The sequence below is a fragment of the Saccoglossus kowalevskii genome, chromosome 16, assembly GCF_978046115.1.
Source record: "Saccoglossus kowalevskii chromosome 16, keSacKowa6.1, whole genome shotgun sequence".
Classification (NCBI taxonomy): Eukaryota; Metazoa; Hemichordata; class Enteropneusta; family Harrimaniidae; genus Saccoglossus; species Saccoglossus kowalevskii.
Window position 1 is genome coordinate 6,503,293 of NC_140656.1, and position 60,948 is coordinate 6,564,240.

Genomic DNA, 60,948 nt, shown 5'->3' on the forward strand with positions numbered 1-60,948 from the left:
TCATCTACACAGGCAGATACGTGGTAAGTACGATGTTCAAGTATAACTTTGAGCTTCAGTCGATTCGTACATCGCAATACAATGAGTTCGATATCATGTTTGAATTCAGTGATCGCAGGATATGACTGTCAAGAATTAACAATACATTGCTGGCTGGCTGGATATATGGTTTCCATGTTAGCTGATTTCGTAAATATCTTTATTGAATATTTTAATTATTGTCCCAATTCGCAGCGTTTGGTGGCTGATTTTGGTGTGGAGGTCAGCTGGGACACGGTGTCTACGGTGTTTGTAAGCGTGCATGGAAAGTATTATAATTCAACCTGTGGTCTGTGTGGAAATTTTGATGGCGATGATACTAATGAATTTATTAGCCCACACGGCGAAACGGTAAGTATGGGAATGTACACAGTGTGCTATGTTTGTAAGTGAAGTTGTACACAGAAATGTCTAAATCACTAACATATCATAACTCATAATTCACACTGGATGATGCAGTAGTTGCGAAGTCATCATGGGCTTGTTAGTGATTCCCGGCGATAACTACTCTCACACTTGTCTCGTCTATTCATACATGTGCGTTATTCCTCTGCATCTAACAATGAGTGAAAAATATGGTTTAAAAACCATGGAAACACGTCATGACTATTGTGTGGTAGTATCTATTCAAATTATTCCCTTAACACATCTTGAAAAATGCAGCTGTCAATTCAGGCAAAGTATAGCCAAGTTCATTCACAGATAGAGGAAATGGCGGAGTTTGGTAACACTTGGGTTGCCAATAGCGACGCTTGTAGCTCAACAGCGTTGGACGTTGATCCATGTGAGGGCCTGGAGGTCAAAGATGACGAAATACAAATGTGTAATATTATATCAGATGCAAATGGCGAGTATATGTTTATATATATATTATTAATATAGTCATAGCTAATATTAAATATTAATAGTTTTTAAACATTCAAAATAGCGCTGTAGCATATATCGTGTATGCGTTTTACTTATACATTGACAATATATTTTACATTACAGGGCCGTTTGCACAGTGTCACGACAGCCTTAACCCAGCCCGGTACATGGAAACTTGTATTTATGATGCGTGTGGGTCATCCCTTGACGCATACGCCGTTTGCTCTGTAATTAGTGTGTATGTACAAAGCTGTCAAGACATCGGTGTTGAACTTCAGGAGTGGAGAAATGAATCGTTCTGTCGTAAGTGGCAATGCACTGTTTAGATTTGCTCAAAAATATTGGATACTTATTCAAACTGATGAATTCCACTTTCCCATGCATTGACACCTGTTTTTGTATTATTTCCGTTTTAATTTTTATACTATATATTTTGTATTTTAACTTGTTAGCTTTGTCATGTCCCACTGGTAGTGAATACTCAATTTGCAGCAATGCGTGCCCGTCGACTTGTCTCGGTGATATACCAAGTTGCGTTTCCCAGTGTAGCGAGGGGTGTGAGTGTATGGGCGGAAAAGTGTGGGATTCAGGAAATTGTATTGAACCCGAGGACTGCGGTTGCGAAAACATGGGTCAATATTATATGGTTAGTATGACGATTTGTTATAGGCATTAGTTATATGATTAGGCATTGTTTCATTGTATTCGTTGTCACTAGACGTCGAGAAACTTCACTTGTAGCTTTCATATCTACCCGACAAACTCCATTTAACGAATATATTGTCATTATTATAACGCTTAAGTATGGCATTTCGCCTATCCCTCAGATTGGTGAAAGATTTACCCTGTCTGGGTGCATCGAGGAGTGTATGTGTACTACTGGCAGTGTTGTTATTTGTGAGGATATTTCATGTCACGAAAATGCAACTTGTTCTCTGGTTGATGCAGTGTATGGATGCCATTGTGATATTGGCTACGAGGGAGACGGCAGAAACTGTTCATTAGGTAAAGTTTGTGATGCAATAATACTCAATACAAAATTCCTATTCAATCCTTTACTGGACTATCTACAGTTTATTTTCTAATTAGTTGGGCTAATTAGTACATGTTTCCACGCTTGGTGTCTTAAAAACAAATACGTGCGTTTGTTTTTTTTTGCAGTGATGGGTGCATACGATATTTACATTCTGACAATCTCCTCGATCGGCGTCCAAATTACTTGGTCTGTGAGAACACAACTTTCTTGGTACATAATACAGTACAGACTGGTGGAGACGGACACTTGGATAAACAGTACTATCATTATGAACACTAGAACTGATTTCATCATACAAGATCTGCTCGAATTGTCGCTGTATGAAATACGAGTTATAACTTCGACTATTTCTGGTGTATTGACGATCGGAGAAAGTGTACAATTCACTACATGCCAAAGAGGGTGGCAAGGTTTGGATTGCGATGATGGTGAGTATGTATTCACAATAATCACAATATTATTAACGCATCTATGAACACCACAAATTTTGACAAGTAAAAAAAAAATGGTTTTGATTATTAAAGTTGGTGTTTGAGCTCAAGGTGAAGTTTCCTTCTGATTACATAGACATCATCGTGTCACACAGTGTTTGTTTGTAATCATCAACATAACAATCAACATCTTTAACTAGTGTGTATATCGATCATACACATGATTTCTTACTACACCTTTATTTGCTTTTCACTTACCGTCTCTAACGATGTACGTGCTCTGTTTCTTTCTTTGTTTAGATTTCTCGATGATTGCTCCATTCAATTTGTTTCTGCATCAAGTAGCAGAGACGTCAATCACATTGTCATGGTCGTTGGATGTACAGGTGCAGTCACTGACAATCCAGTACAGTGTCGTGGGAGAATCGGGAAGAGAAGAATGGATCGATTACGTGACATATTACACTGATCGTAGCCTGGGTTTGTTGCAGAATCTCATACCAGATACGTCCTATATAATTCGGATTAAAGTACAGCATAGCAATGGTTCTATCTACTACTCTATACCTATTACAATTACGACATGTCCAAGTGGTTGGCAAGGAGTTAACTGTGAACTAAGTAGGTTAAATTAATTATATTTGAGTTGAAAATGGGGTAGCATTTGTTAATTATATAAATTGGACAAACTCACTTATGTGTTAATATTGTTATGTTTTCAGGAGTTCCTGTCAAAGCACCTTATGACATCATTATATGGCAGTTGAACAGTGTATCCGTATATATGACATGGTCATTGGACATTGACGATGTTCAGGAGTTAACGGTTCAGTACTGGAATATGTCATCGGAAGAATGGATTAGTACTACAACTATTCCACGAAAACGACTCGACTATGCATTGTATGAGCTATCCCCGGTGACAATGTATACCGTGCGTGTAGTCGTATTGGATAGTACGAATGCCTTACACACCAGTAGCCCGCTGACGTTCACAACATGTTTGTTCGGTTTTGAAGGGTTAAATTGTGAATACGGTATGCTCATTATTTACTTACCTGTTTAATCGTCATACCCTTGTTATCTGCTTATTTGTAAAATAATTCTATAAATTCTCATTGTCAGAAAATCTCAAATGTACAATGTATATCTTATTTCATTTCATTGAATATTATGTGCCTTTTAGGAACAAAGTATACGCAAAGTAAATTATCATTTCAATGCAATGTGTAGTATTTATCATCGAAATATTTATATGGAATCTATGTAGTAATGTTAATATTTCTGTGTGTTTTTTTTACCAAAAGATATGAGAGCGAAAGGACCTTTTAACATTCTTATGTCTCAAGTGCAAACCCAGTCGCTTCGAATTACCTGGTCATTGCTTCTCGGCGCAGATAACATTGAAGTTAAATATAGACGCCGCGGAAATACAGACTGGGAAGACCCACCCCTCCAAATTTCTGGAAATCAACGGTCAATACGGATAAATGGACGCATTCCAGCAGAATATTTAGAAGTTTCTGTGGTAGCTTTCCGTAATACTGTTCAATACAATAGTCTACTGTCTGTTGCACGAAGCTGTCCACTATATACAGTGGGCCTGAATTGCGAAGAAGGTTAGTGAGTTGGATTGGGGTATTATTTCCGATTAATAGATGGGGTTGTCATTGCTTGTTATTTGGCTGAATGTTTTAATAAATATGACGTAAAATATATTTAATTACTGATGGATGGTCATATTTCGTTAACCTACATTTTATTCAGTTATACTGCTGGTCTGAGGCTACTAGTTTTCGTAAGTTCTAGCGCATCAATTCATCATATGGTATACTAGTAGATGGTTCCCCCAGGAGTGATACTGTAATATCGGATTGTGATGATATCACAAATTTGACATCGACCAATCAGATCGATAGCCTATTAGATATTGGGGTGAGATATAAAAAAAATACTTAATGGGCTGTATCGCACGGAACAGGTATGATACATGCGATTAATAGACCATTTTCCGTTCACTGCGAGAATCACGCGTTATGCGTGAAATCGAACGTAAAAACAGGACAAACAAAGTAGTGGCGTCAAACATCGCGTGAGATTCGACAAACGCGAAAGTATTTTGGGGAACATTTGCATGTCAATAATGTGCTGTACACATTTGATGATGGGCAATTTCGACTAAGTGAGGATATTCGAATGCAATATTCCTCTGTCGAAGATCGGCCGGTCGATGTGCGCTACGAAATAAAGAAATTCGAGTTCAAAATCAAATCGTTCGATTTTTGCGGCAGACGTTCGACGCGTGTCTTTCATGCATCTCGCGCGATCTCGCAGTTGTACGGAAAATCACCTATTAACATCAATTGCAGAAGATGACTTGTGCTTAGACCTTGGAAATACATATAACAATATTTCAATTTAAGAAGGTATAGGTTGGTTCGACCCACTAACCGCGACACTAACTATTAACTCGACCACTCTGACCTTCCACCTGTGTCCTATAATTTCTTGTGTATGACGCGGACGGGGATGGTCTCGTCGAACTAACCAAAAAAAAAACGTTGCACTACATTCCAAACTAACCCATGTGTCTATGTATCTGTAGATCTGAATAGCCTTATACCATATGACATAGTAGCGGAAACGACGCTTTCTGAAGGACTGCGGATAGCATGGTCAATCCACGCCGAAGCCAGTCACAATTGGAGCATACTACGATACAGGGAAATCGGAGAAAGTGATTGGACTTTGACAAATGAACTTACCCATGAAACGTCTGTTAACATCTATAATCTTACTGCGTTAACAACATACGAAATACAGGTGTACATATCCGTGGACGATGAATATTATTACAGCATAATTGCATTGTTTGGTACCTGTCCTAGCGGGTGGCCAGCGGAACAAGGAAAAGTCTGCGATATTGGTGAGTGGGTTAGTGTTATAGGGAGCATAGTGCTCAAAGCTGACAGTTTTCAATTGCTGTGAATACTTACATAGTGTGTCATATTGACGCAAATGTATCCGATTATATATTTGTGATGAAAGAGTTAGAATAATATATTAATTTATTTTGATGTATTTAATTATTCATTTTACAGTTATCGACCAGAAATATATGGAGAGCTTGGACACACAATTTGAGTATTATACGTCATTTTCGGTGCATAGTATAGTTACGTTTTCTCAAGCCGACCGCATTTCGTGGATTGAAATTCAATACAATGACGCTAATACCGAGTATTGGTATAAACTTCCTACTGCAGAAGACTGTACTACGTGTTACTATATAATTACCGAATTACAGGCTTCTACGCTGTATAATATGTTAATATTTGTCATGCGTGTAGATGGAACGTTTGGATACAGTGTTGTATCACAATTCACAACGTGTAAGATGCTCTACCATGGTTCACAATTATGTGAGCAAGGTAAGTCTAATCAACGACTAGATTCTCGTACATAGTTTTGAAGGAGTGACAGAATCCCCGTCAGTCTGCTAACTAACTTAAATTTGTTGATATTAAAAAATTTCATATAGACCATATATCCTATAAATTATCATATTTTATTTCCACTATGAAACAAGAGAGTGCAACACTTCAATCACAGTAAACCATGAATTTATCATTATACTCACGTGCATTATCTAATCATTGGATTACTTGACATATGTAGGTCGCGAAGTGTTTTCAACTTGGGGAGGCATGCATTATCAAACGTTTGATGGTACATTGTTCGACTATAACGGAGAATGTGAATACGTGTTGATTGACACATGCATGGCTGAAGATAGAAACCAATTCACTGTGATTGCTGATGCTGGCAAAACATCCGAATCCGTAGCATTTATGGAAAGCTTCAATGTCAGTGTATTTAGCGTGGTATGTATTATTCGATTCGATTCTTATTCATTACACCTCAATAACACATATAAAACATTTTGACGTCGAGGAATTTACGAGACGCAAGTTAGATTAACGCATTTTTTTCGGTTTCTAGGATATCATCCTACTGCGAGGGGGAACGATAAGGTGGAACGGTACTGATTACTCGATTCCTTTTACACATGTCCATAGGCTAGTTGTCTCAATAGAGGGAAAATTATTTGTAAGTATGAGTGTCTAATGTTTAAGGCGTATTTAGTGCTTTTCTATTTAAAGGATATGTGATATACTGACTGATAGTTTACTACATGTGATATACTGACTGATAGTTCACTACATGTGATATACTGACTGATAGTTTACTACATGTGATATACTGACTGATGGTTCACTACATGTGATATACTGACTGATAGTTCACTACATGTGATATACTGACTGATAGTTCACTACATGTGATATACTGACTGATAGTTCACTATATGTGATATACTGACTGATAGTTCACTACATGTGATATACTGACTGATAGTTCACTACATGTGATATACTGACTGATAGTTCACTACATGTGATATACTGACTGATAGTTCACTACATGTGATATACTGACTGATAGTTCACTGCATGTGATATACTGACTGATAGTTAACTAGATTTGATATACTGACTGATGGTTTACTACATGTGATATACTGACTGATGGTTCACTACATGTGATATACTGACTGATGGTTCACTACATGTGATATACTGACTGATGGTTCACTACATGTGATATACTGACTGATAGTTCACTATATGTGATATACTGACTGATAGTTCACTATATGTGATATACTGACTGATAGTTCACTACATGTGATATACTGACTGATAGTTCACTACATGTGATATACTGACTGATAGTTCACTACATGTGATATACTGACTGATGGTTCACTACATGTGATATACTGACTGATGGTTCACTACATGTGATATACTGACTGATGGTTCACTACATGTGATATACTGACTGATAGTTCACTACATTTGATATATTGACTGATGGTTCACTACATGTGATATACTGACTGATGGTTCACTACATGTGATATACTGACTGATAGTTCACTACATGTGATATACTGACTAATAGTTTACTACATGTGATATACTGACTGATGGTTCACTACATGTGATATACTGACTGATAGTTCACTACATGTGATTTACTGACTGATAGTTCACTACATGTGATATACTGACTGATACTTCACTACATGTGATATACTGACTGATAGTTCACTACATGTGATATACTGACTGATAGTTTACTATATGTGATATACTGACTGATAGTTCAATACATGTGATATACTGACTGATGGTTCACTATATGTGATATACTGATGGTTCACTATATGTGATATACTGACTGATAGTTCACTACATGTGATATTCTGACTGATAGTTCACTACATGTGATATACTGACTGATAGTTCACTACATGTGATATACTGACTGATAGTTTACTATATGTGATATACTGACTGATAGTTCAATACATGTGATATACTGACTGATGGTTCACTATATGTGATATACTGACTGATAGTTCACTACATGTGATATTCTGACTGATAGTTCACTACATGTGATATACTGACTGATAGTTCACTATATGTGATATACTGACTAATAGTTCACTACATGTGATATACTGACTGATGATTCACTACATGCGATATACTGACTGATAGTTCACTACATGTGATATACTGACTGATAGTTCACTACATGTGATATACTGACTGATAGTTCACTACATGTGATATACTGACTGATAGTTCACTACATGTGATATACTGACTGATAGTTCACTACATGTGATATACTGACTGATAGTTCACTACATGTGATATACTGACTGATGGTTCACTACATGTGATATACTGACTGATAGTTCACTACATGTGATATACTGACTGATAGTTCACTACATGTGATATACTGACTGATAGTTCACTACATGTGATATACTGACTGATAGTTCACTACATGTGATATACTGACTGATGGTTCACTACATGTGATATACTGACTGATGGTTCACTACATGTGATATACTGACTGATAGTTTACTACATGTGATATACTGACTGATAGTTCACTACATGTGATATACTGACTGATGGTTCACTACATGTGATATACTGACTGATAGTTCACTACATGTGATATACTGACTGATAGTTCACTACATGTGATATACTGACTGATAGTTCACTACATGTGATATACTGACTGATAGTTCACTACATGTGATATACTGACTGATAGTTCACTACATGTGATATACTGACTGATAGTTCACTACATGTGATATACTGACTGATAGTTCACTACATGTGATATACTGACTGATGGTTCACTACATGTGATATACTGACTGATAGTTCACTACATGTGATATACTGACTGATAGTTCACTACATGTGATATACTGACTGATAGTTCACTACATGTGATATACTGACTGATAGTTCACTACATGTGATATACTGACTGATGGTTCACTACATGTGATATACTGACTGATGGTTCACTACATGTGATATACTGACTGATAGTTTACTACATGTGATATACTGACTGATAGTTCACTACATGTGATATACTGACTGATGGTTCACTACATGTGATATACTGACTGATAGTTCACTACATGTGATATACTGACTGATAGTTCACTACATGTGATATACTGACTGATGGTTTACTACATGTGATATACTGACTGATGGTTTACTACATGTGATATACTGACTGATGGTTCACTACATGTGATATACTGACTGATAGTTCACTACATGTGATATACTGACTGATAGTTCACTACATGTGATATACTGACTGATAGTTTACTACATGTGATATACTGACTGATAGTTCACTTCATGTGATATACTGACTGATAGTTCACTACATGTGATATACTGACTGATGGTTTACTACATGTGATATACTGACTGATGGTTCACTACATGTGATATACTGACTGATAGTTCACTACATGTGATATACTGACTGATAGTTCACTACATGTGATATACTGATTGATAGTTCACTACATGTGATATACTGACTGATAGTTCACTACATGTGATATACTGACTGATGGTTTACTACATGTGATATACTGACTGATGGTTCACTACATGTGATATACTGACTGATAGTTCACTACATGTGATATACTGATTGATAGTTCACTACATGTGATATACTGACTGATAGTTCACTACATGTGATATACTGACTGATAGTTCACTATATGTGATATACTGACTGATGGTTCACTACATGTAATATACTGACTGATAGTTCACTACATGTGATATACTGACTGATAGTTTACTACATGTGATATACTGACTGATGGTTCACTACATGTGATATACTGACTGATAGTTCACTACATGTGATATACTGACTGATAGTTCACTACATGTGATATACTGACTGATGGTTCACTACATGTGATATACTGACTGATAGTTCACTACATGTGATATACTGACTGATAGTTCACTACATGTGATATACTGACTGATAGTTCACTACATGTGATATACTGACTGATAGTTTACTACATGCGATATACTGACTGATGGTTCACTACATGTGTTATACTGACTGATAGTTCACTACATGTGATATACTGACTGATAGTTCACTACATGTGTTATACTGACTGATAGTTCACTACATGTGATATACTGACTGATAGTTCACTACATGTGATATACTGACTGATGGTTCACTACATGTGATATACTGACTGATAGTTCACTACATGTGATATACTGACTGATAGTTCACTACATGTGATATACTGACTGATGGTTTACTACATGTGATATACTGACTGATGGTTCACCACATGTGATATACTGACTGATGGTTCACTACATGTGATATACTGACTGATAGTTCACTACATGTGATATACTGACTGATAGTTCACTACATGTGATATACTGACTGATGGTTTACTACATGTGATATACTGACTGATGGTTCACTACATGTGATATACTGACTGATGGTTCACTACATGTGATATACTGACTGATAGTTCACTACATGTGATATACTGACTAATAGTTTACTACATGTGATATACTGACTGATGGTTCACTACATGTGATATACTGACTGATAGTTCACTACATGTGATTTACTGACTGATAGTTCACTACATGTGATATACTGACTGATACTTCACTACATGTGATATACTGACTGATAGTTCACTACATGTGATATACTGACTGATAGTTTACTATATGTGATATACTGACTGATAGTTCAATACATGTGATATACTGACTGATGGTTCACTATATGTGATATACTGATGGTTCACTATATGTGATATACTGACTGATAGTTCACTACATGTGATATTCTGACTGATAGTTCACTACATGTGATATACTGACTGATAGTTCACTACATGTGATATACTGACTGATAGTTTACTATATGTGATATACTGACTGATAGTTCAATACATGTGATATACTGACTGATGGTTCACTATATGTGATATACTGACTGATAGTTCACTACATGTGATATTCTGACTGATAGTTCACTACATGTGATATACTGACTGATAGTTCACTATATGTGATATACTGACTAATAGTTCACTACATGTGATATACTGACTGATGATTCACTACATGCGATATACTGACTGATAGTTCACTACATGTGATATACTGACTGATAGTTCACTACATGTGATATACTGACTGATAGTTCACTACATGTGATATACTGACTGATAGTTCACTACATGTGATATACTGACTGATAGTTCACTACATGTGATATACTGACTGATAGTTCACTACATGTGATATACTGACTGATGGTTCACTACATGTGATATACTGACTGATAGTTCACTACATGTGATATACTGACTGATAGTTCACTACATGTGATATACTGACTGATAGTTCACTACATGTGATATACTGACTGATAGTTCACTACATGTGATATACTGACTGATGGTTCACTACATGTGATATACTGACTGATGGTTCACTACATGTGATATACTGACTGATAGTTTACTACATGTGATATACTGACTGATAGTTCACTACATGTGATATACTGACTGATGGTTCACTACATGTGATATACTGACTGATAGTTCACTACATGTGATATACTGACTGATAGTTCACTACATGTGATATACTGACTGATAGTTCACTACATGTGATATACTGACTGATAGTTCACTACATGTGATATACTGACTGATAGTTCACTACATGTGATATACTGACTGATAGTTCACTACATGTGATATACTGACTGATAGTTCACTACATGTGATATACTGACTGATGGTTCACTACATGTGATATACTGACTGATAGTTCACTACATGTGATATACTGACTGATAGTTCACTACATGTGATATACTGACTGATAGTTCACTACATGTGATATACTGACTGATAGTTCACTACATGTGATATACTGACTGATGGTTCACTACATGTGATATACTGACTGATGGTTCACTACATGTGATATACTGACTGATAGTTTACTACATGTGATATACTGACTGATAGTTCACTACATGTGATATACTGACTGATGGTTCACTACATGTGATATACTGACTGATAGTTCACTACATGTGATATACTGACTGATAGTTCACTACATGTGATATACTGACTGATGGTTTACTACATGTGATATACTGACTGATGGTTTACTACATGTGATATACTGACTGATGGTTCACTACATGTGATATACTGACTGATAGTTCACTACATGTGATATACTGACTGATAGTTCACTACATGTGATATACTGACTGATAGTTTACTACATGTGATATACTGACTGATAGTTCACTTCATGTGATATACTGACTGATAGTTCACTACATGTGATATACTGACTGATGGTTTACTACATGTGATATACTGACTGATGGTTCACTACATGTGATATACTGACTGATAGTTCACTACATGTGATATACTGACTGATAGTTCACTACATGTGATATACTGATTGATAGTTCACTACATGTGATATACTGACTGATAGTTCACTACATGTGATATACTGACTGATGGTTTACTACATGTGATATACTGACTGATGGTTCACTACATGTGATATACTGACTGATAGTTCACTACATGTGATATACTGATTGATAGTTCACTACATGTGATATACTGACTGATAGTTCACTACATGTGATATACTGACTGATAGTTCACTATATGTGATATACTGACTGATGGTTCACTACATGTAATATACTGACTGATAGTTCACTACATGTGATATACTGACTGATAGTTTACTACATGTGATATACTGACTGATGGTTCACTACATGTGATATACTGACTGATAGTTCACTACATGTGATATACTGACTGATAGTTCACTACATGTGATATACTGACTGATGGTTCACTACATGTGATATACTGACTGATAGTTCACTACATGTGATATACTGACTGATAGTTCACTACATGTGATATACTGACTGATAGTTCACTACATGTGATATACTGACTGATAGTTTACTACATGCGATATACTGACTGATGGTTCACTACATGTGTTATACTGACTGATAGTTCACTACATGTGATATACTGACTGATAGTTCACTACATGTGTTATACTGACTGATAGTTCACTACATGTGATATACTGACTGATAGTTCACTACATGTGATATACTGACTGATGGTTCACTACATGTGATATACTGACTGATAGTTCACTACATGTGATATACTGACTGATAGTTCACTACATGTGATATACTGACTGATGGTTTACTACATGTGATATACTGACTGATGGTTCACCACATGTGATATACTGACTGATGGTTCACTACATGTGATATACTGACTGATAGTTCACTACATGTGATATACTGACTGATAGTTCACTACATGTGATATACTGACTGATGGTTTACTACATGTGATATACTGACTGATGGTTCACCACATGTGATATACTGACTGATAGTTCACTACATGTGATATACTGACTGATAGTTCACTACATGTGATATACTGACTGATAGTTCACTACATGTGATATACTGACTAATGGTTTACTACATGTGATATACTGACTGATAGTTTACTACATGTGATATAATGACTGATGGTTCACTACATGTGATATACTGACTAATAGTTCACTACATGTGATATACTGACTGATAGTTCACTACATGTGATATACTGACTGATAGTTCACTACATGTGATATACTGACTGATAGTTCACTACATGTGATATACTGACTGATAGTTCACTACATGTGATATACTGACTGATAGTTCACTACATGTGATATACTGACTGATAGTTCACTACATGTGATATACTGACTGATGGTTCACTACATGTGATATACTGACTGATAGTTCACTACATGTGATATACTGAATGACAGTTCACTACATGTGATATACTGACTGATAGTTTACTACATGTGATATACTGACTGATAGTTCATTACATGTGATATAATGACTGATATTTTACTACATGTAATATAATGACTGATGGTTCACTACATGTGATATACTGACTGATAGTTCACTACATGTGATATACTGACTGATAGTTCACTACATGTGATATACTGACTGATAGTTTACTACATGTGATATACTGACTGATAGTTCATTACATGTGATATACTGACTGATAGTTTACTACGTGATATACTGACTGATAGTTTACTACATGTGATATACTGACTGATAGTTCACTACATGTGATATACTGACTGATAGTTTACTACATGTGATATACTGACTGATAGTTCACTACATGTGATATACTGACTGATAGTTCACTACATGTGATATACTGACTGATGGTTCACTACATGTGATATACTGACTGATAGTTCACTACATGTGATATACTGACTGATAGTTCACTACATGTGATATACTGACTGATAGTTCACTACATGTGATATACTGACTGATAGTTCACTACATGTGATATACTGACTGATGGTTCACTACATGTGATATACTGACTGATGGTTCACTACATGTGATATACTGACTGATAGTTTACTACATGTGATATACTGACTGATAGTTCACTACATGTGATATACTGACTGATGGTTCACTACATGTGATATACTGACTGATAGTTCACTACATGTGATATACTGACTGATAGTTCACTACATGTGATATACTGACTGATGGTTTACTACATGTGATATACTGACTGATGGTTTACTACATGTGATATACTGACTGATGGTTCACTACATGTGATATACTGACTGATAGTTCACTACATGTGATATACTGACTGATAGTTCACTACATGTGATATACTGACTGATAGTTTACTACATGTGATATACTGACTGATAGTTCACTTCATGTGATATACTGACTGATAGTTCACTACATGTGATATACTGACTGATGGTTTACTACATGTGATATACTGACTGATGGTTCACTACATGTGATATACTGACTGATAGTTCACTACATGTGATATACTGACTGATAGTTCACTACATGTGATATACTGATTGATAGTTCACTACATGTGATATACTGACTGATAGTTCACTACATGTGATATACTGACTGATGGTTTACTACATGTGATATACTGACTGATGGTTCACTACATGTGATATACTGACTGATAGTTCACTACATGTGATATACTGATTGATAGTTCACTACATGTGATATACTGACTGATAGTTCACTACATGTGATATACTGACTGATAGTTCACTATATGTGATATACTGACTGATGGTTCACTACATGTAATATACTGACTGATAGTTCACTACATGTGATATACTGACTGATAGTTTACTACATGTGATATACTGACTGATGGTTCACTACATGTGATATACTGACTGATAGTTCACTACATGTGATATACTGACTGATAGTTCACTACATGTGATATACTGACTGATGGTTCACTACATGTGATATACTGACTGATAGTTCACTACATGTGATATACTGACTGATAGTTCACTACATGTGATATACTGACTGATAGTTCACTACATGTGATATACTGACTGATAGTTTACTACATGCGATATACTGACTGATGGTTCACTACATGTGTTATACTGACTGATAGTTCACTACATGTGATATACTGACTGATAGTTCACTACATGTGTTATACTGACTGATAGTTCACTACATGTGATATACTGACTGATAGTTCACTACATGTGATATACTGACTGATGGTTCACTACATGTGATATACTGACTGATAGTTCACTACATGTGATATACTGACTGATAGTTCACTACATGTGATATACTGACTGATGGTTTACTACATGTGATATACTGACTGATGGTTCACCACATGTGATATACTGACTGATGGTTCACTACATGTGATATACTGACTGATAGTTCACTACATGTGATATACTGACTGATAGTTCACTACATGTGATATACTGACTGATGGTTTACTACATGTGATATACTGACTGATGGTTCACCACATGTGATATACTGACTGATAGTTCACTACATGTGATATACTGACTGATAGTTCACTACATGTGATATACTGACTGATAGTTCACTACATGTGATATACTGACTAATGGTTTACTACATGTGATATACTGACTGATAGTTTACTACATGTGATATAATGACTGATGGTTCACTACATGTGATATACTGACTAATAGTTCACTACATGTGATATACTGACTGATAGTTCACTACATGTGATATACTGACTGATAGTTCACTACATGTGATATACTGACTGATAGTTCACTACATGTGATATACTGACTGATAGTTCACTACATGTGATATACTGACTGATAGTTCACTACATGTGATATACTGACTGATAGTTCACTACATGTGATATACTGACTGATGGTTCACTACATGTGATATACTGACTGATAGTTCACTACATGTGATATACTGAATGACAGTTCACTACATGTGATATACTGACTGATAGTTTACTACATGTGATATACTGACTGATAGTTCATTACATGTGATATAATGACTGATATTTTACTACATGTAATATAATGACTGATGGTTCACTACATGTGATATACTGACTGATAGTTCACTACATGTGATATACTGACTGATAGTTCACTACATGTGATATACTGACTGATAGTTTACTACATGTGATATACTGACTGATAGTTCATTACATGTGATATACTGACTGATAGTTTACTACGTGATATACTGACTGATAGTTTACTACATGTGATATACTGACTGATAGTTCACTACATGTGATATACTGACTGATAGTTTACTACATGTGATATACTGACTGATAGTTCACTACATGTGATATACTGACTGATAGTTTACTACATGTGATATACTGACTGATAGTTTACTACATGTGATATACTGACTGATGGTTCACTACATGTGATATACTGACTGATAGTTCACTACATGTGATATACTGACTGATAGTTCACTACATGTGATATACTGACTGATGTTCACTACATGTGATATACTGACTGATAGTTCACTACATGTGATATACTGACTGATAGTTCACTACATGTGATATACTGACTAATGGTTTACTACATGTGATATACTGACTGATAGTTTACTATATGTGATATAATGACTGATGGTTCACTACATGTGATATACTGACTGATGGTTCACTACATGTGATATACTGACTGATAGTTCACCTCATGTGATATACTGAATGATGGTTCACTACATGTGATATACTGACTGATCGTTCACTGCATGTGATATACTGACTGATAGTTCACTACATGTGATATACTGACTGATGGTTCACTACATGTGATATACTGACTGATGGTTCACTACACGTGATATACTGACTGATAGTTCACTACATGTGATATACTGACTGATAGTTCACTACATGTGATATACTGACTGATGGTTCACTACATGTGATATACTGACTGATAGTTCACTGCATGTGATATACTGACTGATAGTTTACTACATGTGATATACTGACTGATAGTTTACTACATGTGATATACTGGCTAATAGTTCATTACATGTGATATACTGACTGATAGTTCACTACATGTGATATACTGACTGATGGTTCACTACATGTGATATACTGACTGATGGTTCACTACATGTGATATACTGACTGATAGTTCACTACATGTGATATACTGACTGATAGTTCACTACATGTGATATACTGACTGATGGTTCACTACATGTGATATACTGACTGATGGTTCACTACACGTGATATACTGACTGATAGTTCACTACATGTGATATACTGACTGATAGTTCACTACATGTGATATACTGACTGATGGTTCACTACATGTGATATACTGACTGATAGTTCACTGCATGTGATATACTGACTGATAGTTTACTACATGTGATATACTGACTGATAGTTTACTACATGTGATATACTGGCTAATAGTTCATTACATGTGATATACTGACTGATAGTTCACTACATGTGATATACTGACTGATGGTTCACTACATGTGATATACTGACTGATGGTTCACTACATGTGATATACTGACTGATAGTTCACTACATGTGATATACTGACTGATAGTTCACTACATGTGATATACTGACTGATGGTTCACTACATGTGATATACTGACTGATGGTTCACTACATGTGATATACTGAATGATAGTTTACTACATGTGATATACTGACTGATAGTTCACTACATGTGATATACTGACTAATAGTTCACTACATGTGATATACTGACTGATAGTTCACTACATGTGATATACTGACTGATGGTTTACTACATGTGATATACTGACTGATAGTTTACTACATGTGATATACTGACTGATAGTTCACTACATGTGATATACTGACTGATAGTTTACTACATGTGATATACTGACTGATGGTTCACTACATGTGATATACTGACTGATATTTTACTACATGTGATATACTGAATGACAGTTCACTACATGTGATATACTGACTGATAGTTTACTACATGTGATATACTGACTGATAGTTCACTACATGTGATATACTGACTGATAGTTCACTACATGTGATATACTGACTGATGGTTTACTACATGTGATATACTGACTAATAGTTCACTACATGTGATATACTGACTGATAGTTCACTACATGTGATATACTGACTGATAGTTCACTACATGTGATATACTGACTGATAGTTCACTACATGTGATATACTGACTGATAGTTCACTACATGTGATATACTGACTGATGGTTCACTACATGTGATATACTGACTGATAGTTCACTACATGTGATATACTGACTAATAGTTCACTACATGTGATATACTGACTAATAGTTCACTACATGTGATATACTGACTGATGGTTTACTACATGTGATATACTGACTAATAGTTCACTACATGTGATATACTGACTGATAGTTCACTACATGTGATATACTGACTGATAGTTCACTACATGTGATATACTGACTAATAGTTCACTACATGTGATATACTGACTAATAGTTCACTACATGTGATATACTGACTGATAGTTCACTACATGTGATATACTGACTGATAGTTCACTACATGTGATATACTGACTGATAGTTCACTACATGTGATATACTGACTGATAGTTCACTACATGTGATATACTGACTGACTGTTTACTACATGTGATATACTGACTGATAGTTCACTACATGTGATATACTGACTGACTGTTTACTATGTATGCTGAGCGATGCATATTACTCAACTCTTTGAATTTCTGAATAACTTTAGTGTTTTTACATTTATATTTTGCTTTTAATCGAATATTGTTTATTCCATGATATATAATTATGTAACTCACATGTTCCTTGTTTTTATATCCCAAGCGTTTCGAGACCGACTTCGGAATGGACATTTTCTGGGATGGTTATGATTATTTAGAAGTGCACTTGAGCACTGATTACCGCAACACAACGTGTGGATTTGCAGGGAACTACGATTTTATTGCTAACAACGATCTCAAAACTCCTAATGGTGACATGGTATGGCAAATTACTCACTCGCTTCGCTGATTTGCTATTAAGTATCGAAAATTTGTTGCTTGTATACATCCAACCGTGCTGTCAATAACTTTACTAATTTACGTTTACTAGCTCGTCGATGTGATTACGAGTTCATAAAAAATGTAATTATTATTGGACCCTGAATCAGATTACAAAAACTCATTGACAGTGTATTTGCTTACAGTCGGTCAAAGGCATACATTTACTCATAGATGCACTTGCGTCTTTGTTTGCGTTATTTTTTGTTTTGCTAAATTAAATAGTATTGTAACATTGTTTGCACTATCGTTGCACATCCCTACTCTTATGTGTTGCTAATTGCTGATATTTTTATTTGTTTACTTTGTAGGAATCTTCCGTTTTGCTCATGATTTGAAATAGAGGAGTAGTTCTTAAATAATGATTTGTTAAATGCAGGGGAATAACAATTATCTGCACTCGCTTATTATTTGCATAAATATGTTTCATGTTATCTTTAATTTTAATAATTTTAACGTCAACATCTGTGTACAACATTGTTCACTGACAAACATTGTGTGTTTATTTTGTGAAATATTTACATAGTGTTCAAAGGCGTTAAAAGAGTTAAGTCTATTTATTCTACAATTCTCTTCTACTATCACAATTACTTGGCACTTTCTTCACAGCTTTGTTGCATGTCATCAACTCTTTCTCATCTCATGCATATCATTCACGTTGTGATTATTGTTATTATTATTATTATTATTATTATTATTATTATTATTATTATTATTATTATAGATTGACTCTACTCTAATTAGACTTGTTCCAAAAACTATTTGAAATATTTCTATATTTGGAGATGCAATTGTACATGACGTATTACTCAGATTATGTTATCGTCTATTTCATTTTGAAGGCTGCAAACGTTGAAGAATTTGGAGATAGCTGGGTATACAACACTGATACATGCGATACCATTGCTGAAGTAGTTGACCCATGTGTTAATAGAACAGAAAGCGAAATGACTGTCATAAAAAATACATGTAGTATAATATATGATGTTGAAGGTGAGTGAATTTAAAAGGTACAACAAGTAACTTAAAATGCTTGATGTTATTAAAAAGAAATTTCCTTCAATTTGCTGTCATTCGTAGGGGAAAATGATGTGGAGCTCAGGTATAAAAAATATTTTGAGAATTGTCGTTTTGGTCTAATTCATTCATTCATTCATTCATTCATTCATTCATTCATTCATTCATTCATTCATTCATTCATTATATTGTTACCCCTCTGTTTCCCCACAATTGAATTACTATTTTGCTCATTAGGTCCATTCAGAGATTGTTTCAGACATGTCAACTATGCTGCGATCAATGACACGTGTGTGTACGACTACTGTGCAACATATGACGACATCAGCTCTGTCTGTGAAAATATCGAGGTACTTTCACACAGATGTAATCAGAGGGGAGCAACGATATATCCATGGCGATCAGAATCATTCTGTCGTAAGTCCTTATTTCTACATATAACGCACTTATTAAGCATTAGGCCGACCTGTCCCTTCACCTATAATGTATTCGATTATTAAACCGTCTTTTCAAGCGAAAGCGGCATAGCCAAAAAACACAGAAAATCACACACACACACAGACACAAAAGTGATGTTAAAGGCGGAGCGAATCGCCATAAAGTGATTTTAAGGGCAATCCTAATGTTATTGAGAAAAGATATCCGGTATGCGATACTGATGATACTGAAAAACACTTTTTGTTAAAATGTCAGCTATAATGTGTAGCAAAATACATATGTGAATGTGAATTACAAATATCTAATTAAGTAAGGTATACATTAACTTTATGAAATATCAATTTCTAACCCATTTTTGGCCACTGTTTTTTTCTTGAGTGTATGTTTTTTCCTTCTGTTTCTTTCTGTCGTGGAATGAAAAAACATGCGATAGTGTTCTTTTGATCTATGTCCATTTTTTAGGATACGACTTCAATTAAGATAATTATTATTATTATTATTATTATTATTATTATTATTATTATTATTTACTCGATTTTTAGGCCGATCATGATAGAAGCTTGATAGAAAATAAAATAAAACATACACTATTAATATTTTCTATTGCAGCTATTAATTGCACGGCAAACTCCGAGTATACAATGTGTGCTAATCTGTGTGGTCCTACTTGTGCGGACCCCGACGGCCAATGTCGCCCAACATGCTACGAAGGGTGTGACTGTCTCGATGGATTCGTACGTGACGGCATGCACTGTATACCTGTTCAAGAATGTGGCTGTATTAAAGATGGATACTCTTATATGGTATATATAGTGACACTTTATTTCAATCACGTTCAATGTTTCAATGAATCGTCGAATTATTCCTGATAGCGCAGTATAATGGCCAGCCGAAAAAGCGCCCACAGGGGACATTATGCAGTTAAAATGCCAACTGCAGTCGTTATCCGCAATATAGAAAATCTATCAATAGGAGTATTTGTCCGGCGACTGCAGATTGAAGCAATAGTGACGATGTGAAGACACAACTCGCCGACAGGAGGCGTTTTCTTCCAAATATTAGACTTTTGGTAGTATGTATATCCATATAATATAAGATTTTAAATACTGTTGTTTCATAGCCATATATTATCTATCTTTACCACCAGGTTGGTGACCAGTTTATTGATGATGTATGTAATCAGCAATGTACGTGCAATGCTACAAATAACATGGTGTGCTCTCCAATATTCTGTGATACTAATGCGACTTGTGATGTAAGAGGTGGTTTGCGAGGATGTTTCTGTGACGAAGGTTACACAGGAAATGGATTCAGTTGCACTGAAGGTCGGTCAATACTGCATTGATTAATCAGTCTATGAATGTTAACATCATAATTGTGATTACATTTGAATAGTGTATTCAAATTAAGAAAATGTTGCATCATAATAGCCAATTGTGAACAAGGATAACATTTTAAGAAAACGACATTCTGATTATTTAATCGTTAAGCAAGTAAGCAATGACGCAAATTTGGTTGTAAATGTTATCCTGAAATGTACTGAATTCGTTAAATGATAAAGGTCCAGACAATTGCTCATAATTATGCCACATCACCACAGTATACATAAATGCATGTTTTATTGTACTTTTTTCTCAGACCCACCATCAACGACAGTTATAACGTCACTACCAGAAAACGTGACTAATACTGCCATGCCATCCTCGTCACCAACTGAAGCACCTACTACTGCAGTAGATATACCTACAACTACAACTCCATTTGATGCCAACTGCCAATTAATAATTGCAACAGACGAGACAATTACAATAGTTTGGAATATCACAATTCAGGTAGACATTGTAATAATTCAAATTTCGTCTGACAATGAGAATTGGGAAAACTATGAAGTGTTCATTGGTGATAATATAACATCCACAATTAATATCACTGGTCTGACAGCGAGAACGCGAGTGTACGTTAGAATACAAGTTACTGTAAATACTGAAGTGAGAATAAGTGTAAATTACATGTACTGGACTTGCGCAAATGGTGAATTTGGAACAGAGTGTGGTCCATATGATACAACAATTTCACCAATGACAACGTATACCGAGGGCACGAAACCAACAACTATATTGACTGCTACAACCGGATACTATGTGACATCAACTGCAGCTACAGAAGGAACACAGTCGAGTAGAACTACACAAGATAGTGGCTTGGATACAACGTCTGTAAGAATGACAACTACTGCAGTAGATGTACCTACAACTGAAACTCCATTTGATGCCAACTGCCAATTAATAATTGCAACAGACGAGACAATTACAATAGTTTGGAATATCACAATTCAGGTAGACATTGTTATAATTCAAATTTCGTCTGACAATGAGAATTGGGAAGACTATGAAGTGTTCACTGGTGATAATATGACATCCACAGTTAATATCACTGGTCTGACAGAGAGAACGCGAGTGTACGTCAGAATACAAGTTACTGTAAATACTGAAGTGAGAGTAAGTGTAACCTATACGTACTGGACTTGCGCAAATGGCGAATTTGGAGCAGAGTGTGGTCCATATGATACGACGATTGCACCAATGACAACGCCTGTAACGATGACAACTACTGCAGTAGATGTACCTACAACTGAAACTCCATTTGATGCCAACTGCCAATTAATAATTGCAACAGACGAGACAATTACAATAGTTTGGAATATCACAATTCAGGTAGACATTGTTATAATTCAAATTTCGTCTGACAATGAGAATTGGGAAGACTATGAAGTGTTCACTGGTGATAATATGACATCCACAATTAATATCACTGGTCTGACAGAGAGGACGCGAGTGTACGTTAGAATACAAGTTACTGTAAATACTGAAGTGAGAGTAAGTGTAACTTACACGTATTGGACTTGCGCAAATGGTGAATTTGGAACAGAGTGTGGTCCATATGATACGACGATTTCACCAATGACAACGCCTGTAACTGTGACAACTACTGCAGTAGATATACCTACAACTGAAACTCCATTTGATGCCAACTGCCAAATAATAATTGCAACAGACGAGACAATTACAATAGTTTGGAATATTACAATTCAGGTAGACATTGTTATAATTCAAATTTCGTCTGACAATGAGAATTGGGAAGACTATGAAGTGTTCACTGGTGATAATATGACATCCACAATTAATATCACTGGTCTGACAGAGAGAACGCGAGTGTACGTCAGAATACAAGTTACTGTAAATACTGAAGTGAGAATAAGTGTAACTTACATGTACTGGACTTGCGCAAATGGTGAATTTGGAACAGAGTGTGGTCCATATGATACAACAATTTCACCAATGACAACGTATACCGAGGGCACGAAACCAACAACTATATTGACTGCTACAATCGGATACTATGTGACATCAACTGCAGCTACAGAAGGAACACAGTCGAGTAGAACTACACAAGATAGTGGCTTGGATACAACGTCTGTAAGAATGACAACTACTGCAGTGGATGTACCTACAACTGAAACTCCATTTGATGCCAACTGCCAATTAATAATTGCAACAGACGAGACAATTACAATAGTTTGGAATATCACAATTCAGGTAGACATTGTTATAATTCAAATTTCGTCTGACAATGAGAATTGGGAAGACTATGAAGTGTTCACTGGTGATAATATGACATCCACAATTAATATCACTGGTCTGACAGAGAGGACGCGAGTGTACGTTAGAATACAAGTTACTGTAAATACTGAAGTGAGAGTAAGTGTAACTTACACGTATTGGACTTGCGCAAATGGTGAATTTGGAACAGAGTGTGGTCCATATGATACGACGATTGCACCAATGACAACGCCTGTAACGATGACAACTACTGCAGTAGATGTACCTACAACTGAAACTCCATTTGATGCCAACTGCCAATTAATAATTGCAACAGACGAGACAATTACAATAGTTTGGAATATCACAATTCAGGTAGACATTGTTATAATTCAAATTTCGTCTGACAATGAGAATTGGGAAGACTATGAAGTGTTCACTGGTGATAATATGACATCCACAATTAATATCACTGGTCTGACAGAGAGAACGCGAGTGTACGTCAGAATACAAGTTACTGTAAATACTGAAGTGAGAGTAAGTGTAACCTATACGTACTGGACTTGCGCAAATAGCGAATTTGGAACAGAGTGTGGTCCATATGATACGACGATTTCACCAATGACAACGTATACCGAGGGCACGAAATCAACAACTATATTGACTGCTCCAACCGGATACTATATGACGTCAACTGCAGCTACAGAAGGAACACAGTCGAGTAGAACTACACAAGATAGTGGCTTGGATACAACGTCTGTAACGATGACAACTACTGCAGTAGATGTACCTACAACTGAAACTCCATTTGATGCCAACTGCCAATTAATAATTGCAACAGACGAGACAATTACAATAGTTTGGAATATCACAATTCAGGTAGACATTGTTATAATTCAAATTTCGTCTGACAATGAGAATTGGGAAGACTATGAAGTGTTCACTGGTGATAATATGACATCCACAGTTAATATCACTGGTCTGACAGAGAGAACGCGAGTGTACGTCAGAATACAAGTTACTGTAAATACTGAAGTGAGAGTAAGTGTAACCTATACGTACTGGACTTGCGCAAATGGCGAATTTGGAGCAGAGTGTGGTCCATATGATACGACGATTGCACCAATGACAACGCCTGTAACGATGACAACTACTGCAGTAGATGTACCTACAACTGAAACTCCATTTGATGCCAACTGCCAATTAATAATTGCAACAGACGAGACAATTACAATAGTTTGGAATATCACATTTCAGGTAGACATTGTTATAATTCAAATTTCGTCTGACAATGAGAATTGGGAAGACTATGAAGTGTTCACTGGTGATAATATGACATCCACAGTTAATATCACTGGTCTGACAGAGAGAACGCGAGTGTACGTCAGAATACAAGTTACTGTAAATACTGAAGTGAGAGTAAGTGTAACCTATACGTACTGGACTTGCGCAAATGGCGAATTTGGAGCAGAGTGTGGTCCATATGATACGACGATTGCACCAATGACAACGCCTGTAACGATGACAACTACTGCAGTAGATGTACCTACAACTGAAACTCCATTTGATGCCAACTGCCAATTAATAATTGCAACAGACGAGACAATTACAATAGTTTGGAATATCACAATTCAGGTAGACATTGTTATAATTCAAATTTCGTCTGACAATGAGAATTGGGAAGACTATGAAGTGTTCACTGGTGATAATATGACATCCACAATTAATATCACTGGTCTGACAGAGAGAACGCGAGTGTACGTCAGAATACAAGTTACTGTAAATACTGAAGTGAGAATAAGTGTAACTTACACGTACTGGACTTGCGCATACGGTAAATTTGGAACAGAGTGTGGTCCATATGATACAACAATTTCACCAATGACAACGTATACCGAGGACACGAGACCAACAACTATATTGACTGCTGCAACCGGACACCATGTGACGTCAACTGCAGCTACAGAAGGAACACAGTCGAGTAGAACTACACAGGATAGTGGTTTGGATACAACGTCTGTAAGAATGACAACTACTGCAGTAGATATACCCACAACTGAAACTCCATTTGATGCCAACTGCGAATTAATAATTGCAACGGACGAGACAATTACAATAGTTTGGAATATTACAATTCAGGTAGACATTCTTATAATTCAAATTTCGTCTGACAATGAGAATTGGGAAGACTATGAAGTGTTCATTGGTGATAATATAACATCCACAATTAATATCACTGGTCTGACAGAGAGAACGCGAGTGTACGTTAGAATACAAGTTACTGTAAATACTGAAGTGAGAGTAAGTGTAACTTACACGTACTGGACGTGCGCAAATGGTGAATTCGGAACAGGGTGTGGTCCATATGATACAACAATTTCACCCGTAACAACAGCAGTCACAACGCCAATGCATATAACCGTTACGTTAGTATCCTCCACTAGCACATCGTTACGGATATCATGGAGCATTTCACATCAAGCTAGCGTAGTAATAACGCAGTACAGTACTGGTGCGGGATCATGGATTGATGATCAGACGTTTACTAACAATGCCCGAACAGCAATTATATCAGGTCTAAATGAGCAAACTAGATACAATGTACGAATTAAGGTTACAGTTGGTAATACAGACTACTTCAGTGATGTATATACGTATTGGACATGCGACGACGGTGAAAGCGGTTCTCCGTCATGTGGACCGTACACTACAATAGAACAAACGTTCGCACCTTTCCCTACAGGTGATACCATTGGCGTTGGAATAATTCTAATTGAAGCTTCGAATGATTCGATTACAATACATTGGAACGTTAACTTTGAACTGTCCTACGTGGTTGTACAAATTAGGCGTAAGTTACCCGTGGTGAAACGAGAGATACCAGCTGATGGCAGTTGGTTCAACGCCACCGTCGTTGATGGATCCGTAAATCAGGCCACAGTCCTTAACCTGGATAGTGAAACTCGCTACGAATTTATGTTATTGTTCGTTATGGGAGTGGAATACATATACAGTGATCCAGTAGAGTACAAGACATGCGCAGTAGGTGACACGGATCCTGACTGTGGAAAAAGTAAGTTCAGTGGTATTGTTGCACATTGTTTTTCTGGTTGAAATTTCAAAATTATTGAAATAACTCACTTAATGCATGCAAAAGTATGCGAGTGTGTATCGCTGCATATTTTATTGTAGCATTGCACACTTCAGGAGTGGAAAATGATATAAACATGTAGGCCCTGTCGTTTAAACAACAAACCCACCATTAATCATTTGAGTAAGATGTCTAATGCCAAATTGAAATAAAAACGTCGACGATTAATTCAAGTGCCTCATCATAAAATTTCAATATTAAATTTACACTAATTATAAGTAATATCATGGTCTGAATTATAAATCTGTCTTGTTCTGCAGTTGTGACATCCACTATTGCAGCTCCTCCTGGAACAGAGGCCCCTAAAGGAGTGGGTGAGTACTAATATTATTACATCATTCTATAAGTTTTACGTGAGTCAACAATCTAATGAAATATTACTACATTTCAGTATATTGTAATCCATATGAAAAAAGAACATGCTGAAATCTCTATTAAAGCTAAGATTATGAGAAATAATTACTTTGTTTATAAATTTCGCTTTCAATTCAATCTTGACAGATACCACCACACTTATAATTGCCATCATTGCCGGATCCCTGGCAGTCTTGTTAACTGTGGCGACCATTATGTACATGTGCTGGCGTGCAAGGTATTGTAAACAGTCACAGTATAATAGATACAATTAGATAGAATTGTTTAGTTAGGAATTTATATCAAGTTGGAATTATCTTTCAATATATCTACGGTGTCATATTTGATTTGAGGAACAGTAGGGTTAGTCCAACGATCATTCATTATTGAGGGTATAGTCGTGTAAATCTATAATGATGTCGATATGGTAGTAGCTCACGAATGGCGTCAAAGGATTGGGATGAGATTAAATTATTCATGAAGTCGTTCTGTTAGAAATAAGGTTAAATTATGAAAAGCAGAATATCGGCAGAGACCTTATTCCCAAAATGGCCGCCAAGATCTTGTTGTAAGCGAGAGTGCCAAAAAGGTTTCAAATTTCTGGCGTCATCGCGTCCACTGTTCTGCAGACCATGGTATTTGCAAGAGTTGACGCGATAGCGTCAGGGAAGAGAACACTAGTTAGGAGGGGGACAAGTCAGCGAGATCTCGGTCGTCATTTGCTGAAAATGGTCAGATCAGTCATATACGAGTAAACTGACCCTATTGCTACGGCAGTGGTTACTATATGTTGCTATGCTGACGACTGGATAACTCTGATTGGTTTTCCAATTTTGAATTTCAGAATGCACAAACACGAGTCATGGCAGACACCTGAATACTACGATGACGAGAACCGCGGCTACGATTATGATAATACGTGTGATGACGAATCGGAAGAAACCGCCCGAGTACGTGCCGATTCCACAAGCTCTGAGAGCGATCTTAAGAAAGAATTCAAAGACAGTGATAGTGCACACTCTGTGGAATCAGATCAGAACGTCACAAGATACAATGCAATGTATTTTTAATGTTCCATATAAAATATTTAGACAATCATAAGAATATCAGTAGTTGCTAGAACAGATAAATATAGTATATATATATATATATATATATATATATATATGTATATATATATATATATATATATATATATATATATATATATATATATATATATATATATATATATATATATATATATATATATATATGTAAGTGATAAGCAATTTTAGTATAGACTTGAACCACCATTTTATTCTTTACTACTGCTATATTAGTCTATGGGTTGCGTCATCAATTTTACTTAGGCATATACTACGTCACCAATTACGCGTGAACATAGTTAACGTCATCAATTATTTTTGGACGTATTATATAAAATATTATGGTACTATATTTTGCTAAAATAAAAAATCATATTTCTTAATTTGAAAAACAAAAAATAAATTTCAAGGTGCCAATAGAGGAAAAGTGTATTTACTATGGTTAGTATTGGTTAAGGATAGAGCACCACAGGTTAGAGTGTATATACTTTAATCGAAAGTTTAATTGTATATATTTTTAATTGTTTATTATTTGAGTTCACAAAATCAGATGAACTCCCAATTAAAGTACACAGTTCGTTGTCCTATATACTAATGCAATATGATTTGTATATATTACGTTTTTTTATCAATTAATAAGTATTGTAAAGTTAATTAGTTTAATTTATATTATTTGAAAATATTTACATTGTATACAAAACAAAAATATTATCTATATTAACACCATTTTAATATTTACGTATAAAGAATTGATTTTCCAAATAATGTACATTGTGTGTCTCCAAATGGAATAAGGCTATTTATAAGTATTATTTCAATGTCGTGCAATGTAATTATTCTTGTCACATCTGTACTAACACAATTGACAATAAAGTTGTTTTATCATTACCATTTTACCCATTGATAATCGCACTGTGAACTATGCGTGAATTATGTACAAGGTATTAATGTATAATGTTATACTGGGTGAACAGAAAGGAAGTAACGTTAAAGCGAGGGAGGCGTCACCTGCGCATGCGTCAGATGGCCGTAGCGTGTCATTGTTTACAAACAATCGTCTACCCGTGAGCCTTTGCGTTTTTAGCGTGTGTTGTTATCGCGTCGCTTGGGACTCGATTCGCGTGCGTGCGCAGGTGACGACCCTCCCGCTTTAAATATACACGGACACTTTACGTAGCAAGTTTATTCTTGTGGCAATATGCAGTGTAGTGATTTTAGGGATTCGTCTGTTTTATATTTTTTGCTGCTTGACAAAACTTCCACAGTTCGCAAATGGAAACAGACATGAAGCTAACAATTGGGGGAACAAGAAATGTTTATAATAACCGAATGTATACATTTTCACCCATGTTCTCTTACGTTGGATGATGGTAACGCCGGAGGCGGTAGCAGTTTCTATGTGAATCTAGGGTTAGAGCCAATGAACGTAACAAGCTTAGAATGAAAGTATTTGGAGATGTCTCTAAACGTACAGCTGTAAAGATAACTCACGTGACATAATTACACCAGCCACGTAACTCGTAGTGTTTAGCCGGTCCACGTATTTATGAATAATTACCAGTAATACCACGTCGTATGATAATACATACATTGTGTTGTTTAATACATAGGTGTAATACGTAATATAAATATTCTTTTACAGTAAATGTTTTTTGAGAGAAATAATTAACAAATTCAGACAATGCAATGCAATGGTTGTCATTGTACGGAGTAGATTCGGAGCTAGGTGCAAGATTGTGTCTTGATCAATTCAAAAATCACTTTGATTTCACCAAAATTGTTCAACACTCATCTATCCATCTTTCACATGCTGCAGGGTAATATTTTATTTAGTAGGCACGCCTCCACGTATTGTGGTATCGAGTGATACGATCTATTATCTACTATTGTACACACAATTATACATGACCATTAAACCAAATTATAAGAAAGGACAGGACAATTTGTCAAATTGCAGTCATGATATTAAAACCTGGGTGCATAAAAATTGGTTAAATTTAATTGCTCACGAAACCGAAGTAACCACAAAAATAGTTGTAATACATATTAAAGCGGGAGGGTCGTCACCTTTACACGCGCGGGAAATGAGTCCCAAGCGACGACAACAACACACGCTAAAATGTAAAGGCTCATGGGTAGACGCTTGTTTGTATGTAATGACACGCTATGGCCATCTGGCGCATGCGCAGGTGTACATTAGTTTCCGTGAACGAAACGTTGGTGCCAATGAGATGGCTATGGGAGAAACGTCATTTTATCATCTTCAAAGCATGTCATGAATTAAGAAATGTTGGTCCACGCCCTCATCAGTTCGTGATTACTGTATTGTCTGATGCACGAGACATGGTGTTGATTTCTAAATTTCAGAATGTTGTTTCTCGGTTTATCGTCTGCTGTACGAAATATGACGACTCCACACAGGCCAACATATTGGTTGACTTTTAAATTCAAAGTTCGTTTTTGGTTATAACAAACTTGAATTTTGCAACTTGTGGTAGTAGTAGGGTGTCCACGGGTATGAAATGGCGGCCCGCGTGCTCTCAAACACAGTACAAATTATTATTATCACTCTTATTCTTATGTTAATTTATTTTATTCTGCTATGTCATTCGCTCTTGATCAGGCTTATCTGTAAATCACATATTCAAACTCTGCAAAAGAAATATGTATTTTGAAAGCACTGAATAAATCTGAATAGTGACACGTTCATGGTTAACGTTTTGACTGGACGAATCTCTATACCAATTAACGAGTTTGGGCTAACCTGAACTATTTAACTATTTCCGTACTGTAGTGTACTTATCACACAAATAATGAAAATGTGAAGATATATATATATATATATATATATATATATATATATATATATATATATATATATATATATATATATATATATATATATATATATATATGTTTGCGGATGATCGCTCAAATTGACAAAATGTTGGATCTCGAGACATTGATAAGCATGAGTTTCTCACAATTCCGAATCCCTATGTACTGTAATTAATACATGGTATACTAAATACCTTAAAACCTCTATATCATATTCTATTTGAAGATATGACACGGAATCGTTCTCTGTACACAATTTAATGATGACAAAACCTATGCTACAAGTCCCAGATAATAAAAATGCGATACGGTTAAGAAAATAACTACCAAATATTGCCTAAATCTAAACGTTTTCGCCTATCAGATGCAATGTTAGTTTAAAACAAGCCATGCATGGCACAGACCCCGTTAGTTATCAAATTTATAATATATAGTTTTGTTTATAGTAATATAGCTTGAATATAACCATGTCAGGAATATGATTTTTTAACATTAAAATGATTGACATTTGTATCTGATCGTCAAACAAGTACTTGTCCATATTGAGAGATATTGCTCTGGAACAGCATTCAAAATCAGCCATTTTGAATACATGTATATATATATATATATATATATATATATATATATATATATATATATATATATATATAACATGATGTATAACGAATATATAAAATTTAAATATAATAAGTCAAAGCATTTAAGAGATATGGCTCTAGAAGCCCAATCATTAAAACAACACGGCCGCCAATCAGCCATTTTGAATCCAATCTGAAAAATAAAATGACGAGCATCAGGAACCCGTAATGTCTAATGTATGTACCAAGTTTGAACGAAATCCACCCATAAATGCTTGATATTTGATGATTTTTAGCACAAAAATTACCACCATTCGGCCATTTTGAATAGGATATTTAAACCAATATACCTGTTTATTTATGACATGATGTATAATGAATATTTAAAATTTGAAAATATCAGTCAAAACAAGTCGGAGATATGGGTCTACAAGCCCATTCATTAAAACAAAATGGCCGCCAGACAGCCATTTTGAATCCGATCTGAAAAATAAATGATGTGCATCAGGAACCTGTAATGTCTAATATATGTACCAAGTTTAAACGAAATCTATCCATAAATGCCAGAAATGCTTGATATTTGATGATTGTTTAGCACAAAAAAAGGCCACCATTTGGCCATTTTGAAGAGGATCGTCAAACCAATATATTTGTCTATCTATGACATAATGTATAATGAATATTTAAAATTTGAACATAATCAGTGAAAAACTAAATTATTTGCATCAAGGTCCCATAATGTCTAATGTATATACCAAGTTTAAACAAAATCCATCTGTAAACAGCCGAGAAATGGTTGATTTTTAGGATTTTTAGCACAAAAATGGCCACCATTCGGCCATCTTGAATCAGATCGTGAAACAAATTGACGTGCATATGTATAATATCATGTATGATGTATGTGTGAAATTTGATTATGATTGATCCAGGCATTTCTAAGATACAGGTTCGGACGCACGCACGCACGCACGCACGCACGCACGGACACACGGAGGTCAAAACATAAGTCCCCGTTTTCGGACTGTGTCCGAACGGGGACTAAAAATGGAAAACACTGAATAAACACTAAATATATTAAATATATGTTATACTAATTGACACATTCTATATTGCGTCTTCAACCTTTTTGTATCTCTGAAATTCAGGCGCCAATTTATCAGAACCACGGATTTCTTCGTCCCATTTATCGAAAGGCCATAGCGCATACGCGGCGCCCTGGTGCATTTGCTTTAAATGAGACATGTCCTTCCTTTGCGGCCACTCTTCTGGTGTACCATATCCGATGATCAGATATTTCTTTTTCTCCTGTAAAATAAATGCGTGCTTTATTGCCCCGGAAACAATAGTTACATGATATGGCGGTGAAGCGGTATTATGCAGTTACCTTGTTGTCATTTTTCATTAGCCGTATAATAAATTTATTCAAAGATTCTACACCGCTACATAAAGCTAAGAATGGAGTTCATGACGGTATTCGCAGCTAAAACATAATTTCTGAATATTATACAATGTTACTAACCTGTATTTTTTCTGTATATGCAATTATTTCATCAAACTGCAATTAATAAAATCATTAAAATAGTTATTTCTACCGGAAATTGAGAGAAGACGAGCTAGTAATTTAAAAGAATATATATTGCTCAGCTAGATCTACTATTGGAAACACGTACAACAATCGCTATAAGGATCTGACGCTTTATACGATCTACTCAACACATGCTGTAGAACAAAATAATAAATATCATTTGACAAATTATAAGTAGGATTACACACATGTAGATTTTACACACATGTTAAAACATATGATTTCTCTAGTTTTCAAGACGCTAAAATGTTGGCGTTAATTTCAGACACTTTAAACTTTAGTCGAAATTACTGGGATTGGTCAGTTCTTGAAGTCCCATATTTTACTGCATGTTACATGTATTCAGTGTCGCCGTCAATATAATTAGTTATCACCATTCTACATCTGCCAACTTTGTTACACAGTCATCGTAATTAATGTAACAGTTTAAAACAAAGGAATTTTGATATTTGACCGTGTGGGTGAATACATCTTATAATGTAAGTAAACATACTCAACATACCGAAGCATGTTCAGCGTTGCCATTTATTCGTGCATCAATAATAACTGTAGTGGCACTAAATATATTCCCATATAATGCTTCGTTATAACCAGAATCCGCAGTGTAACCAAGAATAGGAATACCATTGGAATACAGAAGAAAACCTGTAAATGCACAAAAATATGTTACTATTTAGAACAGAATATCAAACCCGGCGCCCTCCTACTGACGATGGCTATGTCATAGTGTAGCGAAGTGCCATGCTGTGTACGTCAGGGGAACAATTCAATAACAAACTCGCTATGAAATGTCTCTTACCATAACATGTTTCTGAATGTTGACTCTTGAATGTTTGAAGACAATATACTTTGTCACTGTCTAAATAGACGCGGTCAGCTTCACGGCATTCTGTCCACTGAACAAACGATTCAAGTTGTTTCTAAAAAATAAATCAAAAGGCATTAATCCTAGATCACGGCCACTTACATATTAGCCTTGGTACCCTACTACTATACTTCTTCAATGGCTACTAGTATTTTGACCTTCTCGGTAAGTGGAGGACTGTGAGGTTAATTGGCAATTAATTAGGGCTAGCTAGTAACGATTTTATCGTAATATGCTAATTTTCGTGATCGATAGATGACAGGTTCCCCGTTGTTATAACAACTAAATGTTGTCACAACGACGAAAGTGTGCCCACTTCTCATGACGATGCAATCAATGTACATAATTAAAGAAAAAAAACATTATATCACGCTGTTGTATTGTGCTGTAAATATTTGGCGCATAAACGTCGAGTCAAGCGAGGTAGTTATAGGCCCAACCGGAGTTTGTTCAAAGTAGTTCTGGAACCACCTGGCTACATATACAATATAATATACAATACAATTTTCTCGTGGATGATTTAGTTTTCAAAATACATGACATCATATATTTTAAAAGACGGCTACCTTTGATATTCCGCTGTATACTTCATCCATACGGTGATCTCTTAATTTTGTGATTACTTCCGGTCCCGCCAAAATGCTAATCCTTATACCCTTTTGAACTTCCAGTAACTTTGCAGCAAACAGAGTCAATCCTAGTGGAAGCTCAGCAGCATGATCCGAATGATTGTGAGTGACGAATATATTCGGTGGAAATAGCTCTCCTGTGATGAGTTTAGAACAGAAAGTTTAACTGCATGTGGTCTAACAGAATAATTATATTATTATATGAATTATGAAAATTATACTACTACACGCTATTTCAATATATTATTTTATTTTATTTTTGATATAGTGCGACGTCGCGTAACAAGGAGCGCGTTGTTGTTTCGTGTTTATATGTTCGTATATGTGCTTGTAATTTTAATTTATCTTTTAATAAGAACTTCCAGGCATGATTACGATCATTACAATTGATTTACACAGAGAAAAATGGAATCTTGACTATGTAATAAGTAAAAAAATATTCTGATTGGTCCGTACGTTAATCACCACATTTCGTATTGGTATTGGGTGGAAAGTGTAAATATGTATATAAAGCCACATCTACGGAGACACAGCGCACCAAAATAATGTTTCTAATACCGTCTTTTATACTTGGAATTTAATAATATGCCAATGAATGGTCCTCTGTTGATACGGATTTGATTTATATTTTGTTTCTTGCTCCGTTTTCATTTCACTAAACACTTAATCCACTGCATGTAATACATTCATTTATATATTATGTTGTATAATGCAATAAAGAACATGCGAATTGTGGTAACGCTCAACGTCACACATTGCCAAGCAACAGATACAAAACACAAATAGAGTAACCATAGCAACTGACCAATATATTCTTTATACGACTTTAAAACACCAAGACCGACATCAACCAACAATAATCGTTTTCCGTTAACCTGAATAACGAATGATGAACTTGGATCTCCAGATAGTACAGCTGAAAAATAAAAAAATTGCTTAGTGGGTGAAATCCAGACAACCTACCGTGACTTTACAGTGTGTGAATTATACACTTGTTAATTCTGATTTTCCTGTTTTTGCAGTTACTCATAATGGCTCTTTAAAGAAACTATTTAAAAGAATTCAAAAGCAAGTGTTATGTATTGTGTGCATTATGTACAGTAACACGGGACAAAAGTGTTTAAGTTATCTATGCTGTTTAATTTAAGTTCAATGACCTGACCCTTGTATTCCCAAAATAGGATTAGTTAAATTGCTAGAAATCATGACTGCACATCTATCCATATTTTGCTGAATGGTTTAGCCATAATTAATACCAGCACTGTCCCCTTAAAATGGTTAAAAATAGAACAGTAGATTAGGTTAGTTGGGTATTCATTGAAAATGTTAAACACTGACGTTATTGAACAAAACAATTAAAGGACGCCCTCTATTGTTAACATTTACAAAACAATGTGACATAAGAAAATCAAAGAAAATGCTGAAAGGGCAACAAATAATTTGAAACTAAAAACACTTGAAAACTAAAATTCGCATTCAAAAAATAATAATATAAAGAACTAAAAGTTTCTAGCATGGGATTTTCTCGATCGCCCAATTGCTGAGCAAAGGTTAACCACTACACCCTGAAGTTTTCCAATATACACATTCAAAAATCACCCAACATACAATTGTTAGAAGATAAACTCCAAAATCTATACAGGACTGTTATACCTACAGATAGCCATATGCCATATATATATATATATATATATATATATATATATATATATATATATATATATATATATATATATATATATATATATATATATATATATACGTTTGACAGCGATTGGCTAAATATTATTAGTTATTGGCTAAATATTATTAGTCATCGTAAAAAAAAGCGACGACGACGCTAGACATTTTTCCTCTAATATGACTTTCCCTTCACTACATTACGGGCAAGCCAATTAAAGCTGAATAATAATACTTCGAGTGACTAACCAGTTGTTCCCTTTCCTGTCCCAAGACAAACAAGTTCGACACTATCTGCATCTGAGTTAGTTTTCAAATTTACACCAGCGTCAGGTTCCCCAGTGGATATCAGGGTGCCTAAGATCACATCCATACTCGGTCGTTTTCTGTGAGGCTTAAGGCAAAGCTCGATAACAGTCTTCATCGCAATACCATGCGACGACTCGCAGGATGCCTACACGAAGAACAATTAGTATTTAGAAGCCTATTCGTGGTAAATATGTGTACAATCTGCGATAATGTCTACTACTTACAGGAATTGGTGGGACTAACGATTCCTTTTGATTATACACCATTTCAGCATCTTCGATATTTGCAAATATGTAATTACCAGACACCACCTCGATCAACATAAGCCCTGTAATGCAACATACTAGTTTCAAAATGGCGAATATAAATAAGGTTAGTATTTAATTTATTATCTATAGGCAATTAAGTAAAAATGTAATGTGAAATAAACTGACTGATCTTTGAGTCATAATATGAAAACATAAATTTAATCACGTGACTTCAGTGTGTAACAATCCAGCAAACAATTCAATATTGGTGTAATTACCATAACTATAAATGTCAGCTTTCCCAGAGTAGTTCAATCCACCAGTGGTCTTTACTTCAGGAGCCATATAACGCATAGATCCAACCATAGTTTTTCTACTCAAAGTGCCCCGCGTGGTACGAGCTAAGCCAAAGTCTCCAAGTTTGAATGTCATTTGGTCTTTGGTGGCCTGCAATGAAAAGCGAATTTTTGAAATATTGTTACGAATTTTACACCAAAGTTTAAAAAAGAATATGGTGATTCGTTTAAATGTTTACTCACTAGAACATTTTCTGCCTTAACGTCCCTATGAACGATTCCTAGTTTATGCAAATGTGCCAATGCAGAACCGATTTGCGTTGCACATTTCAAAGTGAAACTGTTGCTTTGGGGTTTAGGTTTCCCATCCACTGGTTGAATGAGTTTACGCAGGTCACATCCATCTATGAACTCCAATTTCAGACAGAGTCGATTTCCTTGTCTCTCAACGTCGTCCAATTTTATGATATTAGGATGAGAAGCCTTTCTGTAAAAAGTACAACAAAACCCTGGATTACATCTCAATGCAGCCATAGACGAGGTCGACTGGTGATTCTAGGACGAGAATTAGTACAATATCTAGATGTTTATCGATAAACAAAAGTCTTACATGCAGCATTATATACCTTAAAGTGTCAACTTCTCTTCTGAAATCAATCAGTTGATTAAAGTCAGCTTCGTCTAGCTCTTTTAATACTTTTAAGGCATATGTATGCCCTTTTCCGTCCACCACCTTGTATACTTCACCAAACTGACCTTTTCCTAGAGGTTCCAATTTACTTGGAATTATATTGTCCTTGTCAACAATCAAGTGCACATCATGGAGACTTTTTAGCCGTTTAAGATCTTCCGACTTAAATAAGAAGAAATTAAATCAATAGATGACAAAAATCAAAGTAGACAAATAAAGAATACTTGCAATCCCGCTAAACGATGAAGAATACAAAAGATGTTCGATGTTTCACAAGTTAGTACTAAGAAGTGTCACTCACATCAATTGCATCAACTCCTTTGTTGTATTGTAAAACCGCTGCTGTGAGTTTCAATACACTTCTATCACAGTCCCATGCTCGTTCACGACTTGTGTCAAATATTTTCCTTCTCCTAGCAACTTCCTCACCGTTGATAACCACTAAATGAGTTGTCACGTTGACAGATTTTTGGCCTTCTGTTGCAGTTTCTGCGTAACAACTGGCTTCGTCTATACCTCCTACAATATAAATTTGAATAAGATATGAATAGAATCATTATAGCAAATCTATATATACGAAATTCACTATACATTGTATGAATATATAGAATTGTGTCGATCATGCTTCATATGTGTGTATTTGTTCACTCTAGATCGTTCAAAGGATATTCTCCTCTCAGCGTGATTCTATCAATTTAGCCATTCATTATTCGGTTTATATTGTTATGTTTAAGCGTGTTACACGCTATAATTGTAGCTACACTAGTTCAGATATTGAAGACACATTAGGTGGTTCGAATATATACAACTTTGATTTAAAATAAATAACCGTTAGTATATGTACCCTTCAATTTTATAATCGCAAACGTTTCTTTCTTAAGTCTCTGCGTGTCTGTAGAGTCTTTCTCTTTGCCTTCTACCATCAGCAATTCAAGAGAACTCTTTGTTTTCAAGAGGGTATTGCACAGTAAAATAGCCTGTGCGTGTTTTCGAAGAGCCATCTTTCTCTTCTCTTCATCCTTCTGTTTGGCAGGGTCGATTTCCGCCAGCACTTCTTCATAGAGAAACACAGCGATGACCTTTATTCCATTGTTGATAGCCTGTACCATACACGTTCAACCAAGGTTAAAAACCATTAGTTTCCATTTAAGAGTATTTCCCTAATGATCATCCTTCATACTACAGAATATCTCTCCTTCTATCATTCTACATACGAACTAACATTAGTGAAAACGTGTTCATCAATGTTAGGAAGAAATAAATTTTGTTTTCTAAAATATAACACTAATAGAACACATACCTGAATGAGGTGTTGCTTCCTCTTATGCATTGCCTCAAGACATTTGTCAACCGTATTGTCCGAGAAGCTACCTAGCATACATATTACAATAAAAATTCACTGACATGAAAATCAGATATATAAATACGATATTTTAATTATTGTATTGTATCAACAGGCAAAATTACCAAATTACAGATCTGCAAGTCTTTTAAGAATAGCAGCATGATAGAAGGAAACCTATAGCCTTGTAGATATATGTAGATATTTAAGGTGGAGATATCCTCAATTTGTATAACAGTCTACATTACACCATGCTGACTATGTGTATGAAATTTTACTAACCGAATGGGTCTTTCTTGTAAATATTGACAAGTGAAGGTCTGAAAGCTTTCTCTAATAATTCATCCGTTGTCAGTGCATTCGTTATGTTAGTAGTATGGTATGCAATTTCTGTAGCATGTTGTTCTAGTAGAAGCTGTTGTTTTAAGTAACTCTCACGCTGGGTTGCCAGGAACGAAATCTCATAAATCTACAATTAACAGTATATAATAACAATATAAACATATATTTCAATACCAATATGCTGTTTTCATATTAGTCAAAAGTCGTGTATGCGTAGCACATATCACAACTGTCCTGTGTACTTGTTATCTGGCGTATTATTGATGAAACACTTGTAAAATATGTATGCCCCCTATTTCACTTTTATATAGCATTCTTATATAATCAAATCCAATCCATAGAGACATGTTGTACACCGATCATAAATGGAAGTCATATAATAGCAAATCTACTCCTGGCACAGACAGTAAGTACGGAAGGTCGCATGATATGACGACGAGTATTCTAAAATTTCATCAGTAACATCACACTGAGCGAATCAAATATTATATATACCTTGCCATGTTGAATGTCGTCAATATTTTGTATTCCCTTGCCGCTGCTCAAGTGTTGTGCAAATTCCCATATTTCTAAATCCACAGTGAGTTTCAATAGACTGCCATGCTGCTGGAATGTCCTCTCGTTAGATTCACCTTGTTTGAAAATGTAATGAGTGGTCTAGTATAGAAAAATAAATAACATTTATGAAATTATAATGTATAATATATATCTATTTTATCTTGTTATATGTATTTTATTGGTTAGTACAGGTAATCATACGATTTAGAGAGTGTATACGAGTCTGTTTAAAAGAATCGCTATTGGAAACTGCAATAACTCGGTCGTTAAAGGTTCTGCTGGATTGTCGGATTCAAATTCTACCCTTGTTAAGTTCTCTTTTGTATTTGAGCTGCATCTCCTTATATTGCACAACTCCAGATAATGCACCATAACTAAAGCTGCTGAGTCTTAGCCAAGGACCACAATCTGATTGTGCATAGTGGTTTACAAGTAGCACAGTTTACAATATGCATATAGACAAAGAGCAATGTGAGGATTTGCAGGTAAAAACGTACGGCCACAAGAATGATTCACATGACCAACGGTGGTAATATTATGGCTGGTTGATATATAAAAACATGTATTTGTTAAAAGTAAGTTTTAAACATTTTAGGGTGTGATACAGGATAGTAATAGAAACTAGTAAATGTATTAACAAATACTGGTATATGTATGTATTAACAAACCTTAGCGGAAACGGCAAACTTGTTAATAAAACGCTGATAAAGCGGGTGGTCTGCGTCAACACCGAGAAAAAGAACACTGCATTCGTCGAATAATTGACGGATAAATTTACTGTTTTCATCGCAGCTCTGCTTTTCACACAATGAGTAGAAGTATTCTTTATGTGATTCCTACGGAATAGAATCGAGTGATTTATATTCGCTTATTATATTAAAAAATAGAGAAGTTGAAAGTTTGTTTAAAACTCATATGCGCTATTATATCACGTAATGAATAAACCAGAAATGTATACATCAGTTCACATCTCAATAAATTAATATAAAATATTAGTCAATCAGAATTAAACGTATAGACAATTCGATTTTAAAATAAGTATCTTACATAAAACAATAAATAAATGTGGCTATCACGGTCTGTATATACTTACAGATGCTCTTGTCTGAAATCCTGAGTCACCAAAACATTTAACAATGAAGCCACGATGATAATTTGACCAACAATTTTTCAGCTTCGCAATCTGCAATATATCGGAAAGATATTCTAATCAAATAATTGTAAGGTCTATATATAATTTGTTATTAGATGCTTTTAGATGGACAGATTAATATTTTCAACATTACAAGTTGTTAGTTACATTACCTGATTCAAGCACATTTTTTCTCCGTCCGTACCATTGTTCCAGAGAAAGCGTTCTAAAAGTTCATCAAGGTTAGTGGTAATGATTAGTGGGAATTTACCCAAAGCTCGAAGAACACTGTGGAATCTAGATTGACCATGTTGCTGCTTGCCGAGGTAGGATTGTTCTTTTGTAATAAGGATGTCTGCAACATTCTAAGGAATAACAAATTACAGTTATTATGCAATTATAAAAATATATATAGTCGCATATATCAAACAAAATCTAAGCATTGTTACAATCATTCTGTTGTACTGTTATAACACAGATACAAATTAGTTTAACCGCTGCATTTGTCAGCGTTAAATCATATTACCTCACTCCATAGTACCCCGCTTGGGCATGTGATGTACCCCGGGAGTTATGAAATCTAGGATATGTGACCCTGGGTATTGCACTTCCTGAATTTGTCAAGTAGCAGAAGATGTGAAGACATATTCTTGTCATAAACTTGCAAGTAAAAATCCAAATGTGTGTAGATTAACTGCAGATTAACTGCAGAACCAAGTACATTCTATTTTAGATGTATGAAGGAAACTCGAGCAGCACTAACTGAATTATGTATCCAATCATTTCCAAACGAGAAGTGCATTGTTTTCGCCGCTATTATATTGTATTGATTTGTTTATGTATATAAGGGACATGTAACACGGGTAAATAGTTGTGATGGCAACACTCGGGAAAAATCTACCAAATACTCGTAAATGTACCTATACTATTTATGTGAATGTACCTCATTTTGTAAGTTGGGAAACAGCGTCCACCAGTCATCAATTGTGGCAGGTTGTGGTAAAATAGAAGCCCCTTCCCCAATCACAAGAACCAGTTTGCCGCGATCGATCAAGTTACGTAATTTAGTGACAGCTTGAAGCAGCTTTCCCTGGTCTTCACTCATCTTTAAATATTACTTTAGTTTGTCAACTATCTGGAACAAAAAAACATAAATTAATATAATTCAACTCAATTGTGTACTTACATATATACTAATAGTATACACTGCCAATAATGCAATTACATATTTCTCTTTATAGACTAGAAAATTACCAATTACAAAGAGTCGGACTGGGATACTAGTAGGTATGACCAAAAACATTTCAATGTTAGCCATGTTTTGGATAACTGTTCTAAAATCACTAACAACATTACAAAACAAGACCAGAAATACAACAACATTTACCGCAATGTTAAAAGCAATGTGAAAACTATAATAAAAGATGACAGTTTATTTGAAACAAATTGAGGTAAATGGTTCACAGATTTGCTCGGTAAATCGAAGGTTTGATAGAAAAATATTATAAATGAAAAAAATACTATAAAAAATGTATCGCGATTGCCACAATCAACTTCAAATTCCAACTGTCGTCACAAATTTAGACAAATATATGTGCACAATCATGTTGAAGTTAGGATGTTGACAGGAAGTTTCACATAACGTCGACCATCGAGAGGTTTATTTTATATGACAATCTAAATACAGCGAAACCATGTAATCCCTGCCAAGTCTATCAGGAAAGGTCGGCTTCCAAATATTTGCATTCACTCCCCAGATAATTATACTTTCATTCAAATTTCGATGTGTCGTGTACTCACATCTATTTGAGTGCAAATAGTTTTGATTTATACACGTAATGATAAGGAAGGGATATTGTGCAAAAACTTGCGTCGTTTCTAAAAAATATTGTAAGCGTTGCGTCAGTTGTTAAAATTAAGCCAACTGCCTGAAAACAAACACAATTGCTGGGTAGGGAGCTCAAAGTAATCGACATATTCTAAATAATATTTGAGTGGGGAGTGGGCTCGCTTCATTCAACACATCGTTTCTGGTACCCACAGATATCGAGAGAACAGGCACCGGATCGGAGATTTCTTTCATTAACAACTTACTTTCTTCAATAAAATACAACGAAATAAACTGAATTCAGAAGCACGTCCAATCATAACCGGTACACGCATAATCAAGACACCATTTCACATGTTGTATCTGTCTGCATGTGTCTGCATGTGTCGTCACATTTAACAATGTTATCATTTTTTCAAAGCCTCGTCATTTGAACAACACGTGGTTGCTTGGGATACAGCTTCCGGGACAGGGGACCATCGACATATTTTCCATGCTAATACCTAAATAAAATTCCAAACTCATGTTCAAACATCACATTTTCATTCACAATTATCCCCGGTTTCCTGTGGTTTTTTCGAGTGGTGCTATTATGACATGGGTTGCCTGTAAGCCCGGAATTTAGAAAGTCAGTACGATGAAATGAACAATAAATTTACTGTGGATCACGCTTGAGGGCGTATGTCAAGCAGGGATATAGTACAGATCAGAAAATTAAAGGGGTGTCTGCAAAAGACGGCATCAGCGCTTAAAGTCGGCCCTAGCATTGGACACGACTCAAAAAGAGTTACTTAAAAAGCTGCTGATATCTAAATCATGTTGTATATGTCAATAGTTCGATGGCGTTGGCGTTTACTGTTAAACCAACGGCGGAAACTAAGAAATAAATAATATCTAAGATATAAAGATATTTAGTTAATTGTATATAACCACGAAATTAATATAAGGTTTATCTCATATATATGTATCGCTGCTTTTAAAGCGCGGTGGTCGTCCTGCAGCGCGTGTTCGAATTTCATGTAAACAAACAATATATTTTACACGCGGTGTGTACGCCCCATATCGAACAGGACGCGGCGCAGCGAACGCCGCCCTTTAAACGTAAAACAAATAAAATACGAATCATCGAATTTACTGCCATCGTAGAACGTTCAAGAATGAGAACGTTGAAGAGCACCAAATACCGCCCTCATGTGGTTCAGGAATATGTTTATTTTTTGAAGCCAGCAATGTATGTACGGGTTTGTTGATGTATTATTTATTGGTAACAGTTAATCCGAAAATCCCACAGAATTGGTCTTTGCATAAGCGGAATCATAACACACAAACAACAATTATATTACACTGTTATATTACAATGAACTGTCATGATATACGTGGCACGTGTATTTTGTGTCCAATGTCAAGAGTTATGTATATATATTGCGCAATCGTCCATTACAACTATTTGAATAGTCGACGCCAGCATTTTTTATACAACACCTAACTACTTCTCAAATTATTTGTGTTTGCAACAAAATAAGGTATCATCTGTTTGCATCACTGAGTCGTGATTCAGCTCCACATGATCATATGAAATATGCCATCACGTGACTCGTCCTTGTATTAAAATAGTTCTAGGTTCGACAGAGAGGGCGTTGTACAGTCGGTGCGATTTATATCATGGTTTCGCTCGCGACTGAACACTTCTTAAACGATATTATTCAAACTACAGGGTACAACTTCATCCAGCTTAATGAAATGATAAGGCACAGATCTAGAAGCAGTACCTACACACGAATTGGTGACGTCATAAAATACATGACCTTCAATCGGGGTCGTTTCCTCGGTATATACGAATTGGTATATACAAATTACAATAAAGATACTTAAGACATTACACATAAGGTAAAACAAATCACGTGACAATATAATGATAATAACGGTAATAAATCCTAGCTTAACAGTTGAACAGAACGCTCATATAGTCAGTCGGGTGACGCCGAGGGTCACGAACTGTGTTGCAAAATGGCCGTGTGGTTGAAACTGGGTCATGGCGTGACGGGTGAGGAAGACATCATTAAACACTCAAAATCACAATAAAACGGGGAAGTGGTTGCATATTACGGCGTAGCTAACATGGAAAATAAAAAAACGCCCAATACAAACGACATGGGTTCGAATCACACTAGATACACACTCACCAGAACCGAAGCAATCAGAAACCAGCAATCGTTTTGGCTTTTCCGTTCAACTCATCGGAACACTGGAGTAGTTAGAAAAATGAACACCACTTAACGACCAACGTCGTGGCGTGGTACACAAGCGTGCCATCAAAATAAAACAAAATCAGCTTGAAAAGACAGTGGGTTCGAGTCCCGCTCAGAGCTACCGTAAAAACGTAAATCAAATAAACTGAAATCTTTCAAACCGTAAACAAGTAAACAAAGAACGTCGCAAAAAAATAATAAACCTCACAAAACTCCACCATACAAAACTGAATGAATAAATAATAAAATAACTAACGTCTTAAACTGGACGACGCGCAATTTGTTCAACAGTTTCACAGATTGTGACATGAGATGAGCAAGACCCAAGTCAAGGTAAGTTTTGTTAAAGTGTCGATGGCGTTCCCTATATTACGAAAACAATTCAGGCAACAGACGAATATCTTCTGTGGTGTTGTGGAATTTATACCGTGTCTGCGGAATTGTTGATTGAGGGTTCGAAGCCAGCAGTTAACATTTTGTTAGAAAGTTTCACAATTAAATCAAATATCCAATGATACCAGTATATTTATTTCATTATGCAACTTGCAATGGTGGAAGTTGGTCAAACACGAGTTCTTACACCTAAATAAGTATCAAATATTTGTCGACACATTTATTCTCTCAACCTTGTAGAGGTGGAAATTAATTAAACAACAGGTATTTACTCACAAATATAATGGTCAATATTTGTCCATACATTCATTCTGTCAATTTAAGAACTTGTAATTGTTGGAATTAATCAAATGAGAGTTGTCTACACCAAAATAAGTTTCAAATACTTGTCCATACATTTATTCTCTCAATTTAACAACTTGTAATGGTGTAAAATAATTAAACGAGAGTTGTCTACACCAAAATAAGTCTAAAATATTTGTCCGCACATTTATTCTCTCAATTTAACAACTTGTAATGGTGTAAAATAATTAAACGAGAGCTGTCTACACCAAAATAAGTCTAAAATATTTGTCCGCACATTTATTCTCTTAATTTAACAACTTGTAATGGTGTAAAATAATTAAACGAGAGCTGTCTACACCAAAATAAGTCTAAAATATTTGTCCATACATTTATTCTCTCACGTTAACAACTTGTAATGGTGTAAAATAATTAAACGAGAGTTGTCTACACCAAAATAAGTCTAAAATATTTGTCCGCACATTTATTCTCTCAATTTAACAACTTGTAATGGTGTAAAATAATTAAACGATAGCTGTCTACACCAAAATAAGTCTAAAATATTTGTCCGTACATTTATTCTCTCAATTTAACAACCTGTAATTGTGGGAATTAATCAAACGTGAGTTGTTTACATCAAACTAAGTATTTAATATTTGTTGAGACATTTATTCTCTCAATTTAACAACTTGTAATGGTGTAAAATAATTAAACGAGAGTTGTCTACACCAAAATTAATCTCAAATATTTGTCCACACATTTATTGTCACAATTTAACCACTTGTTAATAGTGGAAATTACTTAAATGCGACTTGTTTAATCAGTTGACATCAATGCAACTTACTGTAAATGGGGTAATTATTCACTGGGTTTTAATTTAGCTTATTTCGCTGACTGGAAAATGCGCTAAATTAAAACACAGTGAATATGTACAATTTAGCATAGAACACATTATCTAAATGACGAAACCATGAATTTAAAACCCACTTAATATGCCTGAAATTGTAAATCAGTGAAAATTACACCCAATGAAAATTAGTCATTTTACAGTACCCGCAGACAGTGCACAACAGAGTATCATTATTGAGCAATTATAAACAGGAACGTGTCTTGGCATTAGGGTTAGGGTCGGGTCAGGTATGGGCAACGGAATTATTAACAGGAACGTGTCTTGACATTAGGGTTAGGGTCGGGTCAGGTATGGGCAACGCAAATGGCAAACACCCAATTGGCAAGATGTACACTAACGGGTTATGGCATGCATGTAGTTTACACAAGAAAAAACACAAAATTGGCAATTTTTTGGACAATTGTAACTCAATAATAGAAATATGTTGTATATATATATACACACTATATAGTCTTATCAAATGCAAACACATCCAGTTAATCCATTGTGGTCTTGTGGGTCAGTTCTCTACATAGTGATCAGGAGGACCTGGGTTCAATTCCCTTGCCTGCCCATCTTTTTCTCGCAAACACCATTTGGCAATAAAGCTAAATATGACAACAAATTATTTAATTTGCACGACCAACCACATAGCTCAGTTGATTTGTACTATGACAGCAATGTGAGCGATCGCTGGTTCGAATCCAGTATGTTTAGTTAGATTTTTGAATGCTAGTGAAGACAGTGCTCCTATGAATAGGACTTAAATCCTAACTCCTGTGTGAAGACACTCGTGGTACAGTGGACAAGACAGTGCGCTGGGAACTAAAAGATCGCAAGTTCGAATCACGGATTGGACACTCCTACAAAAGACATGAAAGACGTTAAAAACATAAACAGCGGATTCAAAAACTCAAGTCAGGAAAACAGAACACAAGAATACTACCCCACGTGGAAGCCAGCCGAAGTCGTCGAAGAACGAACACAGTTGACAGCTGTAGGTCACGTGCAACAACAGACACGAGGAGCATGGCTGCTCTCCAAATGGGTCCCTTCTTTTGTATTGACCCCCTAAGGATTGCTAATCCCCCTTTCTAACTCTTCTCCCAAAAATAATATATCGCCCCTTTTAAAATGTATTGAACCACAAATTAATGAATATTCATGAGCACAGAAACTGCTACGTCATGAATAAATTAGCATAATTTTAAAAAATTTGCATAAAGTGTAGGTACTCCTTCTGGAGCTCTGCCAATGATAATTATACACGTAATATACGGCGGTAGTTTTAAAGATATTCATTGCTATAGTCGTTGTAAGTATTCAACGGACCTTTTAACCACCACATACTTCAGAAGTGTGGTACGCAAACAACACTCGAACTCAACAACGTTTTGTCCATGGCGACTACAATATTCAGTTTCCAACGTGCATGTAGCTGTGGAATCATAGCCCTATGTTGCCGACCGCATTATTTACGTGACTGACTCTGGCCGGCCCATAGGGCTATGGGGCCTTGTGCGACTGAATACCGGTTAAAATCCACATGCCAAATTTGGTCGTCGCGAAAATCACATTTTAAGACCTTCGAAAGTACTCACTATGTTTATTTACTTCCAAACAATGACCAGAACCTATTTGCGCTGTGAAATGATGACGGTGGTCATAAAAAATGACTTTATTTACCGTACACCGAGTCGCAGAAAAATAACAAGACGAAGGACGCCATTTTGTATTCCAGAGTTTATAGCAAATTACGCGAGACCTATAATTTTGTACCACGTGACCGAAATCAGTAGATAAATTGCGTTTATGCAACTAGTTTCTATTATTAAACAAAAATCATACAATTATAAATACTGTATGTGATTGCTTTCTTGGAACAATTAGAATAACGGGAAGAGTGAGTTTTATTCTTCCACCACTGTATCACATGACCGCCAAACGAGATTACATTTATTCTGTGCTAGGGAGTGTGGGATGTCAATGGCTGCCGTTTTCTCGTAATTTGCTTGGTTTCCGCGGTAATTGTAAAATATCACAAATTATTGCTTATTTATACACACAAATTGCAAACAAAAGTTTGTATGTTATTCATCCAGCAATCAATTCACAATAAAGGTACGTCACACCATAGTAATCGAAAGCAAAAGCGATTTAATTTACGTATGCCAGATTTCTGTTTTTAAACTGTGATAGATCCCGTAGCTCTATGTTCGACGTACAACTACAAAATTAAAAAAAAGACGTCCAAATGAAATTGTTAGGGCGAAATTCGATTCTAGGTCGCACCAAAGAGCTACGGAACCGCAGCTAACGTGCATGGTGCGTTGTGCTGGTGCCGCTGAATTTATGAGAGACATATTCTCGAGGACTTCAGTTTGTTTAAACCGACAGTATTGATGTGGCCTGAATTTGTGTAATCCCATAGTTGTGTTGGGGCTTTGTGTTTTGAAGTATGCGCCCTGTTACGGGCCGATATTCATGGTCGAGTCGATAATTTTGCCTCTCAAGTTTAAGATTTTCAGCCATTTTCCGTCGCAAAAATTTAGGCCAACTGGCAGTGGAGCACTGCCATCCTAATTCCAGATGTGGAATTCCTGGAATGAGCCGTGTATTCAAACAAATTACCTACCTGTTCAAACGTCAGTAAGTAATTTCACCAATGTAGACCAACCAGTTCTTGGGTAATCGTTGTAAGTCAAGCTGGGAAAATCCAGTGACTCAACTCCGGAAGGACATTCTTTGACCTTCGTATTATTATTCTTGTTGTTGTTGTTGAATGATGTTTTTTTATATCGTTGTGAGAATCGCAGTCAAAAAGCTGTACTATGTGCGAATGGGTACCCAGGCAAGTACGATATGCAATTGGTTACATATCAAAACATTAACGAATTAATTTAGTTTTCTGGGGTGCGTACGTGTCTTGCTCGGTTACTTTCACTGACGTCATTCGAGCTTCCGTATTTCCCCGTATTCTATTTTCGTTTCAATATGAACCAGTGCGCATGTCTATTGAAAAGCGAGACTGACTTGCACATACGCAGTTGCTGCTCCAAGTCTAATTTTGAATTAGCGGGCTGAAATTTGCTCTTTGGACACTATCAGAGATCATATAAGCCGTTCGTCAAGTAAGTAGGGTCACTGCGCCCGCAACATGCGCATTCATTGTCGTTTAAGACATTTCGATAAGAGCGCTCTGGGGACAAGTACACTTAAAGTTGTCATATCTGTAGTACAGTGCCGCCCACTGTGAATATAATAATGCGTTGACCATGTTTGTCTGCGTCATCAGTCTTGAAAGCCCCGAAACCCACAACACAATTTACTAGGATTCGACCTTGAAGCAGATACAGCCATTCATTGTCCGAGGCACCGTGATTCGTGTAATAACAAAAAAAATGGAGCACTATGGTTGTTGTTTACAATTTTAGTTATTTTCTTTCTTTTCATTTGCTTCCGGTGACGCCATGTTTATAATAGCATACTTTAAGACAGCAAATCAATAGCACCGAATAACATTAGCCAAATGAATAATCACGTGGTTATATGGCATGATTTATGTTTATAGTATACAAACTGATTATTTGGGGTCGATGACCGGAAATTCTTTTCCCAACTGTTTAGGTGATGTTTTAATTTGGGAAAACAAACGTCGCTTGCACCATGGAGGTAGAAAAGACTTGCACCCAGTTCCTCTTACAACAAAGCGTCAAACTAGTGAGGAGGTTTGCCAACAATTCATCATCCGGTATCTAATGGCCGAATGATCACGTGGTATTGTTGCCATTATTATTTACTTAATACTAAAGAATGATTTATTTGACATTTTGAAGGAGCACAGGGTAATTTTATGTGCGTCCCACAATTGCATTTAGGCTGTGCCTAACTAATAACAGATGTTTGAATGGTAGTAATATGTACACATGCACGTCAAGAAAAGAAGAGACTTGCACAAATACTTTTAATTAATTCCCCAGCATAAATAACTTATTTGTCAACCAACATTTGCACAGACATTAATTAATATCGGAAATGAAACAATAAGCGTCAATGCTTCCTCGCTGTTTTGTAATGACCTGTACTCGGGTTTATCACCTCAGTGTCATTCAGTATCTGAATAATTGCACTCCATTCATCCATTGATTGTTTTATTGATTGATTGACTAATATGAACATATACTCTAGACACCATCTTGAATAATTTTTATTGCAAAAATTCAACAAAAAATTATGATAGCCATGGTGCAAAACTTGGCAAGCCCTCAAGTCAATCAGAAATTACTGTAATTATATTTTATTCGGTGTCTAACCATACAAGTTGATTATCATCGAACAGCTTTGTCAAATCAGTGACGTGGAAGTCTTATTAATGCATTCTTAGCTTGCCGGTATGCAATCAGTTTGTATGGAAGGAACATACACAAACCTGACAGTAAAAGTTCAGGCAAGTTATATTGACCACCACTCCATTTTTAATTGTTTTGTTTTTTAGTTCACAATCTAGAACTCTTCATTTGCCATGGCAGATACGAGACAAGAGGTAACGAACGCATATTATTGTTTTCGATGCATAGAATTAATACTGTGTTGAAAATACTTTCTGTTTCACGGTCATTGCTGCTAAATGCAAAGTATACTTCAATAAAATGTGTGTTTTCTATTTTAAGGGCATTCGAGAGATGGTCTCCGCCTTGAAATATGCTTATGAATGTGACTATCCAGAACGGGAGGTCTACTGGTTGCAGAAAGTGTGCGATGATTACTATGGAGGAGATGTTTCAGAAATGAAACACAAGTATCTGACACCGACGTTGACACTATTGAAACGCATGAAAGAGGTGGTATGTACCGCAGTTATGGGGTTATTTATTTAACAATTTACAACAACATATATTGGTTGCTTATATAAATATGGGATTAAAGGGCGGAAATCGTCACGCCACGCATGCGCAAGATATGGGTCTCATCTAAACAAAGATGTCGATTTTTACTGCTGTGCACACCAACTAGTACAAACTGAAAGGTTACCAAGCTTTAATTAGGTTTTTTGTGTGTTTGGGGTGTATCGAAAGAGTCGCCGGCGGTAATTAGTGCAAGTGGCGCCCAGGGCAAAACTCGTACATGTGATTTCATTAGAAAAGCGCATTGGATTGTAGGAAAATCAATGTTTATCAACTCAAATGTCGCACATGCGCGGCGCGACGACTACTGTCTTTTAATATGGTTGTGAATGCTAATAATTGTATCACATCAACACAACATATATTCCGTTGTAGAATACCATCACATGTTTTTTTCTTTATTTTCAGAACTTCCCATTGACAAAAAACAACAAAGTTATTGTGCATTTGTTTCCATTCAAGCACGCGTTGAACGTCGGCGAATTCTATTTCCAGGTGAGTTTCATGTCATATTGTGTGAATTATAGAAGCGTGTAAGTACACTAAAAAGAAAACGACGCGTTTTAAAATATAGATATGGTTTGTGTTGTGTTGTAACAGTATTGTGTCAGAATATTGAAAACGTCTATATACATTGGTGTGTATTAGACAATGTAAATATTGGATAAGAAGCGTGCCGAATACTCACTAAGCTATCACGAGCATTTTACATTGAAGGCGACACGTGCAGTGCAACTGAATGTAATTAATATGCACATTTCTCACTAATATTTGACGCGATGTAATATAATCACTGTTATTAGTAATCTCGAGGCACACAGATAATAGTAGCACGGTATCCAAGATATGTATATATCATGTATTGGAATGAATCTGATGACGTATTAACCCACGTGATATAAATGCCTGATTGTGATTAGTTATTATTGCTCTCTATGTAGACTAGCAAATCGTGTCCGGGTGAGCTGGCGCTGAAATTCACCAAATACTCAACTCAAGATGAATACAAGAACGCACTCGATAACCCCCGATATGAGGTACAATTCACAACTATCTCGGTGGAGGATCTGGCTAAAGTGTTTTCACTCTCCTACCTGGAAAATCTGAGACGAACCGGGAAAGAAAAAAACAACACCGAACGAACCAGTGTGAGCCTTAGGTTATGTGTTGTAAGTGACGTCAGTGAAGACAAATCTGACGTCGTGGACTGTGAAGACATCATGCCTGATAACATAGTGAGTACATATACAGGGCCTCGGTCTCGAAGGTGCCGATATGTCCCTAGGTCCTGTAGTTTATGTCGTCACTTCCAGTCACTGCCGCTATTTGTTGCAATTATTTTTTTGATTTATAATTGGGTTGAGTTTTACCCACTGTGCTCATCTTGCAGGCAGCACTAGTCCAAGATCGTCACACAAGGCAAAGTAACAAACAAACAAGACAATCCAAACCCTACAATATATCGCCAGGCATGGGGAGGATGATAACTCATCTTACAACAATGCATGATGCCAGAACAAATTAGTAGTTACATAGGATCTCTAGCGAGCCTAGATCACAAATTTGGCTTCATATCAGTCTAGATATCATTGATCGAAATAAGTAGTAATAACTGACAATATCAATAACAACAATATATGTTTATCAAATTAACACAAAGTATACACTGTAGTCAACTTCGACTAGGTTAGACCAGGGATGATAATGACATTGTGCACGTATGGGAGACTGGGCCGGGGAGGGGCTCCCCTTGACCCGGCAGCTGAATTCAAACGTGGGATTATCAGGGGAGAAGCTGGCTCATATGGCCTCTGGCACTTAGTCCTAAAAAGGCGATTGGATCACAAATTGACAGAGTCAGCTTGAAATACTGCTAAATCTTCAGCAAATGAAAGAGCCTGCAACTTACTGCACTTGCTGAAGCCAACGCCACCAAAAACGGTATCTTCTTTGATCAGTTGGCAAGTGACACTGTGAAATTCGGCTCATAAGGTAACTATTCTTACCTAAGCCTAAGCCTACATATTCCTCTTCAGAGATGCCTCTAAGTCAATTTGCAAGTGGTGCAGAGGCCCGGATCACAGTAATGGATGGGGTACTAGGACTCCCCCTGATGACATCACTCATACCATTCGTATGATCTTGCGTAATATTGTTTAATTAGTAGTAAACTCTCTCCGATACTCACACAACGTTTGTTCTAGATCACTTTCTGCCAGTGCGGGGTTCTCTCTCAAGGCATTATAAAGTAGGCGGTTCCAACTGTTTAATTTTGGATCTGCATTGAGATCAGGAATGCCAGTATGAACTGAATATCCTCTGACAATGCTTCTTTCTCTGCATGGTGAGAAGAACCATTTATCTATGTAAGACTACGAGACAGACTGACACTATGGGGATGTGCAAGGGTGGTGGTAGAAACACATGTATGCCCAGATATGTAGGGTGACTGCTGAATTGAGCAAATATCTTTGTCTGGGGAACTCTTTGTAGTTCAAACGCTTACTGCCAGGTCCATGCCTGACGGCGCAAACAACCCACAAACAACAAGAAAATTGAACAATGTTGCTACTACAAACCCAAAGCATTTACAGCTTTTAACACAAAGTTTAAAACATATATTTATACACCATTCATTTGATATGATTATTTCGTTGAAAATCATACTAATGAATCGCATCTTTTCGTTTAAGGATGAACATATCAAACATATGGATGATGACGATAGGATCCAACAAAAGGCAAGTATAACACCATGATAGTCCTTATGGTGATTGGTAGTTCTAAATGTTATAGAACTGGGTTATAAGCCTGAACATTTTCCATATCGATGTTGCAAGCATAAACTAAATTTTACACATCAAGTTTACGTGTAAATTGATGCATAATGTATGAATATCGCGTGAGTTGCGCCCTCCGCGGTGCTCCAAACCGGCCAGCGAGGGCGCCACTCACGCCTACATATCAGGCTAATGTTGGGTTTGTTATTTAACATACAGTACAATAAATATAACAGCTGAAATATACCATTTCTTTATTTACGATTACAATAACAACGCGCCAGAATATTCCATGTTTATAGTCAGAAACCCATCCTATGCACCGAACTGCCAATCAGCAACAGCGTTAGAGCTGCTTATTTTCCGCGGTAATACAGGACAAGTGCTATTGTCCATATTGTCCCACTACATGCTTAAAAGCAACTCGCCTGAAAGTGTGTTGTGGAGACGGTGTAGTCATTTTCGGCAGTGAAGTCATAAAACAGGCGTGTTCCTGGCTATTGAATGGTTAGTGTCAACATAATTTGGAAATTAGAGAAAGATTTGTTGATTGGGAAATTATGTTGACCTTTTCTAGCACTCCAAATTAAATTAAAACATTCAGTGTATTATCTAAGTAGCCACGTGAAAAAAAAACGTGGCAATGAGGGTAGGAAAATTAATAGCTGTTGGGAAAGTGTCACGGTACTGACTATTCAGTAATTATTTGCTGTATCTTATAAAATCATATATCAGATGGTAGTGAGTAACATTAGATTTTCTTTTAAAGAGTTCAAAGTTGCCTAAATATATTATGGACTTGACAACGTCCCAGATTAGAGCACTAGCGATGAAGATGGACCCTATCAATGCGATTGGCGATTATCAGAATTTGGCAGACGAACTTAACTTTACATGGAAAGATATTGGGGTAGGTGAACTAACTCAACTTTATGTCAGTGAAACACTATTGATCTGCAAAGTTAACAGCTACTAGTTACAAATAGGGTGATGAATGAATTCCCGTAGTCGTGGGCCAATTAGATGTAAAATTGTGGCTCGTTTGAGTTTTACTTCTGACGCAATGGTCCGAAACAGCGTCGACATTGAGTCCGAAGTTGACCTTTGAAAAGCAATAGTATATATTGACGATTGTTACGCTTATTTTGCTCATAGGAGCTCTTCAAGAACCGACCAAGTCCAACACAGGAACTGATCTCCGTGTTACAACAGAAGCACCCACATTACCTGGTATCTGACATAGTCAATTACTTAAGAGAAATGAACAGACACGATGCGATACAAGCCATGTGTGATGCAGAAGACAACAAACGACGTGGTACGTCAGTAATGAAACAATGTGCTTTGGCTAGTAATTGATGATTCTGGTGAAATAGTTGGAATAGTTTGGGTTATCATCAATATTTCTCCGTCGATTAGAATAAAACACTTACATCCAATGTGGTATAACCATTCCGAATGACATCTCTCGTTTTCGTACTGTGTGTATTTTGAAATTCTGGTATTGGTTCAAGACAACACTGATTACTGATATTGCTATGTTTATCTCTTTTAGATAAAATATCAAAACGTGCGCATATGCCGGTACAAGAGGTAATTATAATGTATATGTATTTCATATCTTTCTCTTCTCTTATTAATATAGAATATAATAATATTAACAATAACTGCATAATAACAATGGAAAATGCAACGCCGTGACCTTATTTGGTTATGCATAAACTCAATTCCCGGAGTTCTATTGTGAGTAGTGTAATTGACATAGAGCCAATATTTTGAGCAAATCATTGTCGGTCATGTGATCTCATTAAATATGCAAAAATACAATATCGCTAATTATATTGCGAATTTGAAGGTGAACACAGACAGCATGGGGGTTGTGATTTAGGTATACCCTGTCATATAATACATGTATAATTAACTATGAATAATAAAAAAAAATCGCATTATTAGTAACACTCACTCGACAAATATTAATACATATGGTAAAACTACAGGCTGCCTCCGATATTAATCGCGAATATTATTTGCCGCTGCCGTTTATTTTACAATTCTTTCAAGTAAACCGTTAGATGGTGATGCTCTGTTTCCGATTGTTCTGTCATTTTTCATTTTCTTTCTTTCGATTTTATTTCAGTCTGTGGATGAAGAAAACTCAGATGACATTTTGAGAAAGGCGGAGGAAAGTGACGAGACTGCTGTTGGTATCCAAAACACATCTGAATCAGATAAACCATCACCACACTGTGGATGCACGGGCGATTCACTCCATAGCGACATTCACAAACAGTTCGCTAATCCCGAATCGAAAGATAGCGGCGACAGCACGCCGTCTTCATCGGCTGAACAGCCGCTGAAAAAAGCTTACGTCAGGGAAAGCTCTGATGCTGTTAATCCATTGATTACAGGAAAGGGTATACACGGGTCTGCAGTTCCAGTGTCGGGCCAGTATATAAGAGGTGACGCTCAAACTAACCAGCAGGCAGATGTGGGAAATGGCGTCAGGAATGGTTATACACGTGGGAACCCCAAACCAAGTGCGGTAGTTACTGGACTTACATCCAAGGCTGCAGAAGTTACTACCCCGTTGTCTGTAGGTTTGGGTCAATATAAACGAGAAAATCGAGATAGTTAAAAACTATTTTTTCCCATGTTTTGCTGAAATGGTTTAATCCGGTTTTTTTGGATTATTTATTTATTACTGCCATGTTTACCATGCCGAAAATAGAGATGAAAAGAAAGGTATACAAATGAACATGTCTGTCCTCGTTTTGGCATGCCTTGCATGTATCTTTTTCAAGATATCGGTGAAATTATAAAATCTTGTGACGACATTAACTCAAACATTGTTTCCCTGGAAATCTTATCAACCAGTATAAAGTATCCACCAAGCACAATTTTGGTGTGACTGCTACTTATGTTGTTAAAATATGGGTAACAATTTGGAAAATTAAAACATTGTCCTCCAAGATATGTTAATTAGGTAGTGCAGTAACTGATACATGTATGTTATTTAAAATCCTATTTAGTCATTTTTTCTGCCAAAAAGTAAGCCTTTATTGTAAAAGCATTTATTTTCAGTTACAGTCAAGTCCACTGTTTTTATTATTTTAGCATATTTACTGAGATAATGAATTTGTCAGAATACAATAGGTTATATTTAAATTTTACACGTTGATTTGATTTAGCGGGTCATACTTGTCAGTGCGAATAACGAAAGTAAAAATTCTGTGAATAATTAATTATTAATTATTATTGATAAAACTGTGTGAATAATTGATACATTTTAAGTATTTTTCCTGTCAATTTTTCTTAGTTATATTGCAGTACTATGTGGGGACTTTTATACCATTCGTGTTATACTAGCATTATTTTATAAGGGACATTGGGGTTAATACAGTGCATTTAGTAATAATATAGGAGCATGATTACTACTTATTTTTTGTATGTGATTTATGGTGTCCTTATTCGGGTTAGAATTGTTCCCATCTATTTTCAGTCAGTATTTAGCTTAGATATAGCATTACATTACAGTATTATATTTTATTCTAATTTTTGACAAGCAAAGAAAAGATCGTACGAGGCAATGAGTGTATCTTTGTTTGTCGCCATTCTGAATTCGTAGTCGTTATATAATGCCCTGATTTTCAATGAGCAAGGTTGTAATAGTTATGCTATGTTATTTATATCAACAGTGCTAACCGACTAACACTGCCAAATGTGTTGGTATTATTGTTATGCTTGTACAGATAACGATGTTTACTCTGTGTGTCTATCCATCAAACCATTTTACGAGCTTGTTGTAACAATGTAAATATACGTCAAATCTTTGACATCATATTCTAAAAAAATCCTTGTCCAATATGCGAATATTGTATGTTAGTATGTTTAGTGTTGATGACGTCCACACATTTATAAATAAATTCCACCATAGATCATGTAGTTGACACATATATTTCTATTTCACTTTGTGCTGAATACAAGTACTTATGTCTTACTGTATAGTGGTATTGTTTACTTAATCGAGCAGTGAACTTGAGTATAGTCATTATTATAAATAACCATCTGTTATTGGATTTGTGTTCCACTTTTGTATTTTTATTTTGAACAATCCAAGCAACATTAGTTTTGTGTTAATTATTTCCGTGTCGAAATAAAAGTACGTCATTGCTTTGTCTCACGCGTCTTATTTGCGTACACCATTGCTTTGTCTCACGTGTCTTATTTGCATACACCATTGCTTTGTCTCACGTGTCTTATTTGCATACATCATTGCTTTGTCTCACGTGTCGTATTTGCATACATCATTGCTTTGTCTCACGTGTCTTATTTGCATATACCATTTCTTTGTCTCACGTGTCTTATTTGCATACACCATTGCTTTGTCTCACGTGTTTTATTTGCATACATCATTGCTTTGTCCCATGTGTCTTATTTGCATACACTATTGCTTTGTCTCACGTGTCTTATTTGCATACATCATTGCTTTGTCCCACGTGTCTTATTTGCATACACTATTGCTTTGTCTCACGTGTCTTATTTGCATACACTATTGCTTTGTATCACGCGTCTTATTTGCATACACCGTAGCTTTGTCTCACGTGTCTTATTTGCATACACCATTGCTTGGTCCCACGTGTCTTATTTGCATATACTATTGCTTTGTCTCACGTGTCTTATTTGCATACACCATTGCTTTGTCTCACGCGTCTTATTTGCATACACCATTGCTTTGTCTCACGTGTCTTACTTGCATACACCATTGCTTTGTCTCACGCGTCTTATTTGCATACACCATTGCTTTGTCTCACGTGTCTTATTTGCATACACCAGTGCTTTGTCTCACGTGTCTTATTTGCATACACCATTGCTTTGTCTCACGTGTCTTACTTGCATACACCATTGCTTTGTCTCACGTGTCTTATTTGCATACACCATTGCTTTGTCTCACACGTCTTATTTTCATACATCATTGCTTTGTCTCACGTGTCTTACTTGCATACACCATTGCTTTGTCTCACGTGTCTTATTTGCATACACCATTGCTTTGTATCACGTGTCTTATTTGCATACACCATTGCTTTGTCTAACGTGTCTTACTTGCATACACCATTGTTTTGTCTCACACGTCTTATTTTCATCCATCATTGCTTTGTCTCACGCGTCTTATTTGCATACACCATTGTTTTGTCTCACGTGTCTTATTTGCATACACCATTGCTTTGTCTCACATGTCTTATTTGCATACACCATTGCTTTGTCTCACATGTCTTATTTGCATACACCAGTGCTTTGTCTCACGTGTCTTACTTGCATACATCATTGCTTTGTCTCACGTGTCTTACTTGCATACACCATTGCTTTGTCTCACGTGTC

General features: G+C 35.9%; 2 protein-coding genes across 3 annotated transcripts; one reads left to right on the plus strand and one right to left on the minus strand.

The window, feature by feature from the left end:
- Positions 1 to 31,722: 31,722 nt before the first annotated feature.
- Positions 31,723 to 50,802, minus strand: LOC102809990 (uncharacterized). The gene is made up of 21 exons (XM_078013301.2): positions 50,524 to 50,802; positions 43,191 to 43,382; positions 42,421 to 42,612; positions 42,209 to 42,298; positions 41,784 to 41,951; positions 41,053 to 41,214; positions 40,498 to 40,684; positions 40,174 to 40,244; positions 39,718 to 39,973; positions 39,175 to 39,392; positions 38,809 to 39,035; positions 38,426 to 38,669; positions 38,165 to 38,333; positions 37,863 to 37,966; positions 37,579 to 37,783; positions 36,455 to 36,565; positions 35,587 to 35,786; positions 34,955 to 35,075; positions 34,658 to 34,800; positions 34,090 to 34,125; positions 31,723 to 33,875 (listed from the first exon to the last, which is right to left on the minus strand). Exons 2-21 carry the CDS (start codon positions 43,350 to 43,352, stop codon positions 33,675 to 33,677), a joined length of 3,267 nt encoding a protein of 1,088 aa, XP_077869427.2. The 5' UTR covers positions 43,353 to 43,382; positions 50,524 to 50,802; the 3' UTR covers positions 31,723 to 33,674.
- A 93-nt stretch (positions 50,803 to 50,895) lies between these two features.
- Positions 50,896 to 59,774, plus strand: LOC100367694 (uncharacterized). Of its 2 annotated transcripts, XM_085491673.1 has the most exons (11): positions 50,896 to 51,019; positions 51,516 to 51,665; positions 52,384 to 52,431; positions 52,559 to 52,732; positions 53,201 to 53,287; positions 53,734 to 54,027; positions 55,486 to 55,533; positions 56,342 to 56,482; positions 56,728 to 56,890; positions 57,128 to 57,165; positions 57,710 to 59,774. In XM_085491673.1, the coding sequence occupies exons 3-11, from the start codon at positions 52,411 to 52,413 to the stop codon at positions 58,205 to 58,207; spliced, it is 1,464 nt and encodes a 487-aa protein (XP_085347799.1). In that variant the 5' UTR covers positions 50,896 to 51,019; positions 51,516 to 51,665; positions 52,384 to 52,410; the 3' UTR covers positions 58,208 to 59,774. The 2 variants fall into 2 exon arrangements, with proteins under 2 accessions (XP_085347799.1, XP_006822520.3); XM_006822457.3 differs by lacking the exon at positions 51,516 to 51,665.
- The last annotated feature ends 1,174 nt before the right edge of the window (positions 59,775 to 60,948 follow it).

Excerpts from the sequence above, each read along its gene's own strand:
- LOC100367694 (XM_085491673.1), top strand. The coding sequence starts at position 52,411 with ATGGCAGATACGAGACAAGAG. Across the intron at positions 52,432-52,558 it reads TGGCAGATACGAGACAAGAG|GGCATTCGAGAGATGGTCTC; the intron begins GTAACGAACGCA and ends TTCTATTTTAAG. Across the intron at positions 54,028-55,485 it reads ACATCATGCCTGATAACATA|GATGAACATATCAAACATAT; the intron begins GTGAGTACATAT and ends TTTTCGTTTAAG.
- LOC102809990 (XM_078013301.2), bottom strand. The coding sequence starts at position 43,352 with ATGAGTGAAGACCAGGGAAAGCTGCTTCAAGCTGTCACTAAATTACGT. Across the intron at positions 41,215-41,783 it reads AGTTTGCCGTTTCCGCTAAG|ACCACTCATTACATTTTCAA; the intron begins GTTTGTTAATAC and ends TTTCTATACTAG. Across the intron at positions 37,967-38,164 it reads AGCTGACATTTATAGTTATG|GGCTTATGTTGATCGAGGTG; the intron begins GTAATTACACCA and ends GTTGCATTACAG.